At 38.4% G+C, this 72,089-nt stretch overlaps 1 protein-coding gene and 1 long non-coding RNA gene across 2 annotated transcripts; one reads left to right on the top strand and one right to left on the bottom strand.

The window, feature by feature from the left end:
• Nucleotides 1–25,344: 25,344 nt before the first annotated feature.
• LOC116466643 (uncharacterized) lies at nucleotides 25,345–46,694 on the bottom strand. Its single transcript, XR_004247619.2, has 4 exons — nucleotides 46,522–46,694; nucleotides 43,509–43,630; nucleotides 42,816–43,065; nucleotides 25,345–25,527 (listed from the first exon to the last, which is right to left on the bottom strand). It is a non-coding gene; the product is annotated as an uncharacterized LOC116466643 (long non-coding RNA).
• A 10,858-nt stretch (nucleotides 46,695–57,552) lies between these two features.
• On the top strand, nucleotides 57,553–58,981 carry LOC116810463 (pseudouridine-5'-phosphatase-like). Its single transcript, XM_032754990.2, has one exon. The coding sequence runs from the start codon at nucleotides 57,553–57,555 to the stop codon at nucleotides 58,252–58,254; it is 702 nt and encodes a 233-aa protein (XP_032610881.1). The 3' UTR covers nucleotides 58,255–58,981.
• Nucleotides 58,982–72,089: the final 13,108 nt, after the last annotated feature.

The following is a 72,089-nucleotide window of genomic DNA, read 5'->3' as shown; positions in this document are numbered from 1 at the left end:
TGGGCAACATGGTGAGACCCCATCTTTAGAAAAAATATATAAAAATTAGCCAGGCATGGTGGTGGGTGCCTGTAGTCTCAGCTACTTGGGAGGCTGAGATGGAAGGATCACCTGAGCCCAGGAGGTCAAGGCTGTAGTGAGCTATGATTGCTCCACTGCACTCCAGCCTGGGTAACAGGGTGGGACCCTGTCTTTAAAAAAAAAAAAAAATCTTCAAAGCTTTAGCTTGCACAGCAGTCTCTCCTCTCCTCTCTCTTTCTCTCTCTTTCTCTCTCTCTCTCTCTCTCTCTCTGACAGAGACATTTGCTCCTTTTGGGCAGTCCATGACAGTGTGATAAAATAGGACAACTTCTGGCTTCCTTTCCTCCAGGCTGTTTTCTCACTCTGTTCTAGAACATTCTATCTTTTTTATCACTTGTTTAATATTACCTTATACCTCTACAGAATAACTATGTTTTCCAAAACACTTTCACATACGCTATCTCATATCACCTATAACTATTCTGTGAACAGAGATACACATTACCATGCCACCTTGACCATCAAAGAACAAGGAGAAGGAAGCATCAAATCCAAGGTCAGGAGGAGCAGGAATTAGAACACAGGGCACTTTTTTCTACACTGTGCCTCACCCAATTGACAGCATATGACATGATGAGGTTAGAGAAGAATGGCAAAATTATGCCTGGCCCATGCCTTTTAGGGGTTTCTGGTAAGCTTTTAAATAACAGCATGGGGTTTGTTTTCAGCTTATGATCTACTCTAATATCCACACTGATTTTTGCTGTGACTATGCATAGCCTGGCATTCCAGTCTTGGAATCATGTCTTTCGCATTTGTCCATATTGACTTTGCTTCCATATGAAATATTTACATATATTTATCACTTTGTCATCATTTAGAGTGGCATCTGTTTGCCAAAAATGAGTCAGGTCTCAGTCACAGCAGCTTGTTGGATCAGTGTGAGCATCTCTGAAGGAAAGGAGAAATTGCCTTTTGATAGACTCCCTTAAAATTGAGTTACTTTATTAATTATTAACTGACATTTCATTATCTTTTGCTTTCAAATATGTTTTGCATGTTTTCCTTCATTTCAGACTTACAAAAACCTGTGGGATATGTTAAACAGCTTTTATTTCCTACGTATTGGCTGTTGGAAGGTGAAATTATTTAAAAATGTCACAGAGCTAAGAGCATGATGACCCAGGTCTCCTACTTCTCAGGCCTGTGATCTTTTTTATAAAATATGCTAAGTCATCTTATTAAAGAAAACACTAAGAAACAATGACTTTTCAAACATTCCAGAGACTAATTTTGTAATTAAACTAAGAGCTACCACTTGGTGAGCATCTAAGTTTTAATTCACATCTATAAAATAATATTAAAATGCTTTCTGTTCATTCTGGAAACCAACTAAAGTCCCAAAGTCCCAAGAGCCTATAGAAAACCCCATATTTAAAAAAGAAGGTGGCCAAATTGGTCATTTTACCCACACCCCCATCATCTCATCCAGCTCATATAGGCAGAAGACTAGAGCTAAGAGAGACTGTTGATCAGGAAATTGTTGGCTTAGTGGCTATTGCACAAACCAAGTTAGGGTATTTCCATGAAGTGAACGAAGGCTGATTATCAGATGGGCAGAAGAAGGTTTTATTCCCTGGCAGCCTGCTTGCGAGTGGACAGAAAAACATGTTAGTGTTCCCCAACCTATCCCCATTCCCCAATACAGAACTCGGTGACAAAATTCTTGAAGGAGTTTTACATGTATTTCTTAACTATGGGAGCATATGCAAAACAAGAAGCTGCTATTTACTTCCTTTCTGAGGTTTTCTGAGTTTACCATCTGAAGATGGTAAACTGGCTGCAGCCAACCCCAATAACAGGAAGAGGAGAGGGCAACAGTGGAGACTGTCTACACAGCAAGCATGACAAGTCTCCCATGTACCAAGAATCTTCGCCTAACCCCAATAACAGGGAGAGGAGAGGGCAATAGTGGAAACTGTCTACACAGCAAGCATGAAAAGTCTCCTGTATACCAAGAATCTTCACCTGTCTCAGACCAACCTGATAGGGCCACACCCAATATCACTCCATGAAGGGAGCAATGAGCCCCCATCAGAAATAAGCTGTGGTGTGAACCACGAAGGCAGTGGCTGGTCAGTGCCTCCAAATCCTCAAGCAGTGGGAGATGAGCATAGTTAAATAATTGCCCTGACTCATGTCAAGTTCCCTAGAAGCACAGATAGAGACAGAAATTCAGATGCATGAGTTTTAGTGATAGAGATGCCTCAGGAGAAACCAGTAAAAGGAGGGAATAAAACAGAAGAGGGAAGAAAAAAGAGCCAAGCTAGTGTGAGATCACAAGTCCATCTAGCCAGATTCATGGGTAGAAAAGGGCTCTGTAGCTTAAATTACCCATCAGAATCGTCGCCTGTTGAGGCAAAGGGCTGGCCTTGTGTGTCTCTGTCATTCATCCGCTCTTGGCAACTGGAGTGAGAGGTGGGGCTAAACTAAAAACAATTCTCAGGAGAAGGAGCCGGGGGCAGCAGTGAGCCATTCAATGCTCAGGGTAACAGGGAACGTGTGCACCAGAGCAGACAAGAGGATCCATTTGGGGAACCAACAGCACTCTTACATCCCCTTCTTCCAAAGAGAATGTTCCAAGGTATCTTCCACGTGGTATTTCAGAGAGATGGAGCCCCAGTTACTCATAGTAATGACCTGCTCTAAAGCTTTTGTTGGTTTTTATTTTTTTCCTCTTTCCTTCTTTTCTTCACTTGTATTACCTGCACCCACTTCCCAGATAGACTAACTGCACCCATATTCTTCTCTCAAGATCATTTCAGGGGAAATCCAAATTAAGACAACTATCAGAATGAAATTATTGTTTTCACTGAAGGTTCCCAACAGCCATGGGCTCCAATTAGATAGCTTTAAGGAGCAAGAAATTAAAGACCGTGTTGGGGGAAAAACAAAATAAAGCTCTTTCCTGCTTGCACCGCTATGAAATTTACATTGGTTAACAAATTGATACCCATTCATTATCTCATTTAATCCTCACAGCAACATTCTGTAGTAGGTGTAATTATCTCCACTTTATATGAAAAAACAGAGGTTCAAAAAAGGTAAGGGTGTTGCCCAAAGTCTTCCAGCTGAGATTCAAGTTCATGTAATTTAATTCTAAAGCCATCAAACATTCTTGTTTACTAATTCATTCATTTGCATTTGCTCATTTTAGAATTAAATGTAGGGTTTCTAGAAAAACTCTTAAGACAATTGTGGTGAGAAGTATACTTTTTATGTGATGAAGGGGCATATTTTTCTTTTTCTTTTATAACCAGGAAGATGAAAAGGGCAGATAGCATGTTTTGTTCTTAAACTTACAACATTATTGATATTTTTCAAATTATTACAAGAAAGACCCAGCATTCACATGTTTTATTTAAGGCAGTTTCTGCATTGTTTGGACATTACATTATTTATGTCAAAAACAGTATTTTGGGTGAACATTTCTTCACCCAGTAGCATTTATTAGTTACAACCAAGCAGTTTTAAGACCAGAATAAAAGATTGGAAAAAGGAGGGTAAGGGGAATAAACCAGTGTCTTATTTCTCTGGGACTCTCCCTGACATGTAGATATTTTGTTCAAGTTATAAACTAAATTCCCAATGTTTGCTCTATAGGGTTGACACAACTCCCCAGGCAGACAGCTGTTAGGAAGGACTATTAAATCAGCCAGGTAAATGGGAAGATGTCAACCACAGTTTCTGTATAGAAGGCTATGCTTTATGGTGATTAGCATGATAAAAACACCGGTATTAGGCAATCTTTGATTTAAACTAGACCATGACACTCAGCTACGCAATCTTAGACTAACTACTTATGCTCCTTAAGTCTCAATTTTCCAAAATACAAACTGGAGAAATAATGGTAGTTAACTGTATTCATCTGTTTTCACATTGCTACAAAGATAGCACCTGAGACTGGGTAATATATAAACAAAAGAGGTTTAATTGACTCACGGTTCCGCATGGCTGGGGAGGCCTCAGGAAACTTACAGTCACCGCAGAAGGTGAAGGAGGAGCAATTATCTTCTTCACAATGTGGCAGGAGAGAGAGAGATGGCGAGCAAAAAGGGTAACTGCCAAACGCTTTTAAAGCATCAGATCTCAAGAGGACTCACACACTATCATGAGAACAGCATGGGGGAAACTGCCCCTATAATCAAATCACCTCCCACCCAGCACCTCCCTCAACACCTGGGGATTACAATTTTAGATAAGATTTGGACAGGAACAAAAAGCCAAACCATACCACTAACTGATAGGGTTTAGGAAGGATTAAATGGGATCAAGTTACATAGTATGACAATACAGTGAGCACTCACTAAATTTTATCTATAATCAATAAAATATTTATTTTTCTGATTAGAATAGGATATAAGGAAGACACTTTAATGAAAATGAACACAGTTAATTTTGCAAAGTTTGACCTATGCTGTTCCAGTCTTAGCCACACCCTAGTTTCCTGGACACCACCAGTATCATGTCCATGAGGAGGTTCGACTTGCACATGAGGATGACTGCATGACTGACATTGCTTATCTGGAACAATTCCACTTATAACACCTCCCTATGTGGTGCCTTTTGGGAATTAACTCTCTCCCCTAGGAAAGCAGCAGGAGTAGAGAAGGTTGCAAACACAGTGGAGAGAGAATATATGTCGATACGGAGAGCTGTAAAGTTACATTACTGTGAATCTGGGATGACAGCATAAGTCACAAGAAGGAAAGCCTTAAATGAATTACACAGGCCTTCTCCAAGAAGTGGCAATAAAACAGTGGAGTACCCTTCGCCATCCCATATTTCATTTATGCCACATAAATTCAACTCAAGAATCTTATCTTAATTCTTTCCCATTTTTAGCCTCCATCGCATTCCCCCTGTCATATGACTCGGAATTATTCTTTCATTTCATATGTATTTATTGAGTGCCTTCTCCTCTGTATAGAAGTCCCTATAGGGCATTATCAAGCTGTAAGTGCAAGCTACAGTGGTTATCTGCATGGATATCTCACCAAATTAAATTATTTTCCTGATATAAAATATAGATAACAGAGACCCAGGTAAAAAAAAAACTGTGTATTAAACTTCATATGTAATCACTCTTTAACCAACACCATTATTCTGTGTAAATTAAGAGTAAATGTCAACTGATTCTATGGTTGTGCTTGTGAGAATGTTAATACAATGACAAAGAAGGACACTGCAAAATCATCTTTTATCAATTTGATGAAAATACAATGTGGGTATGGATGGGGTATAATTATTAAAAAATAAGGTGATCAGGCTTCCCAAGTTATTCTGGGCACCCATTCATTAGTTTTCTGATTGAGGGATGGCAGAAATGCAGCACATGGTTCACACTCCCCTCTGCCCCCCCCAAAACACACACATGCACATATATACACATGCGAACAATTGATCATGGGGCTTTTTCCTATGAATGTTGACATTGCCTCAGAATCTATCTCAACAAAGCACTCCAGGAAATGCATTCCATTATCAGTGTGGGCACGTGCAATTACTTCCACTAAGGATATAATAATCCGTAGAGTTGATGGAGGGACTTTTTACACTTTTTGACAAACTAAGTCCTTCGACTTCTTAAAGTTGTGCACTTTTAACATGCATCCTACCCACAGTGAAGCAACAAGAAGAAGATGAAACACCTTAATGCCTTGAGTTGGGAAAGTTTAGATTTAAATTCATAATTTCAAACCATTTTAAAACATAGAGCTTTATTTATGTATTCCACAAAGATCTCTATTCTGTTCATTTTTTTTGCCCAGGTTCATCCAGGAACTAGAATAAAAGGTGAAGCAGCCATTGTTTACAAAAGTTGTTACTTGTATCAACCACTTCTCTCCCTGTCATGCTGTAGAGGTGAAACTCCCAAACCTAATACATCAAAATCCAGGTTCCGATTCTGAGCCTAGATCTCCAAAATCCACGAAATATTTCCTGCAATTTCCGGAGCTAACTCAGTGAACAAAAACATTTTCTATTTAAGATAGTCCTTGCTCATCTATCTAAAACGGAAAACTCTTATTCATCTTTCAAAATCCAGGTTAGGTATCATCCCCTGTGGAAAGCTATCTTTGTCCATCTCTTTTGGTGATCTGATACGATGAATTTCCTTCATTCCTTGTGCAGGTTTCTCTAGCTGCCCTTGTCATACTCATTTGTGTCCTCTAGCAAATAGGGAACTCCTTAAAATTCAGGTGATGAAATAGTCATCTCCTTGCCCTGAGCATCTAACAGGGTTCCCCGCTTAAAGGCTAAATTACTACATGTTGTTAAACTGAACTAAAGAGAATGCTCAATTTTAAACACAGGGAATTACCTTTTAAATCAGATATTCTTGAAAGTAGCTATTGGAGATAATGAAAACATTAAAGAGCAATTGATACCAAGAAGGTAAATAGTGTGGAAGGGAAAATTCTAATATTTCATTCATTCATCATTCAAATATTTAATAAGTGTCTATTATGAAGAAAATATAATGTGAGAGACAGTATGGAGCTCCTATATAATAGATAGTGGGAATTATGTAAATGAGTATTGATCCATCAGTGACAAAGAAATCTTGTAGTAAATAAGTAGAAAGGGGAGTGGTTGAGACTGAGGAGGGATTGATGAACATGAAAAAACAAGGTCAATGAGCATAATACTGCACTAGTCCTATTCGTTTATATTCTGTTAGCTGTTGAAGACAACTACCCAAAGTTTTCCATCAGACTTACCAGCCACAAAAACTGGGTAACAGGAAGAGGTTAGAACAGTTTGGAGGGCTCAAAAAAAGACAGAAAAATGTGAGAAAGTTTTTAACTCCCTAGAAACTTGTTGAATGATTTTGACTAAAATGTTGATAATTACATGGACAACGAAATCCAGGCTGAGGTGGTCTCATATGGAGATGAGGAACTTTTTGGGAACTGAAGCAAAAGTGACTCTTGTTATATTTTAGCAAACAGACTGGTGGCATTTTGCCCCTGCCCTAGAGATTTGTAGAAAACTGAACTTGAGAGAGATGATTTAGGGTACCTGGCAGAAGAAATTTCTAAACAGCAAAGCATTCAAGAGGTGACTTGAGTGCTGTTAAAGGCATTCAATTTTGTAAGGGAAGCAGAGCGTAAGAGTTTGGAAAGTTTGCAGCCTGACAACGCAATAGAAAAGAAAATCCTATTTTCTAAGGAGAAATTCAAGCTGACTGCTGAAATTTGCATAATTTATAAGGAACCGAATGTCAATCCTCAAGACAATGGGGAAAATGTCTTCCACATTTTCAGGTATCTTTTCGGCAGCACCCCACTCTACTGGTACCAATTTACCATATTAGTTCGTTTTCATGCTGCTGATAAAGAAATACCCAAAGCTGGGAAGAAAAAGCAAATTAATGGACTTACAGTTCCACATGGCTGGGGAGGCCTCACAATCACGGCAGAAGGCAAGGAGAAGCAAGTCACATCTTATATGGATGGCAGCAGGCAAAGAGAGAGCTTGTTCAGGGAAACCACCATTTTTAAACCATCAGATCTTGTGAGACTTATTCACTATCATGAGAACAACATGGGAAAGACCCACCTCCATGATTCAATTATCTCCTACCAGGTCCCTCTGACAACATGTGGGAATTATGGGAGCTGCAAGATGAGATTCAGGTGGGGACAAAGAGCCAAACCATATCACCAAGAATCTTAATTTCTCTAATAACAAATTTCTGGGTGTATGAGTGAGTGTGGGTGTGGGTGTGTGTTTTCCATTGATATACATATATAGAGATAGGAAAACAGACAGACAGAGCAATAATTTTAGAGTCAGGTAGATCACTGATTGAATCTTAGAATTATTTTTCTCCAGGTGTGTGACTTTAAGAAAAATCACTTCACCTTTCCAAGCCTGTTTCCTCATGTATTTACATGACTGTTTTACACAAGAATATTCTTGTTTGAAATCAAGACCTTATACATAAAAATTAGCAGAAATCCCAGCACGTAGCAGAAACTCAATAAATGATGGCATAATCAAAATATGATTATAATTGTGATTATTATATTTGTGTACCTTAAGCCACTCTACCTCTACTACCCATCCTCCTAATTCTTCCCCTGCCCTCAACAGTCAGTAATGAATCACAGTAGACAGAGAAGTCATAGCTGAAGCTGGGCATTTAGAGATCCTTAGCATGGAAATTAATAAAATTTTTTGAATTTGTGTTCTAGTAGTCTAATGAATATATGTGGTTAATCTTGATGACCTAATCTCCCTCATTTATAAATTGGAGATTTAAAAAAATACTTTCTTCGAAGGCTGATTTTGAGAATTGTATATAATGTATATAATTTAGCACAGATCCTGGCACACAGTAGAAACTCAAAATGGTGGCTATAACTGTAAATAGCATAATTAATTATATGTGCTTACTGTTCTCAAAATGAAAACAATAACTAAAATGTATCTTTAATTCCAAAGAGTCCTGACAGGATGTAAAGAAAGTGTCAGCATTCTCCCATTTCCTTGCAGCCCATGACACTCTGCTCACGTTGGTACTGCATGTCTGGGAAAGCTAACAGCTTAAAGAGAGTATCTAGCAACTCTAGATGGAATGTGCTGTAGACAGCTATAAGTACACAAGAATCCAGGCCCAAAGCAGGCTGTGTAACTCAATGTGAATTAGATTTTTGATTCTTTATATTTCCCCTTTAATCCCCATGACTTTGGTTTTAAGTAGCATTGGGTCATGTGGAATTTTAACAAAATTTTAATTTTAACAAAGACTTCTCTGAAAATCCAAAAGAACGATCCTCTCTGTTATTGTGTAGCCTCTTTTATGACCTTATTACATAGACAGGTTTAGTTAAACAAGATTTTTTCTTCTTCAAATTATTTCAGAACATACTTAATTTTTTGTGTCTTGGCAAGGTTTCTAAAATCCTTCCCACACTGGGATTCATTTAGCCCAGCTAGGATTCCACAAACAGAACATAAACTACAATGTTTAAAAAGACAGACAGGGAATGTAAACTGGTCTGGCCATTTTGGAAAACAGCTTGGCAATTTCTTAAACAAAAACAAAACAAAACTAAAACTAAACACGCAACCACAACAACACACAGCAGTTGCACTCTGGGAGACACTTCCTAGAGAAATTAAAATTTATGTTTACCAAAACAAAAAGCCATACACAAATATTCATAGCAGTTTTATTTGCAATACCTAAAAACTGGAATCAGCCTAGATGTTCTTCAACACATGAATGATTAAACAAACTGTGACAAGTACATTCCATGGAATACTACTCAGCAATAAAAGAAACAAACTATTGATACAAGCAAGAACTTAGATGAATTTCAGAAAATTATGTTGAGTGAAAAAAGCTAATCCCAAAAGGCTACATAGCACTGTTAATTTCATTTATGTAACATTTTGAAATATGAAAAATAATTTAGATGGAGGTAGATGAGTAGTTGGCAAGATTTAGGGGATTGGGAGTGGGGGTTGGAGAACGAGGGTGCCAAGCAGGAGGTGAGTGTGGATATAAAAAGGCAACAAGGGGATCCTTGTGATGTTGGAACTGTTAGTATCTTTACTGTGGCAGTGGATACAAGAACCTGCATGTAATAAAATGGTATAAAATTTAATACATACAAATACACACACACATAAGTATAAACAAAACTTGGAAAATCTGAATAAGATTGCTGAATTTTATCGTGGTCAATATCCTAGTTCTTATAATTTTGCCAAGTGTCACCATTGGGAGAAACTGGGCAAAATGTACTTAGGAGCTTTCTGTATTATTTGTTTTAGCTGTATCTTATCTACAGTATCATACAAAGTTTTATTTTCAATTAAAAAATAAACTAAATAAAGCCACTGGAAGAAGCAAAAGGAAAAAATACTTTCTATGTTATCATTGAAAAAAATTATGAAGTTCAAACCTCTAGAAAATTATTGAGTTATTACATAGTGATTGCTTAAACTGTCTTCAGCTGAACAAAGAGAGAACTTACCACCTGAAAGAAAGGCCAGGCATAGTGTTTCACACTTGCAACCCCAGCACTTTGGGAGTTTGAGGTAGGCGATCACTTGAGGTCAGGAGTTTGAGACCAACCTGGACAACATTGTGAAACCCCGTCTCTACTAAAAATACAACTATTTGCCGGGTGTACTGACAGGCTCCTGCTGTAATCCCATAATCCCAGCTACACAGGAGGCTGAGGCAGGAGACTCACTTGAACCTGGAGGCAGAGGTTGCAGTGAGCTGGGCAACACAGTGAGACACCATCTAACAACAACAAAAAAAACCTCCTGAAAGTATTAATAATATTTCCTAAATCTGAAAAAATTCTTCCTAAAATTGAAATGGAATCCTTTTTTTAAAAAAAAAAAACACTATATCTATTGGCCTTAGAGAACAACTCTAAGTCCTCAGACACATGGGAGCCCTTCAAAATCATAGAGAGCTATATATTTTACCCTGAGCTTGATTTTTATTGTGATAAATACTGTATTCTTGGTTCTTTTTCTTCATATGTCATGCTTTTATGCTTCTCCCTGATTCTAAACAGTTCTCTAAACACATTTCAGTGTCACCAATTTTTTTCTTAAAGTGATTGTAGTGTTCTAAGTGTGATATAAACAGAGAGGCAGGATTGTTGGCAAGATGGCCAAATAGGAACAGCTGTGGTCAGCAGCTCCCAGCGAGATCGAAACAGAAGGCGGGTGATTTCTGCATTTCCAACTGAAGTACCCAGTTCATCTCATTGGGACTGGCTGGACAGTGGGCGCAGCCCACAGAGGGTGAACCAAAGCAGGGTGGGGCGTTGCCTCACCCGGGAAGCGCAAGGGGTCAGAGAATTTTCTCCCCTGCCTAAGGGAAGCTGTGAGGGACTTAGCCTGAGGAACCGCGCACAGTCCGGCCCAGATATTGTGCTTGTCCCATGGTCTTTGCAATCCACAGACCAGGAGATTTCTTCTGGTGCCTACCCCACCAGGGCCCTGGGTTTCAAGCACAAACTGGGCGGCCATTTGAGCAGTCACCAGAATAGCTGCAGGAGTTTTGTTTTTTTCACTTTTTTTTCCATACCCTAGTGGTGCCTGGAACACCAGCAAGACAAAACCTTTCACTTCCCTGGAAAGGGTTGCTGAAGCCAGGGAGCCAAGTGGTTTGGCTCGGAGATCCCACGCCCATGGAGCCCAGCAAACTAAGAGCCACTGGCTTGAAATTTTTGCTACCAGCACAGCAGCAGTCTGAGTTCGAACTGGGATGCTCGTGCTTGCTTGGGGCAGGAGCGTCTGACATTTCTGAGGCTTGGGCAGGCAGTTTTAGGCTCACAGTGTAAACAAAGCCACCAGGAAGTTCGAACTGGGTGGAGCTAACTGCAGCTCAGCAAGGACCCTGTGGCCAGACTGCCGGATTTCTCCTCTCTGGGCAGGGCATCTCAGAAAAAAAGGCAGCAGTACCAGTCAGGGACTGATAGATAAAACCCCCATCTCCCTGGGACAGAGCACCTGGGGAAGGGGCAGCTGTGGGCACAGCTTCAGCAAACTTAAACATCCCTGCCTGACAGCTCTGAAGAGAGCAGCAGACTTCCCAGCACATTGTTCAAGCTCTGCTAAGGGTCAGACTACCTCCTCAAGTGGGTCTGTGTCCCTCATGTATCCTGACTGGGAGATACCTCCCAGTAGGGGCCAACAGACATCTCATAAAGGAGAGCTCTGGCTGGCATCTGGCAGGTGCCCCTCTGGGACAAAGTTTCCAGAGGAAAAAACGGGCAGCAATCTTTGCTGTTCTGGAGCCTCTGCTGGTGATACCCAGGCAAACAGAGTTGGGAGTGGACCTCCAGCAAACTCCAGCAGACCTGCAGCAGACGGGCCTGACTATTAGAAGGAAAACTAAGAAACAGAAAGGAATAGCACGTCCCCTCAAAAACCTCATCTGAAGGTTACCAACATCAAAGACCAAATGTAGATAAATCCACAAAGATGGGGGAAACCAGCACAAAAAACCTGAAAATTCCAAAATCCAGAATGCCTCTTCTCCTTCAAATGATCACAACTCCTCGACAGCAAGGGAACAAAACTGGACAGAGAGTAAGTTTGATGAACAGACAGAAGTAGGCTTAAGAAGGTGGTTAAAAACGAACTCCTCCAAGCTGAAAGAGCACGTTCTAACCCAATGCAAGGAAGTTAAGAACCTTGAAAAAAGGTTAGATGAATTGCTAACTAGAATAAACAGTATACAGAAGAACATAAATGACCTGAAGGAGCTGAAAAACACAGCATGAGAACTTTGTGAAGCATACACAAGTATCAATAGCCGAACTGATCAAGTAGAAGAAATGATATCAGTGATTGAAGATCAACTTAATGAAATAAAGTAAGAAGACAAGATTAGAGAAAGAATAATAAAAGGAATGAACAAAGCCTCCAAGAAATACGGGACTATGTGAAAAGACCAAACCTACATTGGATTGGTGTGCCTGAAAGTGACGGGGAGAATGGAACCAAGCAGGAAAACACTCTTCAGGATATTACCCAGGAGAACTTTCCCAACCTAGCAAGACAGGCCAACATTCAAATTCAGGAAATACAGAGAACACCACAAAGGTACTCCTTGAGAAAAACAACCCCAAAACACATACTCGTCAGATTCACCAAGATTGAAATAAAGGAAAAATGTTAAAGGCAGCCAGAGAGAAAGGTCAAGCTACCCACAAAGGGAAGCCCATCAGACTGACAGCAGATCTGTCTGCAGAAACTCTATAAGCCAGAAGAGAGTGAGGGTCAATATTCGATATTCTTAAAGAAAAGAATTTTCAACCCAGAATTTCACATCCCCAAACTAAGCTTCATAAGCAAAGGAAAAATAAAATCCTTTACAGAGAAGCAAATGCTTAGAGGTTTTGTCACCACCAGGCTTGCCTTATAAGAGCTCCTGAAGGAAGCACTAAACGTGGAAAGGAACAAGCAGTACCAGTCACTGCAAAAAAAATACCAAATTGTAAAGAACATCACGAATATCAAGAAACTGCATCAACTAATAGGCAAAACAGACAGCTAGGAACATAATGACAGGATCAAATTTAAGCACAACAATATTAACCTTAAATGTGAATGGGCTAAATGCCCCAACTTAAAGACACAGAATAGCAAATTGGATAAAGAATCAGGACCTATCAGTGTGCTGCATTCGGGAGACCCATCTCATATGGAAACACACACATAGGCTTAGAGTAAAAGGATGGAAAATATTTATTAAGCAAAAGAAAAGCAAAAAAAGCAGAAGTTCCAATTCTAATCTCTGGTAAAACAGACTTTAAACCAACAAAGATCAAAAGAGACAAAGAAGGGCATTACATAATGGTAAAGAGATCAATGCAGCAAGAAGAGCTAACTATCCTAAATATATATGCACCCCATAAAGGAGCACTCAGATTCATAAAGCAAGTTCCTAGAGATTAACAAAGGGACTTAGACTCCCACACAATAATAGTGGGAGAATTTAACACTCAACTGTCAATATTAGACAGATAAACAAGAAGGAAATTAACAAGGACATTCAGGACTTGAACTCAGCTCTGGACCAAGCAGACATCATAAACATCTACAGAACTCTCCACCCCAAATCAACAGAATATACATTCTTTTTTAGCACCACATCACACTTATTTTAAAATTGATGACATAATTGGAAGTAAAACACTCCTCAGCAAATGCAAAAGAATGGAAATCATAACAAACAGTCTCTCAGACCAAAGTGCAATCAAATTAGCATTCAGGATTAAGAAACTCACTCAAAACCACACAACTACATGGAAACTGAACAACCTGCTCTTGAATGACAACTGGGTAAAGAATGAAGTGAAGGCAGAAATAAAACTGTTCTTTGAAAGCAATAAGAACGAAAACACAACATACCAGAATATCTGGGTCACATTTAAAGCAGCGTGTAGAGGGAAATTTATAGCACTAAATGCCCACAAGAGAAAGAAGGAAAGATCTAAAACTGACTCCCTAACATCAAAATTAAAAGAACTTGAGAAGTAACAGCAAACAAATTCAAAAGCTAGCAGAAGATAAGAAATAACTAAGATCAGAACAGAACTGAAGGAAATAGCGACATAAAAATCCCTTCCAAAAAACCAATAAATCCAGGAGCTGTTTTTTGAAAACAACAACAAAATAAATAGACTGCTATCCAGACTAATAAAGAAGAAAAGAGAGCAGAATCAAATAGATGCAACAAAAAATGATAAAGGGGATATCACCACTGATCCCACAGAAATACAGACTACCATCATAGAATACTATAAACACCTCAACACAAATAAACTAGAAAATCTAGAAGAAATGGATAAATTCCTGGACACATACACCCTCCCAAGTCTAAACTAGGAAGAAGCCGAATCCCTGAATAGACCAATAACAAGTTCTTAAATTGAGGCAATAATTAATGGCCTACCAACCAAAAAAATTCCAGGACCAGATGGATTCACAGCCGAATTCTACCAGAGGTACAAAGAGGAGCTGGTACCATTCCTGCTGAAACTATTCCAAACAATAGCAAAAAAGGGACTCCTCCCTAACTCATTTTATGAGTCCAGCATCATTCTGTTACCAAAATCTGGCAGAAACATGACAAAAAAGGAAAATTTCAGGCCAACATCCCTGATGAACATTGGTGCAAAAATTCTCAATAAAATACTGGCAAACCAAATCCAGCAGCACATCAAAAAGCTTTTCCAGCACAATCAAGTCAGCTTCATACCTGGAATTCAAGTCTGGTTCAACATATGCAAATCAATAAACATAATCAATCCCATAAACAAAACTGAAGACAAAAACCACATGATTATCTCAATAGATGCAGAAAAGGCCTTTGACAAAATTCAACACCCTTCATGCTAAAAACTATCAGTAAACTAGGTATCGATGGAACATATCTCAAAATAATAAGATCTACTTATGATAAATCCATAGCCAATATCATACTGAATGGGAAAAAGCTGAAAGCATTCCCTTTCAAAACTGGCAAAAGACAAGTATGCCCTCTCTCACCATTTGTATTCACCACAGTATTGGAAGTTCTGGCCAGGGTAATCAGGCAAGAGAAAGAAATAAAGCGTATTCAAATAGGAAGACAGGAAGTCAAGTTGTCTCTGTTTGCAGATTACATGATTGTATATTTGGAAAACCCCATCGTCTCAGCCCAAAATCTCATCAAGCTGATAAGTGACTTCAGCAAAGTCTCCGGCTACAAAAGCAGTCTGCAAAAGTCGCAAGCATTTTTATACACCAATAACAGACAAACAGAGAGTCAAATCATGAGCGAACTCCCTTTCACAATTGCTACAAAGAGAATAAAACACCTAAGAATACAACTTACAAGGGATGTGAAGGACCTCTTTAAGGAGAACTACAAGCCACTGCTCAAGAAAATAAGAGAAAACACAAACAAATGGAAAAACATTCCATGCTCATGGATAGAAAGAATCAATATCGTAAAAATGGCCATACTGGCCAAAGTAATTTATAGATTCAATGCTATCCCCATCAAGCTACCAATGACTTTCTTCACAGAATTGGAAAAAAAACTACTTTATATGGAATCAAAAACGAGCCCACATGGCCAAGACAATCCTAAGCAAAAAGAACAAAGCTGGAGGCATCATGCTACCTGACTTCAAACTATACTACAATGCTACAGTAACTAAAACAGCATGGTACTGGCACCAAAAGAGATATACAGACGAATCAAACAGAACACCACACTCCTGCAACCATCTGAAATAACACCACCCTCCTACAAACACCCGATTTTTGACAAACCTGACACAAACAAGCAATGGGAAAAAGATTCCCTGTTTAATAAATGGTGTTGGGAAAACTGGCTAGCCATATGCAGAAAACTGAAACTGGACCCCTTCCTTACACCTTATACAAAAATTAACAGAAGATGGATTAAAGACATAAGTGTGAGACCTAAAACCACAAAAAATCCTAGAAGAAAACCTGGGCAATACCATTCAGGACATAGGCATGGGCAAAAACTTCATGTCTAAAACACCAAAAGCAATGGCAACAAAAGCCAAAATTGGGAAATGGGATCTAATTAAACTAAAGAGTTTCTGCACAGCAAAATAAACTATTATCAGAGTGAACAGGCAACCTACAGAATGAGAGAAAATTTTTGCAATCTATCCACCTGACAAAGGGCTAATATCTAAAATTTACAAGGAACTTAAACAAATTTACAAGAAAAAAAACAAACAACCCCATCAAAAAGTGGGCAAAGGATATAACAGACACTTCTCAAAAGAAGACATTTATGTGGCCAATAAACATATGAAAAAAAAGCTCATAATCACTGGTCATTACAGAAATGCAAATCAAAACCACAATGAGATACCATCTCATGCCAGTTAGAATAGCAATCACTAAGAAGTCAGGAAACAACAGACGCTGGAAAGGATGTGGAGAAACAGAAAGGCTTTTACACTGTTGGTGGAATGTAAATTAGTTGAGCCATTGTGCAAGACAGTGTGGCGATTCCTCAAGGATCTAGAACTAGAAATACCATTTGATCCAGCAATCCAATTACTGGGTGTATACCCAAAGGACTATAAATCATTCTACTATAAAGACACATGCACATGTATTGTGGCACTGTTCACAATAGCAAGGACTTGGAACCAACCCAAATGTCTACCAATGATAGACTAGATAATGAAAATGTGGCACATACATCATGGAATACTATGCAGCCATAACAAAGGATGAGTTCACATCCTTTGCAAGGACATGGATGATGCTGGAAACCATCATTCTCAACAAACTATCACAAGAACAGAAAACAAAACACCACATGTTCTCACTCATAAGTGGGAATTGAACAATGAGAACACATGGACACAGAGAGGGGAACATCACACATGAGGGCATGTGGGGGAATGGGGGGCTAGGGGAGGGATAGCATTAGGAGAAATACCTAATGTAGGTGACAGGTTGATGGGTGCAGCAAACCACCATGGCACATGTATACCTATGTAACAAACCTGCACATCTGCACATGTACCCCAGAACTTACATTATAATAATAATTTTTTTAAAAAAGAGGCTATAGTTGTCAAGGTTTAAGGACAGGGAGTGGGGAAATGGAAGTAGATGTGATAGACGCATTAGGCAGACAGGGGCAGATCCCCAGTGAAACCCCACCTTGAAGGCAAACAGCCTGAAACCTCCAACCCAAGGTGAGAACTATTCCTGTTTGCCCACTCTCTCCCAATTGGTTCTTTCTGAATAATGCCTTTTTGCCAATCCAATGTTGCCTTTTCCTAAACTACCTATGGCCTACCTCTGCCACTATTCTGTGCCTATAAAGACCTCAGACTCAGTCAAAAGAGGATAGAGTGGTGGCTTGACTGGAGCGAGGCAACTTGGCTTCTGGGAGACAGCTGAACTTGAGAGGAGTGCCAGCTGGACTTCGGGAAAGAGATGGCTGGACTTCGGGAGAAGACTACCTGACTGTTCCACACCCTCTCCAGCTCCCTCTCCACTAAGAGCCATTTCCATTGCTAAATAAAATTATCCACCTTTGCCATCCTTCAACTGTCCACATGATCTCATTCTTCTTGGATGCCAGATAAGAGCTCAGGACCCACTGAGTGTGGGTACTCAAAAAAGACTGTCATACTGGCCCTTTCCCTTACCAGAGGAGGGCAGCCACCTCATGTGATGAGGCAAGGGGTCAACGGAGCTGATAACACACCACCATCTGCAGACAGCAGAGCTAAGAGCATTGTAACACACCCTCTGGGGCTTTGGGGTTGCAGGCACCCCTACCTGGGCAACACTGTGGGCCCCACATAGAACTTGCTTCTGCTGGAGTCCAGAGTGGCTGGCTTTGCTCGCTCTGAGTAAACAGAGCCTTCTCCTCCCAGTGCCCGGAGTGGCGGCTGGCTGGATCCTGCACTTGCTGGCTCATGTGCTCCCTCCTAAAAGGAGTTGAGCATGATGAGCCCAGTAAAGGGGCACCCCGTCACAAGTCCATCAAAGAAGTTGAGAAAAATCCAGCATCCAATGCAGCTATAAAAGAGCATCTAAAACTAGAGTTCACTGTGGCTATGGAATTGTTTTGTAGCTTGATTGTATCAGTGTCAATATTCTGGTTGTAATATAATACCATAAGTCTGCAAGATGTTACCACTGAGAGAAACTGAGTAAGAGGTACACAGGCTATCTTTGTATTACTTCTTAAAACTACATGTAAATCTACATTTATCTAAAACAAAAAAGTTTAATTAAAATGAGAGAGAGAGAGACAGAATGGCAAAGCCTGCCTCAACTAAGCTGTCATAAAAGTTTGAGTACCTGTAAAAACAAAATAAAGCAAACCAAAAACAACCACACTCCAACCAAGTCTACATGGGTCACTACTGAATGTTCATAAATAAACTGAAGTGGTGCGTGTCTTGGCTCCAAACTGCATACCAAAGAAAACTTGGTATATGAACTCCAGATCTGAATGTTTTGAGAAATATATATATTTCTTGATTACACTGTCTTCATACTTTGGCTCTTCAAAATGATGTCCAAACACAGCAAAAACCTTGGTATCCTTTTTTCCTTTCTTTTACACTACATTTGTAATCTGTCAGCAAATTATTTTGTCTCTGCCTTCAAAATATACCCAGAAACTAGCCACTGTTTCATTAATTTCACTGCTACCACCATCTCTTGGCTGGCTTATTATAATATTCTCATGAATGGTTTCTACAGTCTCCTGGTTCCTGTACAGCGTTATTTTCAACAAGGCAGCCAGAGTGATCCTTTAAAGCATAAGTCAGATCATAACATTCTCCTAAGAACCCTTCAGTGGCTTCCAAGCACAAACACAATCATGATAGAAGTAAAAATCCTTGGCTGGGTGCGGTGGCTCACACCTGTAATCCCAGCACTTTGGGAGGCCAAGGTGGGCGGATCACGAGGTCAGGAGATTGAGACCATCCTGGCTAACACGGTGAAACCCCATCTCTACTAAAAATACAAAAAAAAAAAAAAAAAATTAGCAAGGCATGGTGGGGGGCGCCTGTAGTCCCAGCTACTCGGGAGGCTGAGGCAGGAGAACGGCATGAACCCGGGAGGTGGAGCTTGCAGTGAGCTGAGATCAGGCCACTGCACTCCAGCCTGAGCAACAGGTGACAGAGCAAGACTCTGTCTCAAAAAAAAAAAAAGAAAAAAAAAAAGAAAAAGAAGAAGAAGTAAAAATTCTTGCCAGCATTTTCCAAGTCCTAAAAGATCTGACTGTCCTCCACCACTCAACCTTGTGTCTTCTACTATCCCTTCTCTTTATCCTCCAGCTCCAGCCTCATTGGTCTCTTTGGTATTGTTTGAATATGCCAGCCAGATGCCTGTGTCAGTGCCTTTGCACTGGCTTTCCTCTACCTTGGCTGTCTTTCCCTAAGATATCCACATAGCTAACTCCCACACCACCTCTAGGTGTTTGCTTGAATGTCACCTTCCCACAAGCTCCCTGTTCCTTTCCCTGCTCATTTTCTTTTTCTGTAGAACTTCACATAATCCACATATTATTTATTTATCTCATTTTTTAATCTCACCATTAAATTTGTATTTTGTTCATCAGCACCAAGAATATTGCCTAGCACATAGAAGGCACTCTGTAACAATTGAAAAAACTAAATGAATAAATAATCAAAATGAATGGATAAGGCAGTTTAATAATGGGAAACATTAGTTAGAAATTTTGATGAAATTATTTTTCTTCAAGTCCAAGTTTCTTTCCATAATGAACAATTCCACAATTTCCATGATGTACAGTTCCACAATTTCCACAATGTACAAAGTCTTCACCAAATTTATAAACTCCTCCATATCACACATTACTTCTTTTTTTTGTTTTAATTATTTTATGGATGGCTTTTCTTCTCAGCTAAATTTGAAGCTCAAGAGTAAGAGCCATACTCTAGCCTTTTTTAATCCTCCTTCATTTCGGTTAAAGCACTACACACAATTTACCATTTCTCTTCATGGATTTCATGATCCCTTCTATATTGTTCTCATTTTGATATATTTCTTATAATATATTTTAATCTTGTGTTGATCATGTCTCTTTTCCTAATGTAATTGAGTGTCAACAGCACTCTGGCTGCTCAAGATCCTCTGCTAAATTGATTGAATATAACCTTTAACCACCCAACCCACTAACATTCCCCAGCAGTAGAATCTGTCACCACGTCCTTGCCATTAGTTAACCTGGAAGGTAAGGGCTGTCGCCATGAATATGTAAGTCACAAAGAAAGAGAATTCACGGGAAAGTTCATCATCAGGAAAGGAGAAATAATTCTGTAGCTCACAGAACCAAGGAAAAGCTTGGATTAAATTCTCCTGGCGTTGGAGCTTTTACCTTGCCATGCATAATGACTGAAGCAACCATTTCTGCTAGACTTCAGAAATGCAGATTCAGAGAATTCATTTTAGAGTAAATCAGAAACTTATCTTTTTATCTGGCTGTTTCTATCCTTAAATGTCACTCTGAGTTTAAAGCTCTTGAATATTGTTTTATGTAGAGTCCTTAGAGATAACTTTATATATTGCAAATTTGGTTTGTATAGCACTGAGTTGGAAGAAAAGGACTAAGGCAGTAAGAAAAACTATAGGGAATGAAAATTCATAAAGGAGACTCTACTGATATAAAAAAGGGGCAGACAGGAAAAAAAACACATTTTTGCAAAAGATAATAAAATACAATAAGTGTTGGAGGGACAACCCTAAAACTCTTTTCTTTCAGCCTCTTCATATTATGCAGATAAGAAATTCTTCCCAAAACGTGAAGTAAATTGCCCAAGGTCACAGAGTAGTTAAAGACTAGGATACCCATTAGCAGCATAATAATGGCAATGATAATAATAAAAACCTCCTCTACAGGGCTTCATAAATTATTGAAAATAACCATTCTAATTTATATTACCATTTTCCTTAAATCTATTACACATTACTATTTAAGGTGGAGGCTCATTCAAACCAGATGGAAAGTTTATTCCTCCAATGTCCAATTTCTTAGTATGGTTATTATTATTATTATTATTATTGTTCTAAGAACGCCTAACATAAGGTCTACCTTCTTAACCAAATTGTAACACAATACGATATTGTTAACTACACTTGCAGATCATACACCAGATCTCTAGAACTCATTCATCTTGCATAACTGAAACTTTATACCTGCTGAATAGCATCTCCCCATTTTCTCCTTCCTCCAGCACCTGGCAACCACTATTCTACTCCCTGCTGCTATGCATTTGACTATTTTAGAAACCTCATATAAGTAGAATCAAGCCATATTTTTCCCTCTGTGACTGGCTTATCTCATTTAGCATAATGTCTTAACTGCCATTGCAAAATTATGACTGATACAGTGAAAGATCTGACTTAACAAATTCCATCTTGGGCCAGGTGCGGTGGCTCATGCCTGCAATCCCTGCACTTTGGGAGGCTGAAGAGGGTGGATCACAAGGTCAGAAGATCGAGACCATCCTGGCTAACACAGTGAAACCCCATCTGTACTAAAAATACAAAAAATTAGCCAGGCGTGGTGGAGGGTGCCTGTAGTCCCAGCTACTTGGGAGGCTGAGGCAGGAGAATGGCGTGAACCCAGGAGGCGGTGCTTGCTGTGAGCGGAGATCGTGCCACTGCACTCCAGCCAGGGTGTCAGAGCGATATTCCGTCTCAAAAACAAAACAAAACAAAACAAAACAAAACACCTCCATCTTGCTTCTAATCTCTAAGCTGTCCTTATTCATTCCTGGGCATAGGCTGAACTAACTTTGGGAGAAACTTAGTTTATAGTTTAAAACAAAGGTGATGCTGGGCGCAGTGGCTCATACCTGTAATCCTAGCACTTTGGGAGGCCAAGGCAGGTGGATCACCTGAGGTCAGGAGGAGTTCGAGACCAGCCTGGCCAACATGGTGAAACCCCGTCTCTGCTAAAAATACAAAAATTAGCTGGGTGTGGTGGTGTGTGCCTGTAATCCCAGCTACCCGGGATGCTGAGGCAGGAGAATCGCTTGAGCCCGGGAGGGAGAGGTTGCAGTGAGCCAAGATCATGTCATTGCACTCCAGCCTGGGCGACAAGAGTAAGACTCCATCTCAAAAAAAAAAAAAAAAAAGGCGATAGTGGCCCTTTCCCAAAACAAACTTCCTTCTTGCCTGTGTACTAGACTGCCTTAGTAGGACTAACAAATTAGCCACAGGATTAGAAAGTACAGTTTAGGAGTCATGCAGCTGGAGGCTACAAGATTCTGACCCTCCCCAAATTGTTCCTGGGGATAAAATCACTAGTGTAAAACCTAAGACCAGTGCTTAAGATATTTTACAGACCCTGTACTTGATGGATCAGCCGGCACCACTCAGATTGATAAACTGGCACATCTGATCTTGTGGCCCCCACTCAAGAACAGACTCAGTGCAAGAAGACAGCTTCAACTCCCTGCGATTTCATCTCTGACCTGATCAATCAACTAATCAGCACTGATGGTCCACTGGCTTCCCCCACCCACCAAGTTGTCCTTAAAAACTGTGATCCCCTAATGCTGGAAACTGATTTGTGCAATAATAAAACTCCGGTGTCCCACACAGCTGGCTCTTTGTGAATTACTTTTTCTCTATTGCAATTCCCCTGTCTTGATAAATTGACTCTGTCTAGGCAACAGGAAAAGTGAACCCATTGGGCAGTTTCATATATACCATATTTTCTTTTTCCATTTACCTTTGATGGACATTTAGGTTGTTTCCATGCCTTGACTATTATGAATAATGCTGCAATAGGCATGGGAATGCACATACCTCTTTGACATACTGATTTCATTTCCTTTGGACATATATCCAGAAGTGAGACTGTGGGATCATATGGTAGTTCTATTTTTAATTTTTTAAGAAACCTTCATAATGTTTTTTCATAACAGCTTCACAGTTTTATATTCCCACCAACAGTGTGAACAGGTTCGAATTCCTCTACATCTTTACCAACACTTGTGATCTTTTGGGTTTGGGTTTTATTGTTTGTTTGTTTTTGACACTTCCTAACATCACATTAAGGCTTTGATTTGCATTTCACTGATGATTAGTAAAGTTGAAAATCTTTTCATATGCCTGTTGGCCATTTGTTTGCCAAGCCAGAGCAATTAGGCAGGGGGAAAAAAATGAAAGAAAGAAAAAGGATCAGAAAAAAGAGGTAAATGATCTCTGTTTGCAGATGGCATGATCTTATATATAGAAAGTCTCCACCAAAAAAAAAAAAAAAATTAGAACTAATAAACAATAAAGTTGCACAATACAAAATTAACATACAAAAATCTTGCATTTCTATACACAAACAAGAAACTATCCCAAAAGGAAATTAAGAAAATAATTTCATTTATAATATCATCAAAAAGATAAAATTCTTAGGAATAAACTTAACTAAAGAGGACTTGTACCCTGAAAATTACCATTGATAAGATAAATTAAAGTAGACACAAATAAATGGAAAACAGCCTCTGTTCATGGATTGGAAGGCATAATGTTGTTAAAATGGCCATACTACCCGAAGCAACCTACAGATTTAATGCAATTCCTATCAAAATCTCAATGGCATTTTTTACAGAAAAAGAAAAAAAAATCCTAAAATTCATTTAGCCTGAGTACTTTTATTGCTAGTCAGGCCTGCCTCTAACATTGGCAGAGTCCAGAGTAAGATTTCAAATAGATATATAAATCTCATATCGCACATTAACTATGAAATAAATTTATTCTTTCTTTTTACATGGACAAGTATATCCTCATAAAAACCTGGGACGTCAGGTTTGAATCCTGAATTCCCAAAGTCTGTGGAGCCCTGAAACAGAAAATGATAGCACGGGGAGAGTCGTCTTCCCTCCTTCAAGCCCTGGCCTGCCCACCTTTCTTTCACATACAACATCTCCATTTCACTTCAAATAACTGCCCCTTTAATATTCTTCAGATCCAGGGATTTCCATTCTGGCAGCAATGATCTGCCCTTGGAAGGAGAGAATCAGAAAGAATCCACACAGACTCCGCAAGTGAAATCAGGGAATTTCAAGTCTAGGCACCAAAAGCATATTCCAGAAGAAGGATGCATGAGCTCCCTGTAGACCCGTCCTCCTACCCCCATGAACTGCTTACCCTGAGCAGGGCCAGAGGTGGGTTTTCTAAAGCCAGGGGCCCAGGACCCCCTTTTGTCAAAGCCTAAGGTGTAACATGATACATGCATTCTGAAAAATACTTTGTCTTCTGCAAAATAGCACATTTAAAAATAACAGTACTTATGGAAAAAGTATGGTTAAGGATACTCCAAACTTATTCAACTTCATAACCAATTCAAAATAATAACAACTGATACTAAGGCAGTCCCTTGAACTGCCTTCGAGCAATTAGAAAGGAACAAGAAACAATAAAATGTAAATGTTTTCTTGCGGGCTCTGAGACAATGCAAATAGAATAGAAGTTCTGAGCCAGTCTGCAAGGTTGGCGTGCACCTCTTTGGGGAGGAAGTTGGATACAGTTGTTTATTTTTAATTTTCTTAAAAATGGAGTTCCTAATATCTAAAGGAAGAGATGATGATATTACTCCCAATACTGTAGAAGGTATATACCGTCCTGTGATATTGTTCCTAATAACTAGTGGGTGAGGGCATGATAAAAAAAAAAAAATGGAGTTTAAAAGTCTCTTGCATATCTAGCAGAAGAACTTACTAAAGGCTTTTTTCCCCCACTAAAGGTTGTTATTCTACTCCATTCATTCCATCTTCACTTGCCTATTTAAGAAAAAGCAAGTATGACTCCAGCATCACTTTATGTTTAACTGATATCATTCCCTATTTACAACTGCATGGAAACTAATTTGTGTGACAGAAGCACATGTATTAGCAGAACAGATTCTCTAGCTGATTTACTTTTGTTATGAATGATTCCACTGATAATGATTGAAAGAACGAAACGCAATCTGCCACCCAATATGTAGATTCCCAGCACGCGAACATACACCATGCTAATTACTACTCCTTGTTCAAGGTCCCATTCAAACGTCACCTTCTCTTGCTTGCTTTCTTTTACGTTGCAGGTTTAAAGTGATCTTAAAGTTTTCAAGTCTGCTCCTGCAAACTTTTTACATCTTCTCCCTACATTGTCTTTAAGTTATTTATACATTGTATCATCTCCTTGAGGGCAAATTTAGGTTGCATTTATCTGTCCATAGGCCACTTTACCTCATCCAGAGTTTGGTTATTAAAACTATTTAGTAAATGTTCAAATAATAAATAAAACCTGCAATCTGGAAGCCATGAGTCTCTGCCAAAACGCAGTCTTGAATGATAAAAATTAAACGGTGATTCTTGTCTTGATTATCCACCAACTCAATGACTGCTCCTGAGAGGTTAAATGAAGCTATAGAAAAACAGACAATAAGACACACATTTTTAGAATATCAGGCATAAAGCTAACCGCATAATGTACATTAGCTTACTCAGCGACCAGCCTAGAAGTAAACGGCCGTATACACTGTCATGTAAATGAAGAAACTGATGCTCAGAGATGTCAAATAATTTTTCCAACATGGCATCATCGGTGGAAGTGATGGACCTAGAATATCCTTTGAATCTCAGTTTCCTCATCTATAACATCAAGTCAAATATTCTCCCCGAAGACCTCGCAGAACTACCGCGAGGTTTGAGAGAGCTTCAAAAAAGCCCAAGACAATATTAATTTCTTATATTTGCAAAAAACATTAGAGGGTTTTTAAGTGCTTTCACATGCATCAAGTATTTTAAAAGCCCTAAGGTTCTGTGCAAATGTGAATTATTATTAATTTATTATGCTGTTTTTAATCCTTACATGTTGTAGGCACTGCAAGACAATAATAATATCAACAGCTAATATTAAAATATGCTAAGCTTGGTGCTAAAAGTTCTACACTGATTGTCTTAATTTATACTAAAAGAAAAGCAGAAATGAGGAAGTATTCTTAATCACCTACTTTAAAGATAAGAAAAATATACAGAAATTAAGCAATTTACATAATTCACTTTTAATGCATTAACAGGTCAGGATTTAAGTTTATATCACTACTTTAAAAAATAATAATTTATTTTATAACAGATTCAGTCTACATGTAACTGTCACTGATTATGATAACCTACAAGGATGGAGAGATGTATAAACTTTGAATAAATTGGGTCCTCTAAATGTCATATATACAAAAAACCCATAGCTGGATTCTATTGAAAAATTCTATGTCAATCATTTCCATTCTGGAATGTCTCAATTGGCCCCACAGTTATAACACTGTAGAATTATATAATTGCAAAAAAAATTTGTAAATAAAATCACATTGTGGATGTGCTAACTGGGGCAGCTCATCTTTAAAGAAGCCCTGAAATTAATGATTTCATAAAATAACAACCAAAACGTAAATTATACTTCTGAGCTATACCATAAATTAATACTTCTATGTATCAAATTTTCTCAGGGATGATACATTACATTTTGTATTAGCAAATTTTATTTTTAAAAGCAATTTTAGATTTATAGGAAAATTGAGCAGCTGGTACTGAAGTTTTAGTAATATCCTCTCTACCCAGTCTTTGCACACAGTTACTCTGATTATTCATCTTTCACTAGTATGGTACATTTGTCATAATTAATAAAGCAATACTGATACATTGTTATTAAATGATTTCGTTCCTTATTCAGATTTCCCGAGTTGTTACCTAATATCCTTTTTTCAGTTCCAGGAATTTATCCAGTATACCATACTAAATTTAGTTGGCCTGTGTCTTTAGACTCCTCTTGGTGAGGACATTGTCTCCGACTTCATTTTAATGACCTTAACTCTTTTAAAGAGTATAGTCAGGTATTTCGTAGAATATTCCTCTATTGGACTTTTCTGGGGTTTTTTTCTTTCATCATTATACTGAGAAAATGAGCCTGGGGAGAAAGACCACAGAAGTGAAGTGCTATTTCCATTACATCATACCAAGTGTACATACTGTCCACATGATTTATGGCTGTTGATGTTGACCTCAATAACCTGGCTGATGTAGTGTCAGATTCCTCCACTGTACAGTTACTCATTTTTTACCACTTTTCCATACTGTAATTTTTGGAAGGAAGTCACCATGAATTCTTAAGAATGAGAATTTGTTTAGAATGTCATAGCTACAAAATTTATAAGAAATTCTTTTATGTAGAACTTATTTATTCTCCCTCCCTCTCCCAGTTATTAAATTATTCAATTGTTCTTTATATCAGTAGAGACTTATGGATATTTACCTTATATTTCGGGTTACAATTCAAAGCTAGCTTACTTTCTTGCTCTACTTGTTCCAGCTTTGGCCTTTGGGAGCTCTTTCAGTAGATTCCTTTGTTCCTTTGACATATTGTTACCAATGTGACTTATTTTTAATGCACTTGTTTACTTTCTGGCCCTACAAGATGCTCCAGGATTATCTTGTATATTTTCTACTCCTGGCTTAGAATCAGCTGTTTCTCCAAGGAGTCCTTGTTCCTTTTATTATAAAATGGTATTAAAAAATCAACATTTGGCCAGGTGCAGTGGTTCATGCCTGTAATTCCAACACTTTGGGAGGCCGAGGCGGGTGGATCACCTGAGGTCAGGAGTTCAAGACCAGCCTAGCCAACACGGTGAAACCCCATCTCTACTAAAAATACAAAAATTACCTGGGTATCCTGGTGGGTGCCTATAATGCCAGCTACTTGGGAGGCTTAGGCAGTAGAATCACTTCAACCTGGGAGGCAGAGGTTGCAGTGAGCCAAGATTGCACCATTGCACTCCAGCCTGGGTGACAAGAGTAAAACCCTGTCTCAAAAAAAAAAAAAAGGCCAAATAGGAACAGCTCTGGTCTGCAGCTCCCAGTGAGATCAATGCAGAAGACGGGTGATTTCTGCATTTCCAACTGAGGTACCTGGCTCATCTCATAGGGACTGGTTAGACAGTGGGTGCAGCCCATGGAGGGTGAGCCAAAGCAGGGTGGGGTGTCACTTCACCCGGGAAGTGCAAGGGGTCAGGGAACACCCTCCCCTAGCCAAGGGAAGCCATGAAGGAATGTGCCTTGAGGAACTGTGCATTCCGGCCCAGATACTATGCTTTTCCCACGATCTTCACAACTCACAGACCAGGAGATTCCCTCAGGTGCCTATGCCACCAGAGCCCTGGGTTTCAAGCACGAAACTGGGCAACAGTTTGGGCAGACACAAAAGCTAGCTGCAGGAGTTTTTTTTTCATACCCCAGTGGTGCCAGGAATGCCAGTGAGACAGAACCGTTCACTCTCCTGGAAAGGGGGATGAAGCCAGGGAGCCAAGTGGTCTAGCTCAGTAGATCCCACCCCCATGGAGCCTAGCAAGCTAAGATTCATGGGCTTGAAATTCTCACTGCAGGCACAACAGTCTGAAGTCGCCCTGGGATGCTTAAGCATGGTGGAGGGGGGTGGGGCATCCACCATTACTGGGGCTTGAGTAACAGAGCCACCAAAAATTTTGAACTGGGCAGAGCCCAAAACAGCTCAGCAAAGCCACTATAGCCAGACTGTCTCTCTAAGTTCCTCCTCTCTGGACAAAGCCTCCAAGAAATAGGGGACTATGTGAAAAGACCAAACCTACATTGGATTGGTGTACCTGAAAGTGACAGGGAGAATGGAATCAAGTTGGAAAACACTCTTCAGGATATTATCCTGGAGAACTTCCCCAACCTAGCAAGACAGGCCACATTCAAATTCAGGAAATACAGAGAACACCACAAAGGCACTCCTCAAGAAGAGCAACCCCAAGACACATAATTGTCAGATTCACCAAGGTTGAAATGAAGGAAAAAATGTAAACTGAAGCCAGGCAGAAAGGTCAGGTTACCGACAAAGGGAAGCCCGTCAGACTAACAGTGGATCTCTCTGTAGAAACCCTACAAGCCAGAACAGAGGAGGGCCAATATTCAACATTCTTAAAGAAAAGAATTTTCAATCCAGAATTTCATATCCAGCAAAAAACTAAGCTTCATAAGTGAAGGAAAAATAAAATCCTTTACAGAGAAGCAAATGCTGAGACATTTTGTCACCAGCAGGCCTGCCTTACAAGAGCTATTGAAAGAAGCACAAGATATGGAAAGGAAAAACCAGTACTAGCCAGTGCAAAAACATACCAAATGGTAAGATCATCACACTAAATATGGAAAGGAAAAACTGGTACCAGCCACTGCAAAAACATACCAAATTGTAAAGACCATCAACATTATGAAGATACTGCACCAACTAACGGGCAAAACAACCAGCTAGGATCATAATGACTGGATCAAATTCACACATAACAATATTAACCTTAAATGTAAATGGGCTAAATGCCCCAATTAAAAGACACAGACTGGCAAATGGGATAAAGAGTCAAGATTCATCAGTGTGCTGTATTCAGGAGACCCATCTCACATCCAAAGACGCAACATGGGCTCAAAATAAAGGGATGAGGGAAGATTTACCAAGCAAATAAAAAGAAAAAAAAAATAATAAAATAAATAAAAGCAGGGGTTGCAATCCTAGTCTCGGATAAAACAGACTTTAAACCAACAAAGATCAAAAGAGACAAAGAAGGGCATTACATAATGGTAAAGGGATCAATGCAACAAGAAGGTCTAACTATTCTAAATATATATGCATCCAATAAAAGGGCACCCAGATTCATAAAGCAAGTTCTTAGAGACCTACAGAGAGACTTGGACTCCCACACAATAACAGTGGGAGACTTTAACACCCCACTGTCAATATTAGACAGATCAATGAGACAGAAAATTAACAAGGATATTCAGGACTTGAACTTAGCTCTGGACCAAGCAGACCTAATAGACATCTATAGAACTCTCCACCCCAATCAGCAGAATATATATTCTTCTCAGTACCACATTGCACTTATTCTAAAATTGACCACATAATTAGAAATAAAAGACTCCTCAGAAAATCCAAAAGAACAGAAATCATAACAGTCTCTCAAACCACAGTTCAATCAAATTAGAACTCACGATTAAGAAACTCCCTCAAAACAGCACAACTGCATGGAAACTGAACAACCTTCTCCTGAATGACTACTGGGTAAAAAACAAAATTAAGGCAGAAATAAATAAGTTCTTTGAAACTAATGAGAACAAAGATACAATGTAGCAGAATCTCTGGGACACAGCTAAAGCAGTTTTTAGAGGGAAATTTATAGCATTAAATGCCCACAGTAGAAAGTGGGAAAGATCTAAAATTGACACCCTAACATCACAATTAAAAGAACTAGAGAAGCAAGAGCAAACAAATTCAAAACCTAGCAGAAGATAAGAAACAACTAAGATCAGAGCAGAATTGAAGAAGATAGGGACAGGAAAAACCCTTCAAAAACATCAATGCATCCAGGAGCTGGTTTTTTGAAAAGATTAACAAAATAGATAGATGGTTAGCCAGACTATACAGAGGAAAAGAGAGAAGAATCAAATAGACACAATAAATAATGATAAAGGGAAGATGACCACTGATCCCACAGAAATACAAACTACCATCAGAGAATACTATAAACACCTCTATGCAAACAAACTAGAAAACCTAGCAGAAATGGATAAATTCCTAGACACATACACCCTCCCAAGACTAAACTAGGAAGAAGTCAAATCCTTGAATAGACCAATAACAAGTTCTGAAATTGAGGCAGTAATTAATAGCCTACCAGTCAAAAAAAAAGCCCAGGACCAGATGGATTCACAGCCAAATTCTACCAGAGGTAAAAAGAGGAGCTGGTACCATTCCTCCTGAAACTATTCCAAACAATGGAAAAAGAGGGAGTCCTCCCTAACTCATTTTATGAGGCCAGCATCATTCTGATACCAAAACCTGGAAGAGACACAACACAAAAGGAAAATTTCAGGCCAATATCCCTGATGAACATCGATGCAAAAATCCTCAATAAAATACTAGCAAACTGAATCCAGCAGCACATCAAAAAGCTTATCCTCCACAATCAAGTCTGCTTCCTCCCTGGGATGCAAGGCTGGTTCAACATATGCAAATCAATAAATGTAATCCATCACATAAACAAAACTAATGACAAAAACCACATGATTATCTCAATACATGCAGAAAGGCCTTTGATAAAATTCAACACACCTTCATACTAAAAACTCTCAGAAAACTAGGTATCGATGGAATATATCTCAAAATAATAAGAGTTATTTACAACAAACCCACAGCCGATATCATACTGAATGGGCAAGAACTGGAAGCATTCCCTTTGAAGACCGGCACAAGAAAAGGATGCCCTCTCTCACCACTCCTATTCACCATATATTGGAAGTTCTAGCCAGTGTAATCAGGCTGGAGAAAGAAATAAAGAGTTTTCAAATAGGAAGAGAGGAAGACAAATTGTCTCTGTTTGCAGATGACATGATTGTATATTTAGAAAACCCCATCGTTTTGGCCCAAAATCTCAAGTTGATAAGCAACTTCAGCAAACTCTCAGGATACAAAAGCAGTGTGCAAAAATCGCAAGCATTTTTATACACCAATAATAGACAGAGAGCCAAATCATGAGTGAACTCCCATTCACAATTGCTTCAAAGAGAATAAAATAACTAGGAATAAAACTTACACGGATGTGAAGGACCTCTTCAAGGAGAACTACAAACCACTGCTCAACGAAATAAGAGAGGACACAAACAAATGGAAAAACATTTCATGCCCATGGATAGGAAGAATCAATATCATCAAAATGGCCATACTGCCCAAAGTAAATTATAGATTCAATGCTATCCCCATCAAACTCCCATTGACTTTCTTCACAGAACTAGAAAAAACTACTTTAAATTTCATATGGAACCAAAAAAGAGCCTGCATAGTCAAGACAATCCTAAGCAAAAAGAACAAAGCTGGAGGCATTACGCTACCTGACTTCAAACTCTACTACAATACTACAGTAACCAAAACAGCATGGTACTGGTACCAAAACAGATATATAGACCAATGAAACAGAACAGAGGCTTCAGAAATAATGCCACACATTTACAACCATCTGATCTTTGACGAACCCAACAAATACAAGCAATGGGGGATGTATTCCCTATTTAATAAATGGTGTTGGGAAAACTGGCTACCTATATGCAGAAAACTGATACTGAACCCCTTCCTTAGACCTTATACAAAAACTAACTCAAGATGGATTAAAAACTTAAACATAAGACCTATAACTATGAAAACCCCAGAAGAAAACCTAGGCTATACCATTCAGGACATAGGCATGGGCAAAGATTTCATGTCTAAAACACCAAAAGCAATGGCCACAAAAGTCAAAATTGACAAATGGGATTTAATTAAACTAAAGAGTTTCTGTACAGCAAAAGAAACTATCATCACAGTGAACAGACAACCTACAGAATGGGAGAACATTTTTGCAATCTACTCATCTGCCAAAGGGCTAATATCCAGAATCTACAAAGAACCTAAACAAATTTACAAGAAAAAAAATAAACAACCCCATCAAAAAGTGGGCAAAGGATATAAACAGACACTTCTCAAAAGAAGACATTTATGTGGCCAACAAACATATGAAAAAAAGCTCATCATCACTGGTCATTAGAGAAATGCAAATCAAAACTACAGTGAGATACCATCTCACACCAGTTAAAATGGCGATCATTAAAAAGTCAGGAAACAACAGATGCTGGAGAGGATGTGGAGAAATAGGAAGGCTTTTACACTTTTGGTGGGAGTGTAAATTAGGTCAAGTCAACCATTGTGGAAGATAGTGTGGCAATTCCTTAAGGATCCAGAATGAGAAATACCATTTGATCCAGCGATCCCATCCCTGGGTATATACCCAAAGGATTATAAATCATTCTACAAAGACACACACTCATGTATGTTTACTGCAGCACTGTTCACAACAACAAAGATTTGGAATCAACCCAAATGCCCATCAATGATAGACTGGATAAAGAAAATGTGGCACATACACACCATGGAATACTATGCAGCTATAAAAAAGGATGAGCTCATGTCCTTTGCAGGGACATGGATGAAGCTGGAAACCATCATTCTCAGCAAACTAACACAGGAACAGAAAACCAAACACTGCATGTTCTCACTCATAAGTGGGAGTTGAAGAAAGAGAACACATGGACACAGGGAGGGGAACATCACACACTGGGCCCTTTGGTGGGTAGGGAACTAGGGGAGGGATAACATTAGGAGAAATACCTAATATAGATGACCGATTGATGGATGCAGCAAACCACTGTGGCACATGTATACCTATGTTCCAAACCTGCACATTCTGCACATGTATCCCAGAACTTAAAGTATAATAAAAAGAAAACAAAAAAATCAACAGACCAGGCCTGGTAGCTCATGCCTGTAATCCCAGCACCTTGGGAGGCCAAGGCGGGCGGATCACAAGGTCAGGAGTTCGAGATAAGCCTGGCCAACATGGTGAAACCCCGTTTCTACTAAAAATACAAAAATTAGCCAGGTGTGGTGGCAAGTGCCTGTAATCACTGCTATCTGGTGGCTACGGCAGGAGAATTGCTTAAACCTAGGGGGCGGAGGCTGCAGTGAGCCAAGATCACACCATTGCACTCCAGCATTTGAGTACTAAGTGTGCCCATGGTTACCAGGGTGTTATTTATTTCAGATGTGTCATGGTTGTGCTTTTGTGTATTTACATGAACATCTTTGAATATTTCTATATATAACCACCTGTATCTATATTAAGTTAAACACTAGTCTCCCTGATGTCTCCAACTGTAATGATTATCACATGGATTATTCAAGACTCTTCCCCTAGTTGATCAGTAAATTTCCACACCAACTGTGAGAAATATAACTCCCAATGTTTGCCATTATAGGCTTAATTGTTCAATTCCCATATATATGCCTAGCAGTATCAGAACTGTTAACCAGAAGCCAATGAGAAATAATTTTATCAGCTAGAGTACAGTGCTTTTGTGCAGCTCATTTTGCCTACAGTCTGACAGATTCCATTCATTTTTAAAGATAGTTATGTTAAGACTGTTTTCTCTCTTCACCTTACAAGGTTATCTCATACTTTGTAATGCAGTGAATTTCTTCTGTAAAGTCCACATTGCTTCTGGGATCCCCTGACCTAAATTATTTTCTAAAATTTGCCTGCATTATGGTAACTCTTTGTGTCAAAAACTTCTATTGCTTTTGGCAAATGCATAATGTTGCCAAAATGTCCACCAATATTGCACAGAATCATTTCACAGCTCCCCAAGTCCCCTGTGCTTAACTTATCCTTCCCTTTCCCTGAACGCCAGGCAAAAACTGATCTTTTTCTTTACAGTTTTGCTTCTTTCCAAAATGTCATCTAATTGAAATCGTATAGCATGTAGCCTTTTCACACTGGCTGCTTTCATGTAACAGTATGCACTTGAGTTTCCTCCATGTCTTTTCATGATTTGAAAGCTCATTTCTTTTTACTGCTAAATAATATTCCATTTTATGGGTATCTTGTAGTTTATTCATTCATCTATTGAAAGACATCTTGATTGTTTTCCATTTTTGGTAACTACCAAGTAACAATAAACCTGCTATAAACATTTGTGTTCAGGATGTTTTTGTAGACATAATGTTTCAGTGTAATTGGGTATATACAGAGGAACACAATTGCAGATTATAATGCAAGGCTATGCTTAGCTTTGTAAGAAACAGACAAAATGTCTTCTAAAGTGGCTGCACCCTTTTACAGTCACATTTGAAAACTGGAAGAACGAGAGTTTCTCTTGCATTGCATTCTCAACAGCATTGGTTGTTGTCAGTAATTTGGATTTTGGCCATTCTAATAGGTGTAGTGGTTTCTCATTGTTGTTTTAATTTACTATTCTCTAACAACGTAAGATGTTGAGCATCTTTTCATATGCTTATATGCCATCTGTATATCTTATTTGGTGAGTTGAATGTTCAGATCTTTTGCTCATTACATAGAATTATTTAAATACCTTGGTGTCATTTGGATTTAACTCCTTTACTGGATATGTTTTTAAAATATTTTGTCTCATTCTGTGGCTTGTCTTCTCATTTACTTAACAATATATTTCACGTAAGTTTTTAAATTTAATTAAGTTCAATATTTTTAAAATATTTTTCTTCATGGATCATGATTTGATCAAACCCAAGGTCACCTAGATTTTCTCCTATGCTATCTTATAGAAGTTTTCTAGTTTTTGTTTTACATTTAGAAATAAGGTCCATTTTAAATTAATTTTTGTGACAAGCATAAGGTATATGTCTAGATTCATTTTTGCATGTATATGTACAATTTTTGATGATTATTTGTTGAAAAGACTGTGCTTTCTCAATTGAATTAATTTTGCTCTGTAAAGGATCAGTTGAGGGTCTAAAAGAGGCTCTTTCCTCTTTTCTATTAATCCATTTGTCTATTCTTGTACAAATACCTCACTGTCTTAATTACTGTAGCTTTATGATACTACTTGAAATTGAGTAGTGTCAGTTTTCCAACTTACTCCTTTTGTCAGTATTATGTAGACTATTCTGCGTCTCTTGCATTTCCATATAAATTTTAAAATCATCCTTTGAGATGAAGCTAAAAAATAGAGTAAATTTGTCAATAACCACAAAATAACTTGCTGAGAATTTATTAGAATTGCATTGCATTAAATGTGTACACCAATTTGTGAAGAATTTATATCTCAACATTATTAAATCTACTTATCCATGAAAGTGGTACATCTCCATTTATTTAGATCTTCCTTTATTTCTTTCATCAGACTTAAAATTTTCCATATACATAATATATGTTGTATACATATTTGGTTGTTTATATTTCATTTTTGCTGGGGGAAGGAATGAAAATTGTATTTTGTTTTCAACTTCAATTTTCACTTGTTCACTGGTGGTACATGGAAAGACAATTGACTTCTATTAACCTCACATCCTGCGACCTTGCTATAATCACATATTAATTCCAGGAGTCAACTCTTTCAGTTTTACTAAATAGATAATTATGTCATAGTGAACAAAGGTAGTTTTCTTTTTTTCTTCTAATCTGTATATATATTTTTTCTTGCCTTGTTGCACTAATTAGGACATCCAGTAGGATGGTGAATAAGAGTGGCAAAAGAAACAACCTTGTCTTGTTCCCAATAACAGAAGAAAATCACATCATTTCTCACCATAAAATATCGTGAAGGCCTATTTTTTAGCTGTTCCAGATTAAGTTGAGGATTTTTTTTTTTTTTTTTTTACAGTTCTTCAAAGGCATGTTTTTTTTTTTTTATTATACTTTAGGTTTTAGGGTACATGTGCACAATGTGCAGGTAACTTATTCCTAGTTTTCTAAGACTTTTTCTCATAAATAGATGTTGGAGATGTTGGATTTTGTCTAATGCTTTTTCTGCATCAATTGACAGAGTCATAAAGTAGTTCTTTAGCCAGTTAATATAGTGTATCACATTAATTGATTTTGATTTTTAAATGTCAGATCAGTCTGGCATGCCTAAAATAAATTGCACTTACTGTGATGTATAACTATTTTTATACATTTTTGGATTCAATTAGATAATATTTTATTGAAAATTTTTCCATCTATATTCATAAAATATATTGAGCTGTAGTTTTCATTTCCTGTAGTGTATTTCCCCGGTTTTGCTATTAAGATAACGCCTGCCTCCTTGAATGAGTTAGGAGGTATACCTCTTACTTCTATTTTCTAAAAGTGATTATAGAGAAATGATATTACTTTTTCCTTAAATGCTTGGTGGAATTCATCAGTGAAAGAATCTGGGCCAGATGCTTTCTTTTTTGAAAGATTATTAATGATTTATCAATTTTTTAAATAAATATAGATCTATTTAGGTAATGTATTTCTTTTCTGTAAGTTTTGATGGTTTATGTCTTTCAAGGAATTGATTCATTTCATCTAAATTACCAAATGTGTCAGTATACATTTGTTTGTAATATTCTTTTATTATCCTTTTAATGTCTATGGAATCAATATTTATAATTTGTGTCTTCTCCCTTTTTCACTTGGTTAGCCTGGCTATGGATTTATCGATTTTATTGATCTTTTAAAGCATTGCCTTTTGGGTTTATTGACTTTCTCTGTTGACCTCATGTTTTCAACTTTATTGATTTCTGCTCACAGTTTTAAGTCTTTCCTTCTACTTACTTGAGGCTTAAATTGCTCTTCTCTCTTTACTTTCCTAAGGCACATTTCTATTAGGGATTTTAGATTTTTCTTCTTTTCTAATATATGCATTTGCTGCTATAAATTTGCCTCTAAGCACTGCTTTTACAGCATTCCATTAAAAAATAAAAAATAAAAATACGACTTGTAATGCAAAATACATCTGCAATCCCAGATTTTATGAATATCTTAAGGTTTGAGACACATTTATTTAAAGATACAACAGAAGGACTATTAGGAGACAGGAAACTGTGGGTGAAAAGAATTATCCTTTCTCTTTCTTTTTTAATCAACTTTTATTTTAAGTTCCAGGGTACAAGTGCAGGATGTGCAGGTTTGCTACATAGGTAAACGTGTGCCATGGTGCTTTGCTGCACAGATCAACCCATCACCTAGGTATGAAGCCAAGCATCCACTAGCTATTCTTCCTGAGCATCCCATAAATTTTGATGTACATATCACTTTCTTCCATTCGAAATATTTTTAAATTTCCTTTGAGACTTCTTCTTTGACCTCTGTGTTATTTAATCTCAAACTATTTGGGGATTTTTGAGTTTTTTTCTGGTACTGATTTCTAGTTAAATTTCATTATAGTCTAAGAACACATGCAGTAAGCCTTCTATTCTTTTAAAGTTGTGAGGGTATCTTTTTCAGCCCCAGGATGTGGTCTATTTTGCATAAAGTCCCATATAAACTTGAGAGGAATATGTATTCTGCTGTTACTTGATTAATTATTCTGCTGTTACTTGAACAGTTAGATCCTGTTCATTGTTAGTGCTATTCAGTTGAATATTTTCCTGATTTCTGCTTGTTGAAAGTAGCTGTTATTAATATAGGGATGTTGAGATCTCCAAAAATGATATTAAATAATATTAAATTTGATTATTTCTTCTTGCAGTTTTATAAATTTTTGTCTCATGTATTTAGATGCTGTGTTACCTGCATAACTTAAGAATTATTATGGTTTTTGGATAATTGCCCCTTTCTCATTATTTAATGTCCATCTTCATCCCTGATAATTTCCCTTTTTTTTTTTTTTGAGACAAGGTCTCATTCTGTCACCCAGGCTGGAGTGCAGTGGCCCAGTCAAGGCCCAGTACAGCCTTGACTTCCTGGTCTCAAATGATTATCCCATTTCAGCTCCCTTCCACCCCACACTGTCCCCCAACACAGACCCTCCCACCACCCCGAGTAGCTGGAACTATGGGCATGTGCCACCACACCTAGAGAATTTTTTGTATTTTTTGTAGAGATGAGGTTTCACCATGTTTCCCAGACTGGTTTTAAACTCCTGAGCTCAAGGAATCCATGTGCCTTGGCTTTGCAAAGTGTTGGGATTACAGGCATAAGCCACCATGCCCAGCCTCTCCTTCATTTTAAATGATAATTTCAATGGATATAGAATACTAGGTTAGTGGGATTTTTTTCTTTTATTTCTTTAAATATTTTACTTCATTCTCTACTTGGTTGTATGGTTTCTAACAAAAAAAGTTTAAAATAATTCTTAGCCTTGCCCCTCTACACTTATTCACTCCCTTGCCACTATGGCTTCTTTCAAAATTATTTGTCTTGGGTTTTCTCCCATGAAATGCTTAGGTGTAAATTTTTGGTTTTTATTCTTGTTGGTGTTCTCTAAGATTCCTGGGTTTGTGGTTTGGTGTCTATCATTAATTTTGGGAACTTCTTGGATACGATTACTTCAAATACAATAGTTCCTCCTTATCCATAGTTTTGCTTTCCACACTTTCAGTTACCCGTGAGTCACTATGGTCTGAAAGTACTTAAGGAAAAATTCCAGAAATAAACAGTTCACAAGTTTTCAGTTGTGCTTGGTTCTGAGTATTGTTATAATTTTTCTATTTTATTATATTGTTAATCTCTTCTTATGCCTAATTTATAAGTTAAACCTTATCATAGATATGTACATATAGGGAAAAAATACACTGTATATGTAGGGTTTGGTACTATCTGCATTTTCAGGCATCCACTGGGAGTCTTTGAATGTATCCACCATGGATAAGAGGGAACTACTGTACTTCCTCTGCACTTCCTCTGCTCCTTTCTTTCTTCTTCCTGTAGTACTTCAATTACGCATATGTTATATTTTTGTAAATGTTTTTGGATATTGGAATGGAGGTTGTAGTCCTTTTTCTCTTAGTATTTCAATTTGCAATGTCTCCTTTGATATACCTTTAAATTCATTGATTTTTTTTTTCTTGTTCATGTTCAGTTTAGTAATGAGCTTATCAAAGGCATTCTTCATTTCTATTGCAGTGTTTTTCATTTCTGTCATTTTCTTCTGATTCCTTCTTAGAGTTTTCATTATTCTGTTTATATTATTCATCTGCTCTTGTATGCTTATACTTTTTCTATTGCAGTCCTTAATATAACTAATCATAGTTATGTTTAATTATCTATTTGATTATTCCAAACTTTGTTTTATATCAAATTCTAGTTCAGATGCTTACTTTGTCTCTTCTGACTGTGTTTTTCCTTTTCTTTTTGTATAGCCTTATGATTTTTTGTTAAAAGTCAAACATGATGTATCAGGTAATGACAACTGAGGAAAATAGGTCTTTAGTATGAGGTTTTATGTCAATCTGTCTAGCAAATGGGTTGTGCTTCATGTTTTCCATAGCTATAGATGCCAGAGACTTTAGTTTCCTCAGTGCCTTTGTTTTCTCCACATTGGATTTCCCTAAGAATTCCTTCTTAAATAGAGTCTGTGTTTTGCAGCTCTTTCCATTGTAACCCATTGTGATTATTCTGGAGCTGTGTTGTGTTGGTAAGATGTGGAGGAGGTAAGTATATTTCAGTCTTTTAGTGGGCTCAAGTCCCTGAATTGGACTTCAGAAGTGTTTCTTAGCCTTTTTTTCCTTCCACTAAGTAATACAAGAAAGCTAGAGAGGAACACTGGGGGCTAACTGCCCTTCTCCATGGTCAAATAAGGCTCTGGTAAAGTTGTTTCCCTTGAGTAGTAAACCTTGGCTATGGAGAATGCTCTAGGATTATTTCAAAATGGTACTTTCCCCCAATTGACCAAGATATGAGAGATGTTTTCTAAGGTCTTCACCATCAAAATCTGGTGGGCTTCCTGAAGATAAAATCCAAGAAAGTGTGAGGCACCTCCTTCAGAATGGGCCTCCCCAAATTTTTTACTCTGGAGCTAGTCCATAGTCAGCCTCCAGCAATTCATCCTACCAGTTTATGGCTTCAGTGGCACCTGCTCCAGGTAAGTTTATTTAGGCTATGATCTAACATTCCACTCATGAGATTTCTTCATGCTGTTGTGTGGAGATTTAGATTACTTATTCTTTCTGCTGTATAATTTTCAATTGTGTGAATATTAACGCAACTTATTTATCCTACTCATTGTTGATGAACATTTCCAGTTTTTGTGTCTCATGACTAGTGATACCATGAACATTCTGGAACATGATTTCTGGTGAACATACACCCGCATTTCTGTTGGGTATACACCTGAGAGTAAAAATTCTGGGTTATAGGGAATGCATATACTGTACTTTATTAGACACTGCCAAGTTGTTTTCCTAAGTGGATGTTCCTAGAATGATGTATAAGAGTACCAATTACCCCACGTTTTCATCAGCACTGAGTATTTTCCAACTTACTCCTTTTAGTTATTCTGGTAGGGGTGGTATTATATTGCATTGTGGTTTTAATCTACATATCCCAGATGAGTCATAAAGTTGAGCACCTTTTATTTCTGTTTATTGACTATTTTAATATATTCTCTTTTCCGAAGTGTCCAAGTCTTCTTCCCACTTTTCTACTGAGCTATTGCTTTTTTTTTTCTCATTGACTTTAAAGAGTTCTTTATATATTCCAAATGTGTATCATTTTGGGAGGGAATATAGATATGCCAATGCATTTTTTAATTTGTATTTTCATTGGGATATTGTCATTTAAAACTGTGACTTTTAGAAGAATGTGGTTTGGCTGAAACACTCAGGACAGGCTAGTAGCCTGTATATTCACTGTTCCATCAAAGAGAAGGCACATACCATATGTGTTGGTTGAATTATGGTTAAGAATTCCTCTGACTCTCCAAAGTAGGCCTTTGGTTCATACAAATGTAATTGCATTTTTTGCAATTACTTTTTTCCCCATAAGTTATTGAGGCATAGGTGGTATTTCGTTACATGAGTAAGTTCTTTAGGGATGATTTGTGAGATATTGGTGCACCCATCACCTGAGCAGTACACACTGCAAAATATTTGTAGTCTTTTATACCTTGCCCACCTCTCACCCTTCCCCCTAAGTGCCCAAAGTCCATTGTATCATTCTTATGCCTTTGAGTCCTCATAACTTAGTTCCCATATATCTGTGAGAACATGTGATGTTTGGTTTTCCATTCCTGAGTTACTTTACTTAGAATAAGTCTCCCATCTCATTCAGGTCACTGCAAACGCTGTTAATTCATTCCTTTTTATGCCTGCATAGTATTCCATTATATATACATGCCACAGTTTCTTTATCCACTTGTTGATTGATGGACATTTGGGTTGGTTCCACGATTTTGCTATTTTGAATTGTGCCACTATAAACGCATGTGCAAGTATCTTTTTTGAATAGTGACTTCTTTTCCTCTGGGTAGATACCCAGTAGTGGGATTGCTGGATCAAATGGTAGTTCTACTTTTAATTCTTCAAGGAATCTCCACGCTGTTTTCCAAAGTGGCTGTACTAGTTTACATTCCCACCAGCAGTGTAGAAGTGTTCCCTGTTCACTGCATCCACGCTAACATCTATTGTTTTTTGATTTTTTTTAATTATGGCCATTCTTGCAGGAGTGAGGTGGTATCACATTATGGTTTTGATTTGCATTTCCCTGATCATTTGTGACACTGAGCGTTTTTTCCTATGTTTGTTAGCCATTTGTATATCTTCTTTTGAGAACTGCCTATTCATATCCTTAGCCACTTTTTGATGGAATTATTTTTTTCTTACTGATGTGTTTGAGTTCATTGTAGATTATGGATATTAGTACTTTGTCAGATGTACAGATTATGAATATTTTCTCCCACTCTGTTGGTTATCTGTTTACTCTGCTGACTCTTCCTTTTCCCATGCAAAAGCTCTTTAGTTTAACTAGGTTCCGGCTACTGATCTTTGTTTTTATTGAATTTCCTTTCAGGTTGTTGGTCATGAAATTCTTGCCTAAGCCAACATCCAGCCATATACAAAAAATCAGCTCAAGATGGATTAAGGACTTAAACCTAAGACCTGAAACTATAAAAATTCTAGGAGATAACATTGCAATTACTTTTAAATGGCAAAAACTGCAATTACTTTTGCACCAATCTAACACAATATTGTTAAGCATTATCATGGAGTCACAGCTCATCTCCCCTTCTCTGCTAGAACAGAGGAATTAAAGAGGAAGAGATATTTCATTTGGAATGAGGCTGCATGGTTGAATTTTCTGCATTTTCAGTCTTCTCTATTTTCTTTTATCTGTTTACCTTTTAAAGTAGGTTGCATTAGAATGCACTGTATTGCCACTCATTGCTCCTGTGTCCACCAGAATCTCATGATCCTCAGGTTGGTTTCTAATGATCTTTCAAAATCCCACACAAAGAAATCAATGCATCACTGATTTCAATAATGGAAAGTAGGCAGGGGAGCTTCTATGTTCTCAGATTCTTCAAGGAATTGCCTAATCTTCTGAGAAACTCTCAAATTCTTCCTTTTCTCTATGTTATTATTGGAAAACTGAAAATGAAACACAGGAAGTATAATCAGTGAGGAAACAATTATCTTTTCCATTCTTCTGAAACCCACCCCCATTCCCAGGTAAAACATGTAAATATGGATCTGAGTCTTCCTATCGCTACACAGCCTTGAAGTTAATTTGCCCTTAATGTTTATGCTGGTAGGGGATTCCATTTTCAATTTTTTAAAGGTAGCTAGGAGGCTGGGAGAAAAAAGAAACTAATAAATGAGTTGAAATGACAAATCTAAAATAAACATGCATTAATAGTTAAGACCACACCCATCTAAGGATTACTAAGAATTATTGGCTGGCCACGGCACTCTGTGAGGCCAAGGCAAGTGGATCACCTGAGTTCAGGACTTCAAGACCAGTCTGTCCAACATGGTGAAACCCCATCTTTACTAAAAGTACAAAAAAATCAGCCATGTATGGTGGTGCACACCTGTAATCCCAGCTACTCAGGAGGCTGAGGCATGAGGATTGCTTGAACTCAGGAGACAGAGGTTGCAGTGAACCGAGATCATGCCACTGCATTCCAGCCTGGGCAATAGAGTGAGACTCTGTCTTGAAAAAACAAAAAGAATTATTAATATATTTGGTTATTTATGAATCAGATGCACAGAAAGGTTAAGAGATCAGATAATGCACACAAAATACTTGATTAACCATTTTGCCGATTTGCAAATATGTCTTACACCCATAACAAAAGGTATTCACAGATACATACAAATAGTTAAGTTTGAATTTGCTGTCCATGAAAGAAAGAAAATAAATCAGAGAAGTGACTTTAAACACATTTAGCATGGGAACCCAGTTCAATTCTCCTTCTCAACATGTTGCCATTAAGTCTTAAGATAAATTAGAGTGAATTTTTGCAAATGATCTGACAGGCATTTTGAAGGAAGTGAGGCTCAAAGGATTTAGAGCTAAATATTCACTTTTTCTTACCCATACTGCCCAACAACCAGATAGTAAACAATTACATAAACCTCCTAAAATGTTTTTGAAGGTTGACACATTCTATGGAGATCAACATCACTCGTATAGTGATATTGATATAGTCTGTAATCTATCAGGTGTGTCGAAGCACCTTGCTTTACCTTGGTAAGAGGAAAACAAGATGATCAGTTTGCAAAACCCATCGACTTTGATATTTGATCTTGTCTAGATGGTTGATGTCCCTTCCTTTTAAGACAGGAGCCAACTGCTTCGCATCAATAATTTGATACTAGGGCATTTTTAAGATACCACACTCTCCTCCTATCCCTTACTATTCCAAACATCTATCTTTCTACTTTCTTTATGACTTAGTAACTCAGAAGGCTTAGTTATGCTTAGTTGAATGAAAATTTATCAACACCAAGAACTAGGAGGGCTCACCAGCTTACTACTGTCGGTGAACTAATTAGAAAAATGTTAACTAAATTTTAAGTCTCTAAAATAGTTGTGCAATGTGGATTTGTTGTAACAGCGTTTGAACGCAATTGTGTTGTCTAAACTTGAATACTAGTTTTTCAAAACCTGAAATAATTAAAGTTTATAATAAATAGATGGATTCAAGATAGTATGGTCAACACTTTTTAAGAAAAGGAGAAAAAAAGTGGAGCTGCAAAGAGCAATGAATGAATCAGAGGCAAAGTGATACCGACAAAAATGGTGGTAATATTGCCACCTATACATTTGTATCAACTTCATTTTATATCAATTACACCAATAGACTAACCCTGTGGGGTTAAAATCAGCAAATAGTATCATACCCATTTTAGAAGACGAGGCATTAGATGACTGGAGTGAATTCTTTTTAACAACCGAGCTAGGTCTAGAATCAGATTCTCTAAATTCTTAGTCTATGTATATAACAATGAAAACATGTCAAAGCAAAAACAAAACCTCAAGAGAATTCAGATTGACTTTTGAAAAAAAATTTACGTTTATTTATTTCCAATGAATTTGTAATAATACCACTTAGAGTTACTATTTGTTTCCTTTTACTCCATGCACTATCCTAGTGAATCCATTTAAAATATACAATAGTCCTATGAAGTAGAAATTATTATTTCCATGTTTCAGATAATTTGCCAAAAGTTACATCGGTAATCACTAGCAGAATCTTTATCAATATCTTATCAACAAACATATAAACTAAAAAAAAAATTCTAAAGAACCTAGTGCCAGGAACTTGATATTAATTACATTCTACAATAAAAAAGAGCAAGGGCTACTTGAAGAAATTGTTGAATCTTGGGCTGGGGCAGGATATATGATGAAACTGGAGCCTCTTGTAGTGCCAAAAACTAAAGAAATATCTGCAAAAAAGGAAAAAGAAATCCCACAATGATAGAGGTATGTCAAAATGACACAGGGGTCAAACAAAAGACCTTCAATGGCCAAAACTGAAATAATTTAGCAACAAAATAATATAATATTTGGTTGTAACTTAAGGATAAAACAAATGTCCATGAGTTCATACTGCCATAAATAAATGATTGTCAGGTGCAGTGGTGCACGCCTATAGTCTCATCTGCTCAGGAGGCTGAGACAGGAGGATTACTTGAGCTCAGGAGTTTCAGACCCATCTAGGCAACATAGCAAGGTCTCATATCTAAAATAATAATAATAGATTGAATAAATAAATTGGAAAAATAGACGAATCTCCTGGACAGAAAGATTTCAAGTATTTAATGTAGTTACACTGCCCTCAAGGAGATGGAGCTCTCCTGAAGTATGGCCTGTGCATAGTGACTTCCTACAAAAGAGCATAGTATGGAAAGTGGGGAAAAGTAACTTTACAATGGAGAAATCTGACAAATGTTATCTCAGTCAAGTGGTCAATGCCAACATCATCAGTAATAAGTTGTATTGATGGCATGGTATCTTTGACGTGATGTGATAAAAAGGGCTCATGATCTTTCTTCTGAAGACCCATAGTCCCAATTCAATCATGAGCAATTCATCAGTCAAAGCTCAGTAGAGGGACATCCTAAAAAACACCTGTCCAGTACTGCTCAAAACACTCAAGGCCCTTAAAATTTTGGCCCTGAAACTGTCCCTACGAAGAGGAGCCTTACGAAACATGACATCAATATGAAATGAGGTTTTTGGGATGGGATCCTGGAACAGAGAAAGGGCATTAGGTAAAAACTGAGGAAATCTTAATAAGGTATTGAATTTAGTTAATAATAACATATCATCAATACTGGTTCATTAATTGTGACAAATGTACCCTACTAATGTCAGAAGCTAATTATAGGGTGAAGCGACTTTCCATATCTTTGCAACTTTTCTGTAAATATAAAGGAATTCAAAAATAAAACTGCTTATTTTTGTAAAGCTGTATAACTTTGGAACAAAGTTTAAAACAATTTTTTTTTTAGTTTGGAAAAGTAAATCTGAAAGAAGTAAATTCATTTAATCAATACATCAGCTCATTAGTTTATTTGTTCGTTCATTGATACCTTTTATTATTTAACAAATACTCTTCTGTCTACTTTGTTGCAGCATAGCACTATATCATAAGGGATCCACAGCTCTGTAATGGGTGTTTTCTCTATCTGATTACTTGTATACTCTTGAGAAGATGTTGTTTACTACGCTGGGGAGTTCAAAATTCCAGCACAGTGCAGCAGACCATTTGATGAAATCCTGAAAAGAAGGGAGGGAAATATTGAAGGGCAGCTGCTACTCAAAAGGTTACTGTGGATGAAGAATTTCTCATAACTGGATTTTGATGATAGATTATATTGCACAAATTGGTCTATTGAAAATGTCTTTGATTATTTTTTGACTATGTGGTCTTCAAATGCACTGTAGTGTTAATCAGAGCCTGTAATAACTACCGGTTATTAGTTGACCTGTGACATTACCATGTTCTCATACTGGCAACAAAAGTCAGTCTTTGAGTACTAGGTTCAATTAATTAAAAATATTTAGAATACTACAGTATTTCCAAAGACAAATCTTTTGTGTGACACATGTAAAATAACACCCATAAGCTGAAGGGTCTTTCTTAGAAAAGCGTTCTGTAGCAGCTTTAACAAGAGTATTGGGAGTCGCTTTAGGAAGCTCACTTCTTTTGGCCTGCAAATAATTAAATATTTAAATTTGATTTAAATATTAAATTGATTTTGAATATAAGCTGACCTCATATTCAAAATCTCGTACTTTAGAAGAAATGATTGAGGCCAGGCACGGTGGCTCACGCCTGTAATCCCAGCACTTTGGGAGGCCGAGGTGGGTGGAAAACGAGGTCAGGAGATCGAGAGCATCCTGGCTAACACGGAGAAACCCCGTCTCTACTAAAAATACAAAAGAATTAGCCGGGCATGGTGGCGAGCGCCTGTAGTCCCAGCTACTCGGGAGGCTGAGGCAGGAGAATGGTGTGAACGCAGGAGAATGGCGTGAACACAGGAGACGGAGCTTGCAGTGCGCCGAGATCACTCTACTGCACTCCAGCCTGGGTGACAGAGCGAGACTCCGTTAAAAAAAAAAAAAGAGGAGGAAGAAGAAATGATTGAATTATTCTAATTATTCTCATGGTCATTTTGCCTTCTGTAGGAGTACACTCTGATCATCAAACTCATTTTCCACTGCAAAATATGTTGAACACAAAAACTGAAGTTCTTGAGGCATTTAGATACCCATTTTTTTTGTAGTGACCACTGCAATGTGGATGAAGGCTGACTAGAAATATACCTTCAACTTAATGGTCTAATGGTTGTCCCCCAAGCCCATAGAAATAGCACATAGCATAAATCTGTGTTTTTTGAAAATATCACATTGTATTCTTGAGGTCATCAGCATGGAAATGATCTCCAGTGTAAAATCTATATGAGATATATGGGACTCTCTACAGGGAATATTGGATTATTGCACTCTGTAGCTTTGAAAACCATCTTTCTTGGATGACAGCAGAAAGCTTCAATATACTTGCATGAATTATAAATGACACCCAGTACTCTTGTTGAAGCAGCTGCAGAATGCTTTTCTAAGACAGACCCTTCAGCTTGTGGATGTTATTTTACATCTGTCACACCAAAGATTTGCCTTTGGGAATACTTTAGTTTTCTAGATATTTTTAGTAAATTGAACATAGTACTCAAAGACTAGTTTTCTTTTCTTTTCTTTTCTTTTTTTTTTTTAATTCTCAGAATGGAAGAGACATGTATTTAACCTGAAAATGAAGTCATGGCTTTTAAACAATTAGCCCCAAACAGGAATTGATTAAAAATAAATAAATAAATAAAAGGCCTGTCTGTGAAGGGGTGAGAGACAAAACTAACATTGATTTTGGAGTACAGCTTCTTAACAGTTCAGACTTTTAGGTGCCTTTGAACATCTTTACTATCAGTAGAGAAATGGGGTAGCACACATATCAGAAGCCCCAAATCAACGCTCTCCTTTTCAAAGACAAACTGCTGGCTTAATTCACATTCTTTTACATATCTTTTTTTTTTATATTCTCTCTAAACATTCCACATATTTTTAGGCTGGGTACTTATACCATGGGCTTTTACCATGTCAGCAATTTTCTTTAGTGACAGCCTAAATAAATAAATAGTTGAATTTTAAGGACATACCGGTCATTGAAAAACCAGTAAAATGAAATCAGACTCCTTCGGTATTCAAAGTGAAGATCACTCAACAACCAAAAAAAATATTTTAAATTGTTCATACATTTCCACTTTTACTCTATCAAAAAGTACCTTTGTAATACCTTTAAATGATTTTTTAATGTGTCATAAGTTGGTAGACTCCTTGGAATCTACAAAGGAAAGCAAATAATGTGTATGCTATTGAATTATGTATTATAATTTTTCCCCAACAAGATAACAGAAAGTACACTAGGTTCACAGTCATACCATGGTTTCAAAGAAAATTATAGAGTGAAACCAGACCTTAGAAAGATGCGGAGGCAAGATCACTGAGCAATGTGTCCAGAAGACCAGAGAGACTTGGGTCTTTTCTCTGGGGTTAGTTAGTTGTGTGACTGAGGGTGAGTTACTCAGCTTATTGAACTCCAAAGTAGTCATTTGTTAAAAATTTTTCATAGACTCATGAATGATTGGAATTTAGAATAATGGGCCAGTCATGGTGGCTCATGTCTATAATCCCAGGATTTTGAGAGGCTAAGACAGGAGTATCTTTTGAACTCATGAGTTTGAGGCCACCCTGGGTAACATAGTGAGACTCCACTTTCACAAAAAGTAAAAAATATTAGCCAGGTGTGGTGGCACATGCCTGTTGTCGCAGCTATTCAGGAGGCTGAGGCAAGAGAATCAGGTGAGCCCAGGAGTTCGAGGCTGTAGTGAGCTATGATTGTGTTACTGCACTCCAGGCTCGATGACAGAGCAGGAACCTGTTTCAAAACCATTTTTTAAAAGAAATTTAGAACAATGGAGTTAAAAGTGACTTGACTATCATTCCAGGGTCACTAATCCTTACTAAAAAACAAGAATTTTGTAAATTAGTATCCAAAAAAAAAACACAAAAATGATTCCAAAAAGAATAAAAAGTGAGTCCTCTAAAAATTTAATGTATGAGCTTCCCATTTCAGTTCTGATATGTAAAGTGGTATTCACATTCCAATCATTTCCATCCTTAAAACAACAATAAAAATCTGACCAAATTGAAAATCAATGGCTTTTCTTGGATCCATCAGAAAATTGAGGTCCCAAAGTAAAACATCATCTTGATACCTGGAGAATGTCATTACTACAGAAAACCAGCAAATCACAAAGATAAGTCACAAGACATAAATAAAGGAACAAAGGATACATAAAACAATTAGATAACAATGAACAAAATGACAAGAGTAAGTTCTCATCCATCAATAAAAACCTTGATTGTAAAGTTTGAATTTCCGGTTAAAAGATACAGACTGGCTGACTAGATGTTTAAAAAAACTCAACCATATGTTGCCTGTGAGAAGGTACTTCACCCATAAACACACACATAGACGTAGAGTGAAAGGATATAAAAAGGTATTCCACACAAATAGAAATCAAAAGCATGTAGAAATAGCTGTACTTATATCAGACAAAACAGACTTTAAGTGAAAAAAATAAAAAGAAATAAAGAATGTAATTATATAATGATAAAGGGACAAATTCAGCAAGAAGATATATGTTGTGGGGTGGAGGGAGGGGGGAGAGATAGCGTTAGGAGATATACCTAATGTTAATGGCAAGTTAATGGGTGCAGCACACCAACATGGCACATGTATACATATGTAACAAACCTGCACGTCGTGCACATGTACCCTAAAACTTAAAGTATAATTTAAAAAAAGAAGATATAACAATTATATATGTACCCAACAAAGAAGCACCCAGGTACATAACAAGTTAGCTCTAATAATATAGTAAGAGCTGGGAACTTCAACACCTCACCTTCAGTATTGCACAAATCACCTAGACAGAAACTGAGCAAGGAACATTGGACTTAAACTGCACTATAGACAAAATGGACCTAACAGACATTTATAGAACTGTAAGTGGAAATTAAACTGAATGATTATTCTGTCAATGAAGACATTAAGAAAGAAATAAAAAAAAATTCTTGAAACAAATGAAAATAGAAACATACCAAAACATATGGGATATAACAAAAGCAGTACTAAGAGGGAAATTTTTAGCAACAAATGACTACATCAAAAATGTACAAGGATTTCAAATAAACAGCCTAATTATGCACTTCAAGGAACTAGAGAAGCAAGAACAAACCAAACCCAAAACTGATAGAAGGAAAAAAATGATAAAGATTATAGCACAACTAAAAGAAGTTGAGACAAAAAAATACAAAAGGCCAACAAAGCAAAAAGTGGGTTTTTTCGAAAAGATAAACAAAATCAACATACCATTAGCTAAATTAAGAAAAGGAGAAGACCCTAATAAATAAAATCAGAAGCAAAAAAAAGGAGACTTTACAACTGATACCACAGAAATACAAAGGACTATTAGAAACTGTTATGAAAAACTATACACCAGCAAATTGGAAAATCTACAAGAAATGTATAAATTCCTGGACATATATAACCTACCAAGACTGAATCACGAAGACATAGAAAAACTGAAGAGACCAATAATAATTAATGAGATTCATTGTTAATAAAAAGTCTCCCAACAAAGAAAAGCCTAGTCTGAATAGCTTTACTGCTAAATTCCAAACTTCTAAAGAAGTCGCACTAAATCTTCTCAAACCATTTCAAAAATTGAAGAGGAGGAAATTCTTCCTAATACATTCTGAGACCAGCATTACCCTGGTAACGAAACCAGACAAAGACACAACAAAAAAAGAAAACTGCAGGACAATATCCCTGATGAAGAAAACTGTAAAAATTCTCAACAAAATATCAGCAAACTGAATCAAACAGTGCATTGAAAAAAACAATACATCATGCTAAACTGGGATTTATCCCAGGGATGCAAGATTGGTTCAACATTTGCAAATCAATGAACGTAATACATCACATCAACAGAATAAAACCCAAAAATCATATGATCATCTCAATAAACACAGAACAAATACTTTATAAAATGATCATAAAAACTTTAAACAAATTAAATATAGAAGGAACACACCCCAAAACAAAAACAGCCATATATATGACAAACCCACAACTAACATTATACTGAATGGGGCAAAGCTGAAAGCCTTCACTCTAAAAGGTGGAGAAAGACAAAGATGCCCACTTTCACCACTTCTACTCAACACAGTGTTGGAAGTCCTAGCTAGAGTAATTAGCAAGAGAAGAATTAAAGGGCATTCAAATTAGAAAATAGAAAGTCAAATTGTCCCTATTCACAGAGTACATTATCTTGTATATAGAAAGACCTAAAGATAAATAAATACTCTTAGCACTGACAAATCTAGTAAAGTTGCAGAATACAACGTCAATATATACAAAAATCAGTAGTGTTTCTATACATCAATAATGAACTAGTTGAAAAAGAAATCAAATTGCAATTCCATAGCTACAAAAAATATGTAAAATACCTAGATATAAATTTAACCAAGAAGGTGAAAGATCTCTATAATGAAAATCACAAAATGCTGATAAAAGAAATTGAAGAGGCAACACAACAAAAACAACAAATGGAAAGACATATCAGGCTCATAAAACAAAAAAATTAACATTGTTAAAACAATTATACACCCAAAACAATCTACAGATTCAATGCAATTCCTATCAAAATATCAATGACCTTCTTTAGAGGAACTTTTTAAAAACTGTTCCAAAATTTGTATGAAACCACAAAAGACCTTGAGTAGCCAAAGCTATGCTGAGCAAAACGAACAAAGCTGTAAGTACCACACCGCCTGACTTCAAAATATACTACAAAGCTACAGCAAACAAAACAGCATAGTATTGGTATAAAAACAGACACACAGACCAGTGGAACATAACAGAGAACCTAGCATTAAATCCATATGTTTACAGCCAACTAATTTTTGACAAAGGCACGAAGAATACATATTGGGGAAAGGACAACCTCTTCAAAAAGAGATGGTAGAAAAACTGGATATCCATATGTAGAAGAATGAAATGACCCCTGTCTGTCACCATATACAAAAATAAACTCAAAATGAATTGAAGACTGAAATATAAGACCTGAAACTATAAAAAAAACTGGAAGAAAACATAGGGGAAACACTTGAGGACATTGGTCTAGGCAAAAAACTTATGGCTAAGACGTCAAAAGCACAAGCAACAGAAACAAAAAAAGACAAATGGCACTATATCAAACTAAAAAGCTTCTGTACACCAAAGGAAACAATCAACATGAGAGAGAGACAATGTGTGGAACGAGAAAAAATATTTGCAAGCTATTAATCTGACAAGGAACTAATATCCAGAATATACAAGGAACTCAAACAATTCATACAAAAAAAGATCTGATTTAAAAGCGGGCAAAGGATCTGAAAAAAACACTTCTCAAAAGAAGATATACAAATGGCCAAGAAGTATATGAAAAAAAATGCTCAATATCACCAATCATTAGGAAAATGTAAATCAAAACTACAGTGAGATATCATCTCACTCCCATCAGAATGGTTATTATCAAAAAGACAAAAAAAATAACAAACGCAGAAGAGGATGCAGAGAAAAGACAATTCTTATACAAACATATATCTGCACCCCATGTTTACTGCAACACTACTCACATAGCCAAGATATGGGATCAACCTAAATGTTCAAAACCAGATGAACAGATAAAGAAAATGTGGTAAACATACACAATAGAATCTATCCAACCATTAAAAAGAATAAAATCCTGCCATTTGTGTCAACATGAAAAAGACTAGAAGGTATTATGATAAGTGAAATAAGTCATCAAAGAAAAATAAATACTACATGTTCTCACACATATATGTGGGAGTTAAAGAACTGAACAGAGGAAAATTGTGGTTATAAAAGGCTGGGATGAGTAGGAGGCAGCGAAGGATAGGGAGAAGTTGGTTCAAGATACAAAATTATAGCTAGATAGCTAGATAATAAGAGGAATAAGTTCTCATGTTCTATGGCACTATAGGGCAAATACGGTTAACAATAATTTATCATATATTTTCACAAAGCTAGAAGAGAGGATTTTGAATGTTCACAATACAAAGAAATGATAAACATTTGAGGTGATGGATATTCTAATTACTCTGATTTGATCATTACACATTGTATACATGTATTAAAATATTACTCTGTATCCCATAAATATGTACAATTATTATGTGTCAACCAAAAATAAAAGGGAGAAAATAAGAAGTCAGATGCAAAAGAGTGCATACTGTGTGATTACATTGGTACAAAGCACAAAAACTAAAACAACTAATATAGGCTGTCAGAGCTAGTGGTTATCTTTGGAGAAAAGCTGAAAAGAAGCAAGAGATAGGCAGTTGGAAGAGTGGCAAACTTTGGTCTCTTAACCTGGGTCCTGGCTACATGGCTCTGTTCAGTTTGTTAAAATCATCAACATATACACTTATGATTTATGAATATATATATTACTATAATGAAAAGTTTAAACAATTGGCACCTATAACTGAAATACACAGGGTTAGTGTTCAGGAACAACTCTATAATGATACCCAAATGATGCCTTCAGAATCTATCTCTCTAGTTCTCTGCTTATCTGCCCTGCTTTCTTCTTTGTTGGTTATTATTTTGGACAGGCTCTTCCTATGTGGTATCAAAATGTCCACGAGCAGCCTCAGGCTGTCTGGTTAGAAATATAGCAAAAGGAGAATTCCTCCACTCTTCCTCAAGATCAAGGAACTGCATCTCATTGGATCAAACTGAGGCACATGTCCCTTCCTGTATAAAGTATTATTGGCAGGGAGTTAAAATATACTGATAGGTGAGGTCTAGATCACGTGCCCATCCCAAAGCCATTATATCATTATTGTCATCATCATCATCTGTCACAGTTCTGGGGGTTGACTGCACCAGCTAAGCTGTTTTCACTGGGGGTATCACAGTGTAGTTGCATCCAGATGGTGGCTGAGCTGGACTCATTTTGAAGGCTTCCTCCTCACATACCTGCAAGGGAAGATGGCTTGGACGCTGGGGCTTCACGGGCATCTCTTTCTGTCTCTATGTATTCTTTCCTCATAACCTCTCTAGCACAGTGGCTTCAGGGTGAAATAAATTTTCATCAGAAAATAGCCAAGGTTGTTTGTATATTATCTATGGCTGCTACATGCTACAATAGCAGAGCTATGTAGTAGTGACAGAGGCCATGTGGGTATGGCCTGTGAAGCTGAAAATATTTACAATGTGGGCGTTTGCAGAAAAAATGCGCTGACCTCTGACCTACACTCAAATGTCAGACAGTATCATTTCTGCTGCATTCTATTTATTAGAAGTAAATCACGAAGGCCAGTTCATATTCAAGGGGAAAATTTGCGGGTATATTCTAAACCAGGGGTCCCTAACCCCCAGGCCATGGACCAGTACCAATCTGTGGCCTGTTAGGAACTGGGCTGCACAGCAGGAGGCAAGTGAGCATTACTGCCTGAGCTCTACCTCCTATCAGATCAGCAGGGCATTAGATTCTCATAGGAGCATGAACCCTATTGTGAACTGCACATGCAAGCGATCTAGGTTGCACATTTCTTATGATAATCTAATATTTGATGATCTAAGGTGGAACAGTTTCATCCCAAAACCATCCCCCACCCCGAGCCCATCTGTGGAAAAAGTGCTTTCCATGGAACCGGTCCCTGGTGCCCAAAAAGCTGGGGAGTACTGTTATAAACCACCATAGAGGTGGAGTCACCTAATATATGTGCACAGAGAGGAAAAGGAGAGTGCTGTTGGCTACAGAAGGTTGCAAAGATGTTGAAAAGACCAAAACAGGAAAACCACTCTAGGTGAGATACTGTATTCTTAGTTCTCCGAGCAGGTTAACTGAGTTAAGTTACAGATGGTGCATTTCTTCTCCAAGCAAGCTATCACCATTTTCCACATCAGGAAACTAACAGCAGAACTTGCTCCCCTCCAAAATTATCCCTATTGCTCAGGGGCACTTATGTTAAAGTCATTATGACAACTTTTACAATGCTCTAATAGAGCTGCTTAGGCACGGAAGAATTGCTTCTTGCTAAAGGAAAATAGCTGGGAGAATTACAAAAATGGCATATGAGAAAAAATGCAACATATTCTCGGGCTTTTGAAATGTCAGACTTCTGGGCACCAATTTATCTGACTTACATTAGAGGGCTACAGATAGTCAGCAACTCTTATTTGGCCATTTTTCACAATAAAAACACATTTCTAAGTGCTATTTTAGCTCAATAATGATTGTACAGATCTACCTATTTTTCATTTGTATATGTGTATGTTTGGAGGAGGGGGTGGTTCCCTAAGTAATACCTTGCCCTTGGCAATGTTTGGCAACAAAGGAGAATGTATTATATTAATCAGATTGGACCACTTGCTTAGTGGAAGATTGTAATCTGGATTTTAACAAAATACAAAGCATTCAAAATCTACATGGAAAATTAAAGTCACTGAGTTCTTCCTACAAGAATATGTCACTGACATCATGCTCCAGCATAATGGAGGAGGCTGAAGGCCATTATTATAATCAGGAAGAGATTCATTGTGATTGTATGACTCCCAGAGAGGCAGCTGAAATGGGGGTTGGAAATGCTGAGGAGAGAGGTGGGAGTGGGATGCAACCAATCCAGGAGAATAGCAGGCTCCTTTTGACTGGCCATACTTCTCACGTTAGTAGATGCATAGCATCTTAAGAGACAAATACTGGCCAGCAAGGACATTATGAAACACAGGATAGATATTGATGGAAATGATTTTTTCACCTATATTTCAAGTGCTGGAGTGGAGAGGAGATTATTTTTAAGGGGCAGGGAGGGGGCCTTTATTCTGCAAGCTCATCACCTAATGAGAGAGTTGGGCACATGCACAACTTATTATAATGCAAGGCATCATGTAAAGAGGACCCACCACAGGGTAGGAATTTAACAAATACAAGTGAGTGAGAGCTAACATTTATTTAGGGTTTGTACATAACAGACAATATAATAAATGATTTACATACATTCAACCCTCACAGTCAATTTATTAATTATTTAATATTATTATGCTTACTTTAGATGCAAGGAAATTAAGGCTTCATGAAGCCAAGTAACTTGATCAAGGTTACTCAGTTTGGTTTTGGAATCTGACTTTTGAACTAAGAAAATCTGGTTCCAGAGCCTGCCCTCTTAATTACTATGTATTACAGCCAATGAATAGGTGGGTGGATGGATAAAAGGACTGAAGGATGGATGGATAGATGGACGGAAAGAGAGATGATATAACTAAAATGTTGTGAAAATGTAGGGGAAGGAGTAAGTAAATCTGACTAGCTATTGGATAAGGTTAAACAGAAACGGTTACATTTGACCTGAGTCTTGGATAAGACAGATGTTTCCAAGCGGAGGAGCTGGAGATGGACTCCTCAAGCTGGCAGCAGAGTCTCAACAAAGACACCCGATACCCAAGTCTCCATTAATCTAAAGGGTCCAGTCCTGCAGGACTGGACACAGGGCAACCAGAGAAGTATCCCAGAGAAGAGGCTCTGAGTAATAAAACACGGTGAAGGAATGTCATGTTGACAAGGATAGGCTTTCTTCTGCAGGCAGTAGAAAGCCTTCGAAGATTTTTTTAAATAGTAGATAACATTTATTGAAGACTTAATTTATGCTAGCTACAAAGTGTTAAAACCCTCACAAGAACATTATTGAGCCAGGTGCTATGAATCAATTGCCCAAAGTCATATAATCCAGAACTATTTGAATCGTAATTTGAACCCAGGTAGCCATCCAGAGTGACAGAGCTAAACAGAGCAAGAGAACAGCATAATTTATCTGTGTTTAAAGAGCTAGTCATAGCAGCAGGGTGGATAAGGATAAAACTAAAGGTAAAGGAACTGATTACGGCGCGCGCACTTCCTCCTCGCCCCCACCCAGACCCAGAAGGCGGCATCATGGCGGCGCCCCCGCTGGCGCCCCCGCCGCAGGCCGTCACCCACCTCATCTTTGACAGGGACGGACTTCTTCTGGATACTGAACGGCTGTATTCAGTGGTGTTTCAAGAAATATGTGATCGCTATGACAAGAAATACAGCTGGGATGTAAAGTGCCTGGTTATGGGTAAGAAGGCATTAGAGGTGGCACAGATTATAATAGACGTCTTGCAGCTCCCGATGTCCAAAGAGGAGCTGCTAGAAGAAAGCCGAACGAAGTTAAAGGAAGTGTTCCCCACGGCTGCGCTCATGCCAGGGGCTGAGAAACTCATCATCCACCTGCGGAAACACGGCATCCCCTTTGCGCTGGCCACCAGCTCGGGATCCGCGTCGTTCGAGATGAAGACGAGCCGCCACAAGGAGTTCTTCGGCTTGTTTTCCCACATTGTGCTGGGAGATGACCCCGAAGTGCTGCATGGCAAGCCAGACCCCGACATCTTCCTAGCTTGTGCCAAGAGGTTCTCTCCCCCTCCTGCTATGGAGAAGTGCCTTGTCTTTGAAGATGCTCCCAACGGGGTGGAGGCGGCCCTGGCAGCTGGGATGCAGGTGGTCATGGTTCCCGATGGAAACTTGAGCCGAGACCTGACAACAAACGCCACCCTAGTGCTGAATTCCCTGCAGAACTTCCAGCCCGAGCTGTTTGGTTTGCCCCACTATGAGTGAGAGGGAGGGCCTCAGTCTTCCGCCCCCAGCCCACTCTCATGGTCCACACTGCTGGCGGAAAGGGAAAGGAAATCAGCAACTCTTCAATCCCAACCTGCGTCATGATTTTAGCCTCCTGAGATTGGAGTTTCCATCCCATGTGGGTTTGTCCCAGTCTAACATGTTGATAAAATGTGATTTGAGGGTTGAGACAAAAAATACAGTAGAGACAGAAACGAAGCCCAGAACAAAGATGAAACTTGAATTATCATCTCGGAAATCAAGCTGATGGAGTATGTGATAAAGTGAATGTACACGTATACACACACGCACCTCCATATATACACGTGTGTATCAGTTTGGTAATATGCAGGTAGGCATTACATGCATATGTATGTAGATATATGCATGCATGTATATGTAAAATATATACTTTTCCAAGACAAAATGGCACATCACTTCTCTCTTATTCTAGTTTTTCTGAACACTGGCTGGGAAATGTAAACTGTGTATGCATATAAGTATATGCTTTATGTATGCATATGTATGTAGATATGTTTATATCTATCATCTGCATCAGTCTCCTCAGTGTTGATGTTAACATGCAATGACAACTGATAAAGCGAGATGGTAGTTCTGCCTGGTTTGCAGTCTGAGTGGGAAAGTCCTGTTTTTGGTGAGCACTCCTTGTTAGCTAACATTTAAATTCTTTTTATGACCTCAGAATGTCTCTGGATCTTTCCTCATTGACTGACTCTGAGCCACATCATCCATAGTTTATTGTTAGTATGAACATAACTGTAACATTTACCTGGTATCTACATCCTTACCTACATTGGAGAATGTTTTCTACCTCAGAACAACCATTCGCCTCCTCTAAGAACACTGATGGGCTACATGTTTTGGATAGAAACAGAATTTGATTTAAGAGTGTATGCTTGGTGAGTCTGAGTGCCCAGGAACACTTTTGGAATAATTTATCAGACATTGAACTTCTGTGATTAATTGCTTTTATAGATTTACTCAGTCTTTAAAATTCGTCTGTGATTTGCCAGAGAAAAACGGTGGTAGCCATGGAAATCGAGAGTGAAGGAGCACCACTCCCTTGTGGCTCAGCCCTTCCTAGTGGCCTCTGCCCTTTGATGTCCTTGAGCTACTCTTCAGCTCTGGAAGTTGTGGACAAACCGTAGGAATACATGTGTGTGTGTGGTGGAGTGATTGTCTGTGAATGACAGGCCCTGGCGATTGATTGATGTTGCATCAATTTAGCAAATTCATTTCCTCATTCTTGATGGCCTGAATATATGTCCACACTTTTAATGCTCCTTTTAACCACTTGTAACGTCCTACCATTTCCCTAACAAATTGAATTAGTTTAATAAAATCTTTTGACACACACACACACACACACACACACACAAAGAAACTGATTAGAAGGCTATTTATGTTCAGACAAAAGAGGTTGAGGAAATGAGCTAAGGCAGCACTCTCAACTTTGATGCTACTGACATTTTGGGCTGCATAATTCTTTGCTGCAGGGGCTGTCCTGTACATTGCAGGGTGTTTAGCAATATCCTTGGTCCCTACCCAGTAGATACTAGTAGCATCTGCCTTCAAGTTGTGACAAACAAAAACGTCTCCAGGCATCCCCAAATGTCCCCAGGAGGGCAAACTGGTCCTGGTTGAGATCTAGTGAGTTAAAGTATTGATGGGAGGTTGGAGAACGGGAGATATTTTACCAATAGGATAAATAGGACAAAGTGATCAAAGGGTGAAAGGGCTAACGATGTGTCCAGATGTATACCATAGCCATGGAAGGCAGTAATATGCCCAGAGGTTCATAAGTCTAGATTCAGCAAACCTGGACCTCAGGGTCTAGATTCAGCAAAACTGTGTTCAAAATTCAGCTCTCTAACCTGCCACTATGTGAATTTGAGCAAATTTGTCACACTCTCTAGTTCATAAAAGGACAATCCTAATGGCAACTACTTCAAAAGTTGTAGAGATTAAACCTGGACATTATGAGTAAGTGCTTAGAAGAGTTTCTATCACTTAGTGAGTGTTCAATAAATGTCACTACTGGCCAGTAAAGGAAATACAGGGGAGCTTTCTTCAACCCTAGTTTGTGGAGCTCATGGTTTTAAAGTTTTTTCGTAAGTGGGCATGGTAAACTTTATGAAGAATTTTTCATTTGATAGAATATTTTTCAACTCATTAAGGTTAAACTGAAAAAAGACTATATAGCTGAATACTAGGTTTGATACTAATATAGTTTGGCTCTGGGTCCCCACCCAAATCTCATCTTGAATTGTAATCCCCATGTGTGGAGGAAGGGACCTAATGGGAGGTGATTGGATCAGGGAGGAAGTTTCCCCCATGCTGTTCTCATGATAGTGGGTGAGTTCCCATGAGATCTGATGGTTGAAAAGTGTTTGGCAGTTCCCCCCTCGCTCGCTGTCTCTTCTGCTGCCATGGAAGACTTGCCTTGCTTCCCCTCTGCCTTTCACCATGATTGTAAGTTTCCTGAGGCATCCTCAGCCATGTGGAACTGTGAATCAATTAAACCTCCTTTCTTTATAAATTACTCAGTCTCAGTTGGTTCGTTATAGCAATGTGAAAATGAACTAATACAGATACCAACTGTGAGTGTCTGGTGTGTGTGTGTGTGTGTGTGTGTTTCTAGAAATACTTGTATGAATGCATATATATATACATATATATATATATATATATACGTATATATATATATAATTAGATGACTGGAATCACACCAAAAGACTAATAACATTATTACCGGTCAGTAAGATTACAGGTAAACTTGGTTTCCTTCCCTATTTTTCTATTCTCCTTTATATTTTTCTAAAATGAGTATTACTTTTATAAATACAGGACAAAAGCAAATTTTCTCAAGTGTCTTTCTTTAAGATATATTAGTTAATATCCCACTATGTGCTAGGAAGTATGCTACAAACTAAGAATACAATAATGAGACACCCACCCTCCACACACACATATCCACACACGTCTCTACACACAGAGCAACAAAAAAAGCAACAAAACCACAATAAACCATGTGTACATAACTGGAAATTAGAGATTGAAAAAATCAAGTTCAAATTTAATACAGATACTCTAAAAGCAAGGAATCTGGTTTTGGCGGTGCCATCCTAATTAATTATGCATATAAGTCTAGCAGAATATTCAAATAATTTTCTAATTCTACTTTGCAAATGGTTCAGTAGAAAACCCTATCATCTTCTCATTTTTAGGATTTTGCTTCTCTCATTCAGTAATTTTTATTCCAAAGGAAAAATCATACAATTTGGTAATGTCCCAATCAACATTGAGTCTGATTAGTAGGGATAGCTCACCTGAAAACTATAATTTTCCACACGGAGAATTTCTGTAACAAAGGCTTTCCTTAACAATGGAAAACAAGAGGTTGTCCATTTCAAAATAAAAATCTTTGCCTCCATGCACATTTAGGAAAATTTAAACAGTATGTATTTTTATAAGCTCCCATAGACTCATGGAAACAGTAAGGTGAGCCTCAGGAAAATTCTCCAACATCCTGACAGTGTGTTTAAGCAAGAAAGAAGTGACCACGTGGGACTTGCTCCAACACTGTGATTCTGACACAAAGTTGTCACTCTCAGTTTCAACTGGTGTCTCTGTGTAGAGTGTAATGGAGATGGTCAACCATGGATGCTCACTCCACCCTGTGTATCTTTTAAAATTAAGTATACACTGAAATGATGGAAAGTATGCAGCTGATGGAATAGGCATTCTGTGTCTGCCCCTTGTCATTCTTTCTCACTGCTATATTTCTAGAATTAGGCTTCATGTTCTGGCATCTTAAATATTTTAATACTTTACTGATCTCCAACATGTTTAGCCATAGGAGGATAGCAGTAAAATAAAATTTTATAGCCAACAAAGTCCTTTATACCTAACGTTTATTGCACATTTTATATTTTGTTTAACAACACATTGTTCCTGGAGGCTCTGAAATACACACGGGTTCCTCAAATTGCAGTGTGCTCACGTTTTTTTCCTTACTGAGGGTAGATTTCATTGTCAAGGTAGAAATAATTCCTGATAATTGGCTAGGGTGGCTGAAATTCTACTGGGAAGGCAGTTATTTCTTCAAAACTATGGAGGAAACCTTAAAGCGCTTCTGTGTTAGGAAAAATACCCTCACTTTAATGTTGGCTTCCAAAATACATACATTCTCCATTCAAAGTGACCATTTTCCATGAACTCCCCAATTTTCCTCAGTATAGTCAGGATTTAATTCCATTTCAAACAACAAAACACGGAAGTCAATTGATAAAATAAGAAGGAGCCCAATGGATCTTCATATAGATGACGTTCTATGGTAACAGCTTTCCTGTTGCTTGGCTAGGGTTTGTAAAGATATTGTTTCACAGTACTGACCAAGTTATTGTTTTCTGTAATGATGATTTTTAAGAATAACGAGCACCACCCTTTTATTGCTCTTTTGTTTGGAAAGTTGCCATGGTGGCACCGAATTGATGGAAAAATTTTAACCTGGTACAAGACATTAAAGTAGCTGCCATTTTTCACAGATTGAGATAAAAAAACTGTCTTTTTACATTTTTTGCTATAGGGACAAGAAATAAACAACTATAAAATTCTAGCTTTTTCCATAAGGTAAGGTGCAGAGAGAACTGGCATCCTAGAACAGTGTAACAGAATGGAAACACCATCATACTGTATTGAATTTGCAGCACCCATGCTATTATCCAGATGGCAAATGATTCAGTTGCTCCACCATTAAAAACTAAATGAATAATAATATAATTAGATTTGATTTCTGAGGTCCTTTCCAGCTCAAATTTTTTATAGGTCTAAACAAAATACATTAACCTGATTTCATCCGAACTATACTATTGTCAAAGAGTCACTGGATCCCATTCATACCTTCTACTAAGATTTATTACACAATTAACATTCACCAAGACCTCAATATCCTGCATTTATCTTCACCATTAACATTTCCTCACAGGATATATTTCAGGATATTCTTGTGAGAAAGGGTTAAAAAGAACACCAACCGCCATACAGAAATAAATCACTGATCTTCTTGGTCCTACTGAGCTCTTGACCTATTTTCTTGCCTGAATTGCCAGAAAAGAAATTCAAAAGCCTTTAACCCTCCTCATACTTAGAAACAGAATCTAAAAATATACAGGTCACATAGAAGTTTCTCGTCACCTCTTATTATCTCCAAGGATGAGATCACTGAATCTTAGAATGGTAGGGGTGTTGGGGGGGTCACCGTTTCTGGATGCTGACCTCAGATCTGCAAAACTCTTGGGCCATTGCTGTCAGATACTGAGTTACTGAGTCTTCTATAAGGCCATGTTAAGAACTGAAAGGTATCAAAAAGAATGGAATTTAGCTCTTGGATTTTTTAATGACTTCTTTCCCCTAAATTCTTGTGGTCAGGAAGTTCATTCAATTGTCTACCTCCTTTGGCTTCAGTATAAATGTATTTTGTGTCCAGTCTGTCTTCTACTGAGATGGAAATAATGCCTCACATGTCTCTTTGAATTTCCCTTCTTACTCTTGAATATGGCTGTTAAGGTGTCCTTCAGCTATCATTACTGTAAGCCCTGTATCTTTTGCAATAAACATAACTACAAACTGCTCTAGGGTCTTCTTAAAGTAACGTGAAATTTTTCCCTTTTTATGCCTGGCATGGGTGATGTTAAAGCAAGTAGCACTGGGATGGAAAGGTAGAAGAGATGTCAAAAGGATACCCTCCATCCTTAATGCTCCCTTGATGGAAGTGACAGCCTTATTTGTTTTGTTAACCAGTGCATAATTAAAAGTCAATATTCGAGATCATAATAAAAATCTGTGTAACTACTCATGTTGTGAGTCTGCGGTTTGGAGGGAGAATCCATTAAGACACAGCCGTGTATAATTTACAAGAAATCAGCAATAAAATGTTTGCTCTCAACGTTATCTGCCAAATGGTCTGTATATTACCAGAATAAATCCATATTACTTGGAGCCTGTAGATAAACATCCATAGGCAAAGTTCACACTGAGGTTATCTGCCTCCTGCTCTGAACTGGGGAGTGCGATTTAGAGGAGATAAATTGTAGTTTACTTCTCCAAGTCTCAAGTATGTCATGCAGAAATGAGTTTAGTTCCTGAGAGGATATCTGTCATATCCAAATAGGAAAGCATGCCATTACAGGGTTGTACCTATTTCAAAAAGAATATAGCTTTTGTCCTCACTGGGAAACAAAAGAAAAATTCTTAACAATTAAAAGTCCTGGATGCACCTTCTGTTCACATAAAAAAGAGAGATTTAATTGCTTATAAAACGCTGATTCACTGGCAGTATGGTGATATTTTAAGTCACTGGTGAATTCACGGCTCATGTATGTGGAACTATTTATGTGGCTATACTTTAAGTTTTGAAGGTATTAATTTTTATTAGCTTTGTAATATATTGGAAACAAATCTAATAGTAATAGGCTGGAGCATTGAACCACCCTGAAAGAGAAGTTTAAGACTATGTCTCCCTAACAAGCCCAAAATGTTTTAGAAGAGAATAAAAGTTGTTGGGCTGATGCTCTCTCATTAGATGAGGTACCTTCATTTCTTCATCCATTACACAAATACTCATTAGGTGCTTCCTGGGTTTTAGAAGTGCAAAAATGAACAACACAAGGACATTTTTTTCAAGAAGCTTGCATCATCTGGGGACATCTAGGAATCAGGGAAGAAAGGCTTCTCAGAGATGCAAGGGCTAAGGGGTGACCTGAAAGACAAATGAGAGTTACCACTCCCTGCCTTTCAATGGCCAGAACCTGCTGCTAGTCTTCGGGAACCCAGCAGGTTTGCCCAGAGGCACTAGGCAGCTATTAACCAATACTAGTCAGTGCGCTGGATGTGAATGCCCATCTCCCTTACCTTAGCTTGGGATAACTCTGAGATGAAATTACACTCAAGTTCCCTTGGGGACTCAAGCTGAAGCCTTCCCTTTATGGGCCTTCTCCTGGGATCAAGATAGCACACTTGGCTGGGCTACTCGGGAGGCTGAGACATAGAAAGATGGAACCATAGCAAAATAAAATGAATTTTAAAATTGTACAAAAAAAAGAGAGAGAGAGAAAAGAAAGATGACACATTTGCTCAGCTTCCCCCTCTGCCTGTCCTGCTTCCTCCAGGCTCTTACTGGCCTCCCTAGAGCACTTCCTCAAAAAAATCACCTCCAAGTAAATACACCTTTCAGGGAACCCAACTTCAGACACTTTCAAAGAACCTAAAGTTAATTTGGCTAGAACCTGAGGTGCAGGATGGAGAAAAAGTGGGAGATGGATAAGGAATATTTTATTTTTGTCTGTTTGTTCTGGCTGGTAAGTGATCCCAGGGCCGGCTTCATGGCTGGGCAACCGCACAGTCACACAGGGCCCTGCACGCAGAAGCACACTGCACTTGCTTTAATGCCCTACTGTTGCTGCCTTGAAAGTCTTAGTTTCTAAACATGGACCCGGTGTTTTCATTTTGCACTGGGCCTTGCAAGTCTAGCCTTGATAAAAAGGCAGTTTTCCAGCCTTTAAAGTGTTAAAATCCTTTTAAAAAAAAAAGATTATTCTAAATAAAATGTTTGAATTAGTGATTCTCAGGGTAGTGACTAAATTTTCATTTTGCCCTCACCTGTTCATTTAGGGCCATTTGTACTTCACAGAAGGCCTGTCATATTTTTTGGAAGTCTTTAGAAGTCCTTATGGTGTATTTCAAGTGGGCTCCCAAATAACTGTGATCTACCAGGCTCTGTGGCTATGCTGCCCTGCCAATTGGGACATCAGAGTCTATCTAATTTCTCCTCTGAAAGCCAGCATTCTCTATGGCCACCCCACCCATCAAGGCAAAGCTCTCAGTATTCAGTGGCAAAGCAAGAAGAATGCCTGTCCCTCTGCTCAGAACAAAGGCCTGCAAGCAGCAATGTTGGGCCCCAATGTACAATGGCATTTAAAGAGTTTTTTGAGACTGTACCTGAAAATAAAGAGATACATCCAAGAGGAATAAATTAGAATATCATTCACTACACCATTCCTTCTCCTCCCTCGACAACCACAGCTTTGTGAAAGGAACATTTGCAGAGTGCCTGCTTTCCTTCTGTAAGATGAACTCACCCTCAGGTGGTTCCTTAGACCCCTCAGGCAGATTTCTCTTAGCCGCCCTCACCAGTTCACCAGAAATTCTCCAGAAATGCCCAAGGCCTAATGGTCAGCAGTGCCTAGGCCCCAGCTTAGACCCCAGCCATGGTGGAAGCCACCTAAGATTCCAGTGTCTAGCAAGATCTTGGCCCAAAGTATCAACAGAGAGCTCTTCAGGGTCATTTGTTGAACTTTTGGAAATAAATAAAAGGTGAAGATTACAAAAGTGTGGCATTTCAAACAAACATTTGAAAATCACATTATTTATAACATGTTGAAGTACCTCTAAATTATATCTGTCCTGGAAAGAACATGATAGGGTTAAAATGTAATCCCTAGCACCACCGCCCCTTCTCCCAGAATACTGTTGTTTTCTTTATCTGCCCGCCTTTTTCTTTGGCGCTCCCATTCTGACGAGTTGTTGTGAAAAGACACCCTTCTGCTTGCCCAATTTAGGACAGTCACATTCAGGTAAACCAAGAGCTTTGGGGTTACGTGCTCAGTCCTGCCAGTTTTACCCTAATTTTCCCTGAATGGCTTTGAGCCCAGGGAATGGAAGAGCTGTCTGCTTCTGGTGTTGACATTCTCTGCAAGCTCCCAGCATTCTCCCGGTGTGCTATTGCTTCTCTCCACCAGCCTTCACGCACTGGATTCTGTGCTCAAGTGTGTGCGGTTGGCCTGTTGTCTACATGTGGGTGATACTAAGCCCACTACTGGGGAACTCAGCTTCTTCCCTATGGACAGTCTCCCTCCATGCCTTTTGAGAGCTGCTGACCCTCTGCATGTTCACCAAGTGGCAAATTCTGCCTGGTTCTACAGATCTGTGCACTGTGCTGTGTCCACTCCCTGGAGTGCTCTCCAACTCTTTATTCTTGGCTACCTTTTGCATCCCCTCACCCAGCCACCAGAGTCTCATAGGAACTTCTAGATTTATTCAATATCATGCACAAGCCATACAGAAAAAGAAGAGCCGTGTCTCCGACCCCCTTCTTGCCCCTGGATGCCATGCACCATGGCGAGTTCTGCAATCACCTCATGATGTCACAGAGCTTCCTGAGAGGCCTAAACCAACATAGGCAAGAATATGGGCCCCATCTTTGGCTAAGCCTTAATGTCTCCAAATTAACCACTAATTGCTACTTCCAATGATTTACACTAGACTCTAAGATGGTGTTAGAAGAAAGGGAGTAAGAACAATATTTATTTATTTATTTATTTTTTTACACAGTCTCCCTCTGTGGCCCAGGCTGGAGTACAACAGCACAATCTCAGCTCACTGCAACCTCCGCCTCCTGTTTCAAGCAATTCTCCTGCCTCAGCCCCCTGAGGAGCTGGGACTACAGGAACACACCACCAAGCCTGGCTAATTTTTGTATTTTTAGTAGAGACAGGGTTTCACCACATTGGCCAGGCTGGTCTTGAACTCCTGGCCTCAAGTGATCAGCCCGCCTTGGCCTCCCAAATTACTGGGATTACAGGCATGAGCCACCGCGCTTGGCCAGGAGTAAGAACATTCTATCTCTTCTTAGTCATTTTGTCTCCTTCCCCACCTCTGTCCTGTAGCAGCAGGATTTTTTGTCCTGTCTAGCAAGGCCTACTTACATCTATTTATGGTAAAACCAGTTTTAGAACTCCAGGGTTTGGTATTGATATGGAAATGGAAACTCTAAAATTTATAAATATTTGTTCTATCTCAGTAAACTTGACTTTCAAGACTATTATCTCTCTAGGTTGCTTTCAAAGTGCTCTAAAGATCAGCATGTTAGAAAAATATGTTAGAATGCAAATTCTTGGGCCCCATCCCAGACCCAACACTCAATCAACAATGATATCTTTCTTCTGGGTGATACTTGTCCATTCCTACCCAATGAATGCTATGGATCTGATGGGTGAGGAATCACACAGCAACAAGATTTCCTTAAATGAAAAGTAGGATGGAGCCACAATGGCCGAATAGGGACAGTTCCCGTCAACAGCTCCCAGCATGAGCAACGCAAAAGACGGGTGACTTCTGCATTTCCAACTGAGGTACTGGGTTCATCTCACCGGGGAGTGTTGGACGGTGGGTGCAGGACAGTGGGTGAAGTGCAGCAAGCATGAGCTGAAGCAGGGCGAGGCATCGCCTCACCCAGGAAGCGCAAGGGGTCAGGGAATTCCCTTTCCTAGTCAAAGAAAGGGGTGACAGATGGCACCTAGAAAATCGGGTCACTCCCACCCTAATACTGTGCTTTTCCAATGGGCTTAACAAACGGCACACCAGGAGATTATATCCCGCAACTGGCTCAGAGGGTCCCACACCCACGGAGCCTCGCTCAATTGCTAGCACAGCAATCTGAGATCAAACTGCAAGGCAGCAGCGAGGCTGCAGGAGGGGGGCCCACCATTGCCAAGGCTTGAGTTGGTAAAAAAAGAGGCTAGGAAGCTCGAACTGGGTGGAGCCCACCACAGCTCAAGGATGCCTGCCTGCCTCTGTAGGCTTCACCTCTGGGGGCAGGGCACAGACAAACAAAAGGCAGCAGAAAACTCTGCAGACTTAAATGTCCCTGTCTGACAGCTTTGAAGAAAGCAGTGGTTCTCCCAGCACACAGCTGGAGATCTGAGAAGAGGCAGACTGCCTCCTCAAGTGGGTCCCTGACCCCCGAGTAGCCTAACTGGCAGGCACCCACCAGTAGGGGTGGAATGACAGCTCACACGGCCGGGTACTCCTCTGAGACAAAACTTCCAGAGGAATGATAAGGAAGCAGCATTGGCGGTTCACCAATATCCGCTGTTCTGCAGCCACTGCTGCTGATACCCAGGAAAAACAGTGTCTGGAGTGGACCCCCAGCAAACTCCAACAGACCTGCAGTGGAGGGTCCTGACTGTTAGAAGGAAACTAACAAACAGAAAGGACATCCACACCAAAACCCCATCTGTACGTCACCATCATCAAAGACCAAAGGTAGATAAAACCACAAAGATGGGGAAAAAACAGAGCAGAAAAACCGGAAACTAAAATTGAGAGTGCCTCTCCTCCTCCAAAGGAATGCAGCTCCTCACCAGCAATGGAACAAAGCTGGACGGAGAATGTCTTTGACGAGTTGAGAGAAGGCTACAGAAGATCAAACGACACCGAGCTAAAGGAGGAAGTTCGAAGCAATGGCAAAGAAGTTAAAAACCTTGAAAAAAAATTAGACGAATGGCTAACTAGAATAACGAATGCAGAGAAGTCCTTAAAGGACTTGATGGAGCTGAAAACCATGGCACAAGAACTACACGACAAATGCACAAGCCTCAGTACCCGATGCGATCAACTGGAAGAAAGGGTATCAGTGATGGAAGATGAAATAAATGAAATGAAGCGAGAAGAGAAGTTTAGAGAAAAAAGAATAAAAAGAAATGAACAAAGCCTCCAAGAAATATGGGACTATGTGAAAAGATCAAATCTACATCTGATTGATGTACCTGAAAGGGATGGGGAGAATGGAACCAAGTTGGAAAACACTCTGCAGGATATTATCCAGGAAAACTTCCCCAATCTAGCAAGGCAAGCCAACACTCAGATTCAGGAAATACAGAGAAAGCCACAAAGATACTCCTTGAGAACAGCAACTCCAAGACACATAATTGTCAGATTCACCAAAGTTGAAATGAAGGAAAAAATGTTAAGGGCAGCCAGAGAGAAAGGTCGGGTCACCCACAAAGGGAAGCCAATCAGACTAACAGCGGATCTCTTGGCAGACACTCTACAAGCCAGAAGAGAGTGGGGGCCAATATTCAACATTCTTAAAGAAAAGAATTTTCCACCCAGAATTTCATATCCAGCCAAACTAAGCTTCATAAGTGAAGAATAAATAAAATACTTTACAGACAAGCAATGCTGAGAGATTTTGTCACTACCAGGCCTGCCCTAAAAGAGCTCCTGAAGGAAGCACTAAACATGGAAAGGAACAACCGGTACCAGCCACTGCAAAAACATGCCACATTGTAAAGACCATCAAGGTTAGGAAGAAACTGCATCAACTAACGAGAAAAATAATCAGCTAACATCACACTGACAGGATCAAATTCACACATAACAATATTAACCTTAAATGTAAATGGGCTAAATGCTCCAATTAAAAGACACAGACTGGCACATTGGACAAATAGTGAAGACCCATCAGTGTGCTGTACTCAGGAGATGCATCTCACATGCGGAAACACACATAGGCTCAAAATAGAGGGATGGAGGAAGATCTACCAAGCAAATGGAAAACAAAAAAGGCGGGGGTTGCAATCCTAGTCTTGGATAAAACAGACTTTAAACCAACAAAGATCAAAAGAGACAAAGAAGGCCATTGTGTAATGGTAAAGGGATCAATTCAACAAGAAGAGCTGACTATCCTAAATACATATGCACCCAATACAGGAGCACCCAGATTCATAAAGCAAGTCCTTAGTGACCTACAAAGAGACTTAGACTCCCACACAATAATAATGGGAGACTTTAACACCCCACTGTCAACATTAAACAGGTCAATGAGACAGAAAGTTAACAAGGATACCAAGGAATTGAACTCAGCTCTGCACCAAGTGGACCTGATAGACATCTACAGAACTCTCCACCCCAAATCAACAGAATATACATTCTTTTCAGCAACACAGCACACCTATTCCAAAATTGACCACATAGTTGGAAGTAAAGCTGTCCTCAGCAAATGTAAAAGAACAGAAACTATAACAAACTATCTCTCAGACCACAGTGCAATCAAACTAGAACTCAGGATTAAGAAACTCACTCAAAACTGCTCAACTACATGGAAACTGAACAACCTGCTCCTGAATGACTACTGGGTACATAACGAAATGAAGGCAGAAATAAATGAGAACACATGGACACAGGAAGGGGAACATCACACTCTGGGGACTGTTGTGGGGTGGTGGGAGGGGGGAGGGGCAGCATTAGGAGATATACCTAATGCTGAATGATGACTTAATGGGTGCAGCGCACCAATACAGCACATGGATACATATCTAACAAACCTGCACATTGTGCACATGTACCCTAAAACTTAAAGTATAATAATAATAATAATAATAAAATAATCAATAAATCAAAAAAAAACATGTTCTTTGAAACCAATGAGAACAAAGACACAACATACCAGAATCTCTGGGACACATTCAAAGCAGTGTGTAGAGGGAAATTTATAGCACTAAATGCCCACAAGAGAAAGCAGGAAAGATCTAAAATTGACACCCTAACATCACAATTAAAAGAACTAGAGAAGCAAGAGCAAACACATTCAAAAGCTAGCAGAAGGCAAGAAATAACTAAGATCAGAGCAGAACTGAAGGAAGAAGAGACACAAAAAACCCTTCAAAAAATCAACGAATCGAGGAGTTGGTTTTTTGAAAAGATCAACACAATTGATAGACCACTAGCAAGACTAATAAAGAAGAAAAGAGAGAAGAATCAAATAGATGCAATAAAAAATGAGAAAGGGGATATCACCACCAATCCCACAGAAATACAAACTACCATCAGAGAATACTATAAACACCTCTATGCAAATAAACTAGAAAATCTAGAAGAAATGGATAAATTCCTCAACATATACACCCTCTCAAGACTAAACCAGGAAGAAGGTGAATCTCTGAATACACCAATAACAGACTCTGAAATTGAGG

Source organism: Hylobates moloch, unplaced genomic scaffold (genome assembly GCF_009828535.3).
Source record: "Hylobates moloch isolate HMO894 unplaced genomic scaffold, HMol_V3 SCAFFOLD_4, whole genome shotgun sequence".
NCBI classification, from domain to species: Eukaryota; Metazoa; Chordata; class Mammalia; order Primates; family Hylobatidae; genus Hylobates; species Hylobates moloch.
Note: the sequence above shows the minus strand (reverse complement) of the source record. Positions and strands in the feature narration are given on the sequence as shown.

Excerpts from the sequence above, each read along its gene's own strand:
- LOC116810463 (XM_032754990.2), top strand. The coding sequence starts at position 57,553 with ATGGCGGCGCCCCCGCTGGCGCCCCCGCCGCAGGCCGTCACCCACCTC.